Source organism: Erigeron canadensis, chromosome 6 (assembly GCF_010389155.1).
Source record: "Erigeron canadensis isolate Cc75 chromosome 6, C_canadensis_v1, whole genome shotgun sequence".
Taxonomy (NCBI): domain Eukaryota; kingdom Viridiplantae; phylum Streptophyta; class Magnoliopsida; order Asterales; family Asteraceae; genus Erigeron; species Erigeron canadensis.
The window spans coordinates 25,026,459-25,087,406 of NC_057766.1; the positions used below are offsets into that span (position 1 = coordinate 25,026,459).

At 32.6% G+C, this 60,948-nt stretch overlaps 5 protein-coding genes and 1 long non-coding RNA gene across 6 annotated transcripts; 3 read left to right on the forward strand and 3 right to left on the reverse strand.

Moving 5' to 3' along the window:
- Window positions 1–2,124: 2,124 nt before the first annotated feature.
- On the reverse strand, window positions 2,125–4,900 carry LOC122604533. Its single transcript, XM_043777419.1, has 2 exons — window positions 4,879–4,900; window positions 2,125–2,648 (listed from the first exon to the last, which is right to left on the reverse strand). The coding sequence occupies exons 1-2, from the start codon at window positions 4,898–4,900 to the stop codon at window positions 2,125–2,127; spliced, it is 546 nt and encodes a 181-aa protein (XP_043633354.1).
- A 9-nt stretch (window positions 4,901–4,909) lies between these two features.
- On the forward strand, window positions 4,910–5,244 carry LOC122606144. Its single transcript, XR_006324816.1, has 2 exons — window positions 4,910–5,017; window positions 5,134–5,244. It is a non-coding gene; the product is annotated as an uncharacterized LOC122606144 (long non-coding RNA).
- A 26,901-nt stretch (window positions 5,245–32,145) lies between these two features.
- Window positions 32,146–33,988, forward strand: LOC122604534. The gene is made up of 3 exons (XM_043777421.1): window positions 32,146–32,370; window positions 32,590–33,229; window positions 33,336–33,988. The coding sequence occupies exons 1-3, from the start codon at window positions 32,146–32,148 to the stop codon at window positions 33,986–33,988; spliced, it is 1,518 nt and encodes a 505-aa protein (XP_043633356.1).
- Window positions 33,989–45,132: 11,144 nt separating this feature from the next.
- Window positions 45,133–46,316, reverse strand: LOC122606196 (trafficking protein particle complex subunit 12-like). Its single transcript, XM_043779156.1, has one exon. The coding sequence runs from the start codon at window positions 46,289–46,291 to the stop codon at window positions 45,185–45,187; it is 1,107 nt and encodes a 368-aa protein (XP_043635091.1). The 5' UTR covers window positions 46,292–46,316; the 3' UTR covers window positions 45,133–45,184.
- A 754-nt stretch (window positions 46,317–47,070) lies between these two features.
- Window positions 47,071–50,290, reverse strand: LOC122603962 (protein CELLULOSE SYNTHASE INTERACTIVE 1-like). The gene is made up of 4 exons (XM_043776830.1): window positions 50,059–50,290; window positions 48,578–49,032; window positions 47,952–48,068; window positions 47,071–47,606 (listed from the first exon to the last, which is right to left on the reverse strand). Exons 1-4 carry the CDS (start codon window positions 50,273–50,275, stop codon window positions 47,448–47,450), a joined length of 948 nt encoding a protein of 315 aa, XP_043632765.1. The 5' UTR covers window positions 50,276–50,290; the 3' UTR covers window positions 47,071–47,447.
- Window positions 50,291–53,932: 3,642 nt separating this feature from the next.
- On the forward strand, window positions 53,933–60,031 carry LOC122604535 (18S rRNA aminocarboxypropyltransferase-like). The gene is made up of 9 exons (XM_043777422.1): window positions 53,933–54,113; window positions 54,201–54,229; window positions 54,344–54,393; window positions 55,190–55,255; window positions 58,282–58,322; window positions 58,470–58,606; window positions 58,847–58,937; window positions 59,667–59,738; window positions 59,881–60,031. The coding sequence occupies exons 1-9, from the start codon at window positions 54,037–54,039 to the stop codon at window positions 60,029–60,031; spliced, it is 714 nt and encodes a 237-aa protein (XP_043633357.1). The 5' UTR covers window positions 53,933–54,036.
- Window positions 60,032–60,948: the final 917 nt, after the last annotated feature.

Here is a 60,948-nt window from a genome sequence, read left to right on the forward strand (position 1 = left end):
ATGATTTGTGCTCATTGCTTAGTGACGACTAGGATGTGGGTATAAGTTATTTTGACGGGTACGGTAGAGGGTAATCAATAGTTGATAAGAATTAACGGGTTGACGGTTGGGTACAGTCGATAAGCAAAATTGTTATCTAAAATGACCAAAACCATTGTTTAACTAGGGAAGTTATAAAAAGGCGTCTCGGGGTACCGGTCTTAATAATGAAACTAGTTATTACAAGAGAATGAAGTAAGTTGTTAACTTGACGGGTACGGTGTTTGGCAATAGATTTGAGTCTCGGTCATTGAATCACCTAATTGAATTGGAACTTAATCAAAAGTGCAATCCTAACATTCTGTTAAGCGACATCAAGATGGGTGACCTAAAATCCTTGTTTTAAACTACAATCTCTTTTTCGATTAATCCTTTGGGATTACTAATTTTCAACTGACTACTTGCATCGTGGCAACTCGGCCACAAAAACCCCCATTTTACTTGAATCATTAAACATTTTTACAAATGCTTGTTTAAGTCCTTGCGAACGATCTCGGCTTACCATTTTTAACTATACTGCATACGATCAGGTACACTGCCTGTGAGTGTGTAGTTATCAATATTTTTCGGTAAATCGTGTTATAAATTTAAAGCTAGATTTCGCACATCAAGGACAGCCCCATACTTTCATATATCTAAGAGTCGATTTCTTCCCTGTCCAAATCTCATGAGGAGTTTTAGGGACAGATTTAGAAGGAACTCTATTGAGTATATGAACGGCTGTTTTTAAGGCCTCAGTCCAAAGGAAAGTAGGTAAGTTAGTGTTAGCAAGCATACTTCTCACCATGTCCATTAGGGTTCTATTTCTTCTTTCAGCAACACCATTTTATTGAGGAGAACCAGGCATGGTGTATTGGTTAATTATGCCATGATCCTTACAAAAGTCATGGAAAGGACCAGCGGTTTGACCAACGTCAGTATGTCTACCATAATACTCACCTCCTCTATCTGATCTTACAACTTTTATTTTACGTTCAAGTTGGTTTTCAACCAAAGTTTTAAAATCAATAAAAGTTTGCAAGGATTCAGACTTTTCCTTAATCAAATAAAGGTGCATATAACGTGAATAATCATCAATAAATATAATAAATAAAGTATGTCCTGTAATGGAAGCGGGATAGGGGCCACTTATATCAGTATGAATTATTTCCAACAAGTTGGAACTTCTGGTGACTCCTTTCTAATTCCCTTTAGCCATTTTGCCTTTGAGGCATTGAATACATGTTTCAAAATCACTGAAGTCAAGAGATGGTAAGATTCCATCCTTTACGAGTCGTGTCATGCGATCTCGTGAGATGTGACCAAGACGTTTATGCCACAACATGGAGGAATTCTCTTGTTGCTTAAGTGATTTTGTCCTTGTTTTAGTTATTTCATCAACATTAAAAGATAACAAAGATTGTGAGAAATTATGATCTAGTTCTAATTTATACAGCAATCCATCCAAGAAACCACAACCAAGCAATTCATTATTAAGAGTAATAGTAATCTTGCCGAAACCATGAATTATTACAAAACCTTCAATGTCTAGTCTAGAAATAGATACGAAGTTCCGAGTAATTCTCGGTACATATAAGGTATCTACTAGTCTAATACATTTTCCAGTGCTCATATGTAAAATATAAGTTCCCATGGCTTCGACATCTAAAAGATCACCACTTCCAACTCTAAGTTTTCTTTGGCCCTTTGGTAGCTTCTGGATTATATAGAATCCCTGCATTGAGTTAGTCACATGAACCATAGAACTAGAGTCACCCCACCATGTATTAACAAGAACATCAGTAGTAAAAGAATCAATTTTACATAAAGTACGTTACCTTTCTTAGCTAGCCATTCCTTGAACTTAGGGAAATCTTTCTGAACATGCCCTTGAGTACGACAGAACTTACATTTGATGTTCAAGACATTAGAGCTAGAGGCAACTGCACCAGGACTGATCTTTGAAGCTTTCTTTCCAGTCTTGTTACTGTTGTTACCCTTCCTCTTCTTAGAATTAGCAGTGGTAGTAAGGTGAACAGCTTCAAGTTTCTCGAGCTTAAGGCGATCCTCTTCTTGTTGACACATTGCAATCAGTTCACTCATCTTTCATTTATCTTTCTGAGCATTATAGTTAATTTTGAAGGCATCAAATTGAGCAGGCAATGATGTCATTATGAAATGCACAAGAAAATTATCAGAGACTTCCATTTCGAGAGTCTTAAGCTTGTTCGCCATGTCACTCATTTTCATTATGTGTTCACGGACACCACTACTTCCATCATATTTCAGAGTAAGCATCTTTAGCATTAAGCTGCTTGCATGCGCTTTAGACGATCCCTTGAAGTAATCCTCAACAGATTTGAGGTAATCTTTGACTTTGTCAGACTCAGGGATAGCTCCTCGAAGACCAAGGGGAATAGAGTTCTTGACCGTCATAAGTGATAACCGATTCACCTTGTCCCACTTCTCAAATGCTGCTTTCTGTTTAGCAGTAGAGTTTGCAATAATAGCATCGGGTTCATCATTACGAATGGCATAGTCAAGGTCAAGATACCCCAGAGTAAGATCTAATTGATCTTTCCAAGCAGTGTAGTTTGCACCGGTAAGTGGCTGAATGCCAAGAGTAGGTGCTACAGTGGAAATAAGGAGGATATAGATTTAGGATACAAGTAATAGAAGATTAATAAAGTAATGCCTAAAACTAAGGGTAATTAGATTATAGTGACATAATTAGCTATTTAAAGCAGACTAAGCAATATCTATAAAACTAATGGAACTAAAGTAATGCCTAAACTTAACTAAGGGCTAATAATAATGTTCCTTATAATAACATAATTAGATATCCAAGGCTTATTAAGTAATGTCTCTAAAAGTAATGGAACTAACATAATGCCTAAATACGTAAGAGGCTAAAGTAATGTTTCTAAAAGTAATGAGACTAAGACCATTATACTAATGAAGCCAGTGATAGGCAACCTATTGTAAACACCAAAACAATAAGTTGACATAAGGCTCTACTTAGATTTACATCACCTTTGGGCAGAAGTAACTAATATCTAAGTACACATGAGCATTAGGGTCATGCGGCACAACGCTTATCTTTTGACCTTTGGGCACAAAAATAAGAATCGTGTATCTTATGCATGAAAAATATTCCTTCTAGCACACAAAGTGTATTAAATCACCTTTGGGCAGAATCAATATACTTAGTGTTCATTATCCAAAAGGAAAAGAACGCACCATGAGAATCATATTTGACCTTTGGGTACAAATGATGAAACCATGTACTTTAGTGCGAAGCCCCCACACATTACGGGGGTCCGGGGGCAGCGCCCCAGGGAGCGGGGTCCAAGGGCCGGAAGCCCCTGGCGAGGTCCAAGGGGCAGAGCCCCTTGTTGGGATCGAAAAATAAGAGCACCAAAAATTTTTACCCTTAAAGTGCTATGGTAAAAATGTCTCAGAAAAAATAATTTTCGAAAAATAAGAGACAAATTTAGCCACAAAATTATAAGGTAAAATTAGTAAGCACGAGTTCATTTATCAGCTAAAATCATCTTTAGTTTAATACGAACTTAAGTTATAACTCATGAATAAGTAAGCACGAAGTAGACCATAAGTTCGTGATGATGTAAGCACGAAGGTAACATAAGTCAACACGATGTTCGTGTGATGACGTCAGCACGAAGAAGTCATAAGTCTACACGAAGTTCGTGATGACGTCAGCGTGAAGACAATCTGGTTCGTGTAATGACGTCAGCACGAATTAGTAATGAGTTCATGTGAAGATAGTTGAGTTCGTGCGAAGATAGCTGACTTCGTGCGAAGACATGAGCGCGAAGGTGATGCCGAAACTGTGATGACGTCAGCACGAAGTAGTTTTGAGTTCGTGATGATGTCAGCACGAGTTTCTTCATTCCGCAGCTTCTAAGTTCGCGTAAAACCCTCGAAATGAACCAAAAACATAACAGGACTTTGTAACGCGGCTCTGATACCACATGTTGGAATAAACATGGTTTGATTCAAGGGAAAATACTCACCAGATGATCCTGTGGAACCTATAAAGGCATTAAACATGTTTGCCATTGATTTCGGGTTCCCAAAACAAGGTGATTGAGTTAGGATGAGATGGGTAATTCGGCTGTGATGTTATGCACGAATTTGAGAGGAATAAACACATGAATTTGTGTGGGATTTTGTGTGTGTGATTAACCTTAACTTAGGGTTAATTACCCTCTATTTATAATGAGAGTAATTACACTTACCACCCTTTAGTAATTACACATTCAACCCTTGTGGTGTTTAATGTGTATACCATTAGTCCTCTTATTTACAATCACCTAATGGGAAACCCTATTCTACGTCTGTAAGAGTAAATACGCTCATCATATATTTACCTAGACATGGGGATTTCATTATCGTTAATTATCATATCAGGAATGATAAACATGATCAGTGACGGTCACACTAACGTGGTTCCAACATATCATGCTTCATGATTTTGTAGCCGTTGTCTCGTGTTGTGGTGACAAGATGGGTGGAGCACGTAATGGGTCAAATTGGGTTTAGTTGAAACAAGTCTAGCATGGATGGAAATGGGTCTCTTGAGTTTGGTTGATCTTATATACTTTTAAGCTATACTAACAAATACAATATTCTTTTGATAGTAATCAAAATATTAATAAAATTATTTATTACACGCATGTATTTTAAATAGATATTAGGCAACTTTCAACATCATCAACTATCTGACCCCTTCCCTTTTAGCTAAAGATTTTAATTTAAATATGAGATTAAACAATGCCAAAACAGACCCATTCATAAGTAAATGGGTCAGAGTGGCAACCTTGAGTGTTGTGGAACCTTGGCCATACTTCCGTCTCATTTCTGCTGTTTTTACGGTTGTGACAGACTAGGAAAATGCTGCTACAGCTGGATCACCTGCTTTGAACGCTCATGGCAATGGGAAACCTGTAAAGGATGGTGGCTGAGGGCGGACAAAGTAATTATCTTTGTAATGAACTTGCTTTTACTTAAAACATAGCGTTAATTATAATCACCGATTCTTCTTTGGATGGGGGCTTTAATGATCAAAATTATCACTTTATTTCTGTAAAGGTCATGCCTTGTTGATGCATCCTCCACAGGCACACCAGCGACCACAAACCCACCCACTGTGGACTTGTACCTACCAATTAATCCTAATGAACCGACATATTGTTTATGCAACCAAGTGAGCTATGGGATATGGTGGCATGTGATAACCCTGAAGTAAGTGTAACACTAGAGGTGACGATATTTGGAAGAGTCAAAATGGTTAGGGCCGGGTTGGCTGGAAACACTCAAAAATTTTCAATATTTATAAAACATTAGTTTGTCATATATAAGAATCTAATTTGGCGATCAACTAACTGTGTTGATCTGTGATTTTCTATATATAAGTTAGGGTCGGGAAAGACCCGGACAATATTTTCAAGGCCAAAGATATGAAACCCAACATTCACAGGTCTTGCCAGTTTATTACATTCTTATATTTTTTTTTTTTGTAATCACAAGATGATAGGTTTTATTGGATGATCCGGATGATTCTTTTATGACACAGGTGACATTCTCCCGTAGCTATATAATATGTGTCAATTTCTGAAAGCATGTCACTTCTATTTTTAGGGGTGATGTTTTCGATCCATATAGGTTAACCAAACGGACTGAATCAAAGAGTTCAACTATAATAGGGAATAGGTCAAGTGAATGATGATCAACTAATTAGAAGAACTGAATTATAGCATATTTACTACTTACATACGCCTGCCACAACATCAAATTGGCTTAAATTTGTTTAATGTGTATGTTTCTTTCACAATGTAAGTGGTTATTGTATTTTTACTTCGAACCAGGCATCGGTTTGTGCAGCCGGTTACAGTTTGCGTATCAAAAGGAGTTCTGCTTGACGTAGTCATTGTAGTGTAAGTATTAGTGATATAAAATTGGGCAGAAAAATAACATTTCTCGTAAAATAGTTTCGTTTTGATTTCTATTCAAAATGAAAGGAAATGATAATCCAAAAACTGTTCCTAGGTAAAAAAAAATTTTCTTATAGAGAGATCTCTCAAATGAGTTTATGCAGATTTAAAAGGTTTTTGATTTTAACATCTGCCAGGTCAATCTAATGAGTTCAATATAGTAAAGAAAAAATATAGGGAGTCCATGATAGTTACGTGGTGTATTATTACGTTAGGATAATTTGTTCTTAACCTCAAAAGTAAAGATATAACGAGTTCACGATGCTTATGTGGTGTATTATCACGTCAAAATAATTTATTCTTAACTTAATGAAATAAGTCATGAAAAAATAAAAGTCACCATAAAAAAGTTAAATAATAAAGAAGAGAATAAATAGCAAAATGAAAATTATAAAACTATCCTGCAACACCTCAAATATCGATTACTATCATAAACTAAAGCTACCTACTTTCTACTTTTCTAGTCATATAATTTCATTTTTTTTGAACAGCTTTCTAGTCATATCTCTTGTTAAATGCTAGCTAAAAATGGAAAAAAAATTCAGACTATAATAAGGAAACTGTAGCATTTCTGAATTTCCTTTGGCATTAAAGAATCGTATTATGTAAAGAAGTGGTACAAATCCTATAACATTACAATACAATACTGATGTATTATTATTAGTTAAATAAAACATAAAACTTTATATTAAATAAGTGTGTTAGTTGCTGTTAAAAAAAAAAAAAAAAAAGATAAGTGTGATAGTCCAGTAAATATACTCTTGAGCACGAATCTCACTCGCTTATGTTAAATTATGTGTATTTGTAACCTATGGGCTAACTTTTTTCAGAAAAGAGAAGGGAGTCACCTATTTAATTAAATAGTTACTAGGATATTTCTCGTATATGTTTGTGAAACTCCCAGTGGGAAAAATCAGGTCATTTGCCAGGTCAATATAATGAGTTCAATATAGTAAAGAAAAAATATAGGGAGTCCATGATAGTTATGTGGTGTATTATTACGTAGGATAATTTGTTCTTAACCTTAAAAGTAAAAATATAACGAGTTCATGATGATTATGTGGTGTATTATCAAGTCAGAATAATTTATTCTTAACTTAATGAAATAAGTCATGGTAAAATAAATGTCACCATAAAAAGGTTAAATAATAAAGAAGAAAATAAATAGCAAAATGAAAATATTAAAACTATCCTACAACACCTCAAAAATCGATCACTATCAATCTATCATAAACTAAAGCTACCTACTTTCTAGTCATATCTCTTGTTAAATGCTAGCTAAAAATGGAAAAAATTTCAGACTATAATAAGGAAACTGTAGCCTTTCTGAATTTCTTTGGCATTAAAGAATCGTATTATGCAGAGAAGTGTTACAAATCCTATAACATTACAATACAATACTGATGTATTATTATTAGTCAAATAAAACATAAAACTTTATATTAAATAAGTGTGTTAGTTGCTGTTAAAAAAAAGAAAAGAAAAGAAGATAAGTGTGTTAGTCCAGTAAATATACTTTTTTTTTTAGAACGGCATAAATTTTATTAATAAAGAGATCGACTAGAAAGGAGCTAGTGATCACCAACATACAGTTACAAAAAAGAACAGAATCGACTAAATTTATAAAAACAAAACGAGGGATAACTAAATATAAACAAGCTACCTACCAGTATTAAGAGGATTCGTATTCCAACCATGATACTCGATGCTTATTACTCCTGTTGGTTATCCATATAAACAAAATGGACTTCAAATCATTGAAAAGTTTACTGCTAGTCTTGCGAATATTAAATATACTTTTGAGCACAAATCTTACTCGCTTATGTTAAATTATGTGTATTTATAACCTATAGGCTAACTTTTTTCAGAAAGGATAAGGGAGTCACCTATTTAATTAAATAGTTACTAGGATATTATAAGTTTGTGACTCCTAATGGGAAAATCAGGTCATTTATCGAAAAGAAGTGACCCAAAATCGATAATTGAATTCAAAAAACCAAAAATTAAATACATTAATTGGGTCTCAATCGTTTCGTATTGATTTAAACAATGATAACGTAGATAAAGTTGATTGCAATGTAAAATCAACCACACAATGCGATGAAAAAGGGCAAAACAAAATATAAGAAACATTTAGAGGAAATGAAAATTATGTTTTCAACCACGACTCTAGAAAGTTTACAAGGAATATTTGATTGGAATAAAACGTGGTAAAAAGGAATATATAAACTCGAGCTAAGAATTGATTTGCATAAAAAGAAGACAACCTTTTGCATTATTGATGGTCGTTTTAGTTTCGTAGTTTCAAGCATATAAAACATGAAAATTCATATTAAATAAGTGTGTAAGTCCAACATATATACTTCTGAACACAAGTCTCACTCGTTTATGTTAAGTTATGTGTATTTATAACCAACTTATCCACCCTAGGGGCCTAACTAAATGTTTGGACCATTTGAGACATAGACATATAGTCCAATAGCAGTAAAATTACCTAGGAAAAGTTTTTGGATTATGTAACAGGACACTAATGCATACAACAACCAACACAAAGGTTTAGTTATGTTGAACCCGGGCAATCCCATGAACAATCCATCAAGAAGAACGCTAACAACATTGATATTATGAATATAATTTGACAAACAGAACAATTGATTATTTGTACTATTTTTGATAGTTGTCAATATTCAATACTTAAGCTTTTCAACAAAACACGTATAATTTTAATTAGGGTATTTGATCAAATTGTTATACTAAGGATATGGCTCGGGGTTTTGATTTATAATGGCGATTTCCTGTTGGTTAAAGGGCTAGGTGGTGTTACTTTTTGCCTAATGTTTGTCAATAATAAATACTTATTTAATATGAATTTTTATGTTTTATACGCGTAAAACTACAAAACTAAAACTAAGGGGAATAATATATCTGCAACAACTATTTGCCATTCACAACAATGTATGCTTTACGCAGTTGTATATTGTGCAGTAAATCATGTACATTTGTTGTAGATGGCTAATAGTTGTTGTAGATTTATCACTCCCCTAAAACTAAGATGACCATCAATAATTCAAAAAATTGTCTTCTTTTTTATCATGGTTGTAAACCTCAGCCAATACAACCGATTTTGTCGAATCGCTCGTGTATCAGCTGCCTGGGGATCTGAGTTTCCGATATTCAGACTGAAAATCAGTCAGGATTCAAGACTCGGGTCAACATGGTCAACGGTCAAAAATCGGTCGTATCGGTCAAGACTTGGGTATATCGGATTGGATCAACCAAAGTCAAACCTTTTTTTTCTTTTTTAAAGCTTTTATAAATTATGTTATTGTTGCAGACAATTTTGTTTAAGGTAAAAAATTATATTATTATTGCAGACAATAAGATTTTATGTATTAAGATTTCAATTTCAATTAGAAACTATTGATTTGAATTTTTGTGAAATTGAGATGGGGGAAGCATGTACATAACCTGGGTGGCAAAGATGGTAAAGTTGGTATTGTCAGGGAAAGAACACATTTATCATTTAATAAGAAAGAGATAGTGTTACACTCTTTGATCCAAATTGGTATATGGCCACTTCAAGAATCAAATGCATGATTCTATACAGGATCAATTTTATTTTATTTTTTTGTGAAAGAAAGCCTAAAGTTGATGCACTATAAAGTTGGTTTATTGTTAGGGAAAGAACACATTTATCAATTTTTTTTCTTTTTCTCTTAGCCACATGTTTTGTAAGTATTTGTATCAGGTCTATTTGTTTCTAGTAAGTTGTGTATAATGGGTTTCTGACTTAAAAAATGTATGTCTTTGCACAATATTCATTGACCAAAAAATTCAAGTTTAATAATGTCATTCGAACCCATTGATAAACTCATGTGACATGGAAACTATATGATCACTTACCCAAGTGGGAAGCCGATATCCCTACCATTGTATTCGTATTGATACATAATATATTAACAGGCTTCTCTTAATTTTGAGTTACCTTAAGTAATAATTATATATATTTTTAATTGAGTATAAATATACCACTCAAAGCGTTTATTTATTTGTAGAACTGTAAAAAAAAAATAACCTTGAAGATGGATGGAGTGGTAGGCATCACCCAATTTTTGGAAATGTCCATGGTTCGAAACTGGGAAGTCACCGTCTCATTCTCATTGCTTTTTTTTGGGTTACTTTTTTAAGTTACATAATACCCCTCGTTGTTTTTGGAGATTTTTACTGCAGCCTTTTTATTTATTTTTTTAAGCTTTAAAAACTTAAACTTTAAAAAATGCATGGAATAATATATGTTTTATTAATATATATATATATATATATATATATATATATTTTGTACTTTGTACTCGTAATTTTTATATTTTGACATCTTTTAGCATTTTATTCTTTGTAATATATTTTTTTGTAACTTTTTAAACTTTTTATAACTTTATTATATGTACTTTATAGCAATGACATATGTGTTGTAGTTTATGATGTTTTAACATTTAGTCTTTTTTTTTTTTATATATAACTTTTGTTTAATTTATTGTTTTTTTGTCTTTGTATTATACAATTGTTTTCAACACTTTGTATCACTTAAACTTTTATAGCATATTTTCTTTTATAAATGTCTATTTTCTTTAATATTCCATTTGTATATTCATGATTTTTTAACTTTTTGGTCTTCTATAAAAAAAAAATTTGTAAAATTTATGTTTTACATGTATCTTATCAAACTTTTTTCGTTTTCTTTTGATTTTTAAGTTTCTTTATAAAACTTTGACGAAAGTATAGAATTTGATAACGCAGACATTTTCAAAAGCCAATGCCGCCCATCGGGCGGCTCGAGCTACCTAATTTAATATGAATTTTTATCTTTTATACGTGTAAAACTACAAAACTAAAACTAAGAAGACCATCAATAATTCAAAAAATTGTCTTCTTTTTTATCATGGTTGTAAACCTCGATCAATACAGCCGATTTTGTCGAATCAGCTCGTGTATCATCTGCCTGGCGATCTGAGTTTCTGATATTCGGACTGAAAATCAGTCAGGGTTCAAGACTCAGGTCAACATGGCCAATGGTCAAAAATCGGTCGTGGTCAAGACTTGGGTATATCGGATCGGATCAACCAAAGTCAAACTTTTTTTTTCTTTTTTAAAGCTTTTATAATTTATGTTATTGTTCCAGACAATTTTGTTTAAGTTGAAAAATTATGTTATTTGTAAGTTTGAAGTTATATTTTTAATTTTTTCTTATATATAATTTCAAAAATTATTATTCTAAAGTCTAAACATAAAAAACCACTATTCAGCGATCCAATTCCGATCTAAATTTTTAAAAATCCTGACTCCCATCTCGTCGATCCGATCCCAATTCCCGAGTTCTGCAACCTTGCTTTTTATGCAAACTCACTTCTTAGCTTCAGTTTATATATTTAATTTATAATATTTAAAAAAAAAATAACATATCAGCGTGTTGCTTGTCATTTCTTTAGGTCTTTTCATATTCTTGTGAACATGTTGAAATTTTATTTATGTCTTTAGGTTTTAGATTTTAATTATTGATATAATTATTTATTGTCATTTTTATAAAATATTTTATATAATACTATTTGTTGCGTTTAGCTTATGGGCCTTTATTTTTGTGCTTGGTCTGGATCCATAAATTTTTAGAGACGGCCCTGCTCTCAACCTTTAAAATAAAGATACTACCCCTTTTACATTAATAACCACACAACTGTCGCCACCAGCACCACCTGTCATCGTCGCCGCCACCTACTGATGTCGCCACCACTACCAGACACCTTCACTTCCGCTGTTAATATTGCTGCCACTACTTGTAACCGCCGCCACCACATAGCCCCTGCTAAATCGTCGTCGTATCAAGAATAAATTTATCTGGTATAATTAAAAATATTTTAAATATGCATTATATTTGCACGGTACAGTTAGGAGAACTTGAAGGATTAATCTAAATTTAGTATATGAATTTTTTTAAAAATGTTTCCGTAAGAGTCAATAGTATCTATATATATACACAAAAGAGGACGGCCTTATCTATAATGAAACAGTAGGCTGCATTTTTAAAAATTAAATTTGTTTTTTAATTATTCTAAGTGATACGTTGTTGCGTATCCTATATATTTATATCTTTTTAGCCTTTTTTGTCATTCCTTAACTAACATCAATCTTTCATTTATTTTTCTGATGATTTTAAGATCTGGAGATATTATGGCAACGTTAAAGATACTGTTCTCCTACGCAGTGTATTAAAGAGACGGAAAAAAGATGTCGGTAAGATATATTTGCATTTGTGATATGATGCAACGGGTTTTTGGCTTCGTTCATGGAAGATCATTCTTTTAGCGTCGGGTTGGGATCTCCCTAGTGATTTTAGTAGCCGTCTATATGTTGCGTGTTTTTCTTGTTTCGTTAGAACTTATTATTTTCCTTACTTCGGTTTGATTGTTGGATCGATTAACGTGTATGTTGTAATTGCTAGATTCTTACTAGCATTTTTTTAATAAAATTTTTAAATGCCGTTCAAAAAAAAAATAAAGGCTCTTCTAACAAAAAAAACAAATATTTTCCCGGTCAACAACGTTTAAGTAATCCCCGGCTAACGACTATAACTTTAACTTTTATTTGTTCTTTATTCATTTACTAATGTATTAGTTTGTACGGACGTTTCAAAGGTTTTTTAAACAATAATATAGTTGATATTTCCATGGCTAATGACTAAATAACCACATGATACTATGAAACAGTATTAAATGAATTTTTTTAGGGTTTTATTTAACATGCATTAAAAGATTGTATTTTTTATATTAAAAGTTCACCCCTTAAATTTTATTGTAAATGTACAACTATTTAATGCATTTTAATGACCGTCCTTATGATTTTGTTTAACAAAACCCTTTTTCAAAAGATTTTGTTACTTTTTTGTAATTTTTGAGGTGCATAAATGCATTTTTATGTGTTCTTAAGACAAATCGGCTAGGTTTCAAAATTTTATTGTTCGACACAAATGAATTCATGACAAAGACGCTCAAATTGAACTGCGAAATACAATTATTGAAAAACAACAGCTTGGTTATTATGATGTATGGCTTAAATCTCTATTGAGATTCATTATAATAGATTTTCTTTGTCTTAAAAAACACAAAATTTCCCATGGAGTCGAACAAGCTAGATAACCACGTTTAACAAGCCCAACCGTCAAACATTACAAGCTATATATGTGACTTGTGTCAAAAACGCATTGTCCAAAATATGAAGCGTCTGGATTTTCGAGAATGGTAAAGATTTTCAATTGAAGCTTCTCAATCCGAATTTTTTTTCCATAACTAAGACCACAATAATCAAGTCCCATTTCAACAAATGAATTTTATCATTCGTGTCATTAGTTTTATTTAGTTTATATTATTTTGTTGGTTGTAGGAAGATTGATGAATAAGTTATTCATTTTGTAGAGGTCTTGCAATCATATGAAACTATACTCATCTGTAGTAAAAGACCATAAAGCATCATCCATTGAACAATCCAATTATCTACATATCAAATCAAACATAATAATATCTAAATCCATATTGAAGTAGCCAATGAGCCTTTTATTGATATCTTAATAAAAATCATATGATTAGAAAAAATCAATCCAATATATTGGAATTACTTAATAATTTACAAATCATAATGAGTCAAGTAAATAATTTTTGAATTTCCTCAAACATTTGATGCAGAATCTGTAACTTATATACATTTCTTCAATCCATCAAGAAAACTTCAAAAGTAAAAATGCATACAAAATTGAATCTTTTTAGGATGAGGATAAGATTTGCACCAAATTCAATCAATAAAATAATGCTACTCTTAGTAAAGTATTAGAAACATCCCTAATTTGTAGTTTAATCTTCTTTGTGTATTTTATTTGAGGAGATCTTGAGGTTTTCTGATTTTGAAACAGAAAATATTTTTAGGAGAGAGAGCGGGTCATAAAGGTTTAGGAAATATATAATCGGTACAAAAAAATTCGTAAAGAATGGTTTGTAAAAAGAAATTAACTATAGTTGAGTAATAAGGAATGCATGGATGAGCCACATCACCCTATACGCTAGTTTGTAGAAATGAGTTTGTAAAAAAATTATCATTTTGGCATTCTTCAAAGATGAATGAGTTTATGTGTATGTTTGATAGAGGGCTTTTAGGAGCATAAAAGCTCCGAGCTTTTAAAAAGAAACCCCTTTAAAATGGTAGTCTTGTTTGGATACACATTTGAGATTAGAAGCCCTAGCCACAATAAGCTCCTAAAAACTCCGAAAGGTCTTTGAAATAAAAGCTTGTGTAAGAAGGGTTGAGAAGCCCCAGCTTCTAGCCCCATTTTCAAGCTCCAGCTGCAGCCCCTAACTATAGCCCCAGCTCGAAGCTTTTTGCCAAACATACCCTATCTACCTATATATATATATATATATATATAACAAAGTGCTAAATTCTTTTATGGAGAAACAAGGACCGTTAGATGAATTCAAACTTTTGATTACAACCCATAGATCTAAATAATAGTACCATTACCAAATTTAATATTAAGTAAACACAGCATTAGTCCATCTACTTTGGATAATTTACACTTTTTTGTTTTCCATCACTAATTTACAGTTTCCACCATTAATATTTAATCACTAATATTAAGAAAACACAATATTAGTCTTTGTATTTAAAATAATTAAATTTTGTATATTTAATAAAGTATGTATATACCTAGGAAGCCATAGATCGATCGATCAGTGTAATGTGTAAAAATAATGAACTAATATATATACTCATGCATGTAAGAGTTTATTATATTATATACATTAAAGGTCTTTTAGATTATCCGATTATTATTCAACTAATATAGATAACTATTAATTTATTAATAAAAGAAAAAGCATGTCATTCACTATATATACTAGATACTAGATTAAACTCGTATGTTGTGCGGGATAATTGAGAACATAAATATAAAAACAATAATTGATAGTTACATTACTATTCATAGTTATGGTAATATAAAGTACTATCAGATTACGGCTGATAAAAAAAATAAATTTATAGTTTATAAATATATTATATACGCCAAGTATAAAATCAAGACTAATGAAACATAAATATTTAAATCATAAAAGTTTTTCTCATGATATATAATTATTAAATATAATATAATAAATACTTTTCAAAAAATAAACATAATATAATAAACAATCTTATTTGATAGAAGATAATTATCATTGAATTAATTAAAAAAAAAGTAGTATCTAATCTAATAACATATAAAGTTGAAGGCCTGATCGTTTTTTTACACTTCCTTAATGATGTTATTTATGAATTTCATTGATGAGTGTATTGCTTTTCTTCTCTGATTTTGTTAATTTCGTCTATATGTGTATTATAGATTTTGCATGTAATACATGTAAGATATGCATGGTTATGTTCATAGATGATTAAATGCTTAGTTTGTTACATGTTATCAATAAGATGTTATTTATGACTTTGATTGATAATTAGGTTAATTGTTATCAGGTTATTAAACTATCCCATACGAAAATAGGTATAGGATGAAGTTATAAAGGTTGTTTCATGTAAAATATGCATTGTTATGTGCATAGACGATTGAATGGTTGGTTTATTAAATGGTATAAATAAGATGTTATTTATGACTTTGATTGATAATGAGGTTACTTCCTATGAGGTTATTAAACTATGACATACGAGAATCTCTATAGGATGAAGTTCTAAAGGTTTTTTCACATAATTATTACATTAATAACATCCTTTATGAATGTAACTGCTATGCATTGTAGATGGATAGTCATCGGATGACACCCTCATACTATGTATATATATCAGCCCCTTCCCTCATACGAATACACATAATTTGGTTTCCATGGCTAAGCAATTGCAAATCCGATCAAAAGAAAATAATCAGGTTTTTTTGCTGGATGAAATCAAACCGGGTGTTAAGCACAATTGTTGCAATGGTTTCGCGAAAATGGGATGTGCATAATGTCAGTGGCACATACATGAGTACTGATTTTAATCTTTCTGATGAGAAGGTAATGAAAGAATCCTGTTTTTTTAAGTCACTGATTGTGAAGTTGAGTTGTGATTGCTGATGCATATTGTTGTTTTGCAGGCAACCATTGAATTTAACTAACTCCCAGAGATCTCAAAATTGACAATGTTGGGGGTATCAGAAACTTTCATACCACGTCGAAAGAAGAGAATTCGCGACCCAAATATATGTGCTATAAGTTAATTCCATGAAGGTATTAGTTGCTTTCTCATCAAAAAAAAATATAGTATATGTCTATAAAATTATGGTGATTTTAATTAGGAAACACGATTGAAGATCATTGGGTCATGTGTGGATTTACATCTTTCTTTCATAATGCAGAGTTGATGTATGCAGCATGTCATAGACAGGGGGCAAGAAGGCAGCTTCGTGCATGGGACAATCCACCTCGATAAATTGGAATTTTGGTGTCTTCGCACATTTGCCAGCTCTCTTTATCATGTTTATTCCAGCTCTCTTTATCTCAATAAGTTGTAAATCTTGGATGGGTTGTTTGTCTTACTTAAATTGTAGTGTCTAATTTATAGTATGAAAAGGCAGCAGTATATCATCGAGTTATGATAATAACTTGAATTACAACTACTATCCACCTTTGACTTCTTTGAAAGACCTCAAGTGTGACAACCCTTTAATCTCTGTATCTACAAAACCAAGTGTTTTGAGTTGTTTCATGTACATGGATCTGTTGAGAAGTTCAGCAAAAAAATTTTGATCTTATCTTAGGCTGTGAGAGTGTGAGCTGGTATCATGTATATATTTTAAATTTTATTTTGTGTGTGCTTAAATGAAGGTAAAAAGAGTGCTAATGCAAAAGTTGGCTATCTTTTGAACTCTCAAGGGTGTTAACATGATTGTGTTCATGTATATAGCCAGAAGGACTAGCGGTTCACAACATGGTGATTCAACTTGCATTTTCTCTGGTTACTTGGTTAGTATTAGTGACATATTACTTTGGTTCACCATATCTTATTCTAAGCTTGTATTTGATTATATCGTATCATTTGATGAGGTGCCTTCTGAAAGTGTCAGTATATAATAACTTAGTTAAAGTAAATTTGTAAAAGGTGCATTGTAATTCAATGAATAGTATCAATGAATGATTTTGGTGTGTTTGACATACTTTTTTGTATGTCCGATGCCTAATGGTTTGTAAATCCCTTTTATTTGCGGTGATTCAAGAATGTAAGTGTGTGAAGAACTTAAATTTAAAAAGAGGAGCTCAAGTTTTGGACTTCATCAATTATATGCTAAGAAGCGAGGCAACATGATATAATGTTTTAAAATACCAAAGAGATAACAAGATTATTGCACGTTGATTTCTGGATAGACAAGCTGAGGTACACCTTTTGTTTGCACTTTGTCACTTGGTTTAACCAAAATCTGCTCTCATGATTTATACAATGTTTTTGGTCTGGTGCAGTTTACATACGATGACTCAGTTGTCTCGAGTGCTTGGCATCTCTGGTAAACGTACACTGTTAAGATTTAAAGCAAGACCTACTATCAATATGGCAACTATGAAAGTTTCATTTGAAGTCTAATAATGTCACTTGAGATTTTGGAAGAAACAATGAACCTGGTCCTTGGGGAGCTCTAAGCTAATCCCTCCAATAACAACTTCAGCAAAACCCAAAGAACCAAGGCTAAGGATAATGTAATCATAACTTGCAAGCCCATGAAGTTGCAACTATATTAACCATGATTTTAAGATATGTTACTTGAATCTGTCCTCATTTGTTTGGTACTTTTTTTCGAATGCTTAAATGATATATGCGTATGTACCAAGTAATGCAACGAGGCATCTTTTTTTTCCATGAGGTCTAATTTGAACTATTATTTCATAAATATCCACTTATGATCAATGACAATTTATCAAAGACATGAATGCAATATGCTTATCTTGCCGTGCATTGCACGGGACTTCACTCTAGTAATGTATATAATCTTTGTACTTATATATAAAATGGAAAATTAAATATTAATGATTAGGATTATGATTAATAATTATGATCAAAATTGATGATAAAGATTATATATGACAACATAGATATAACAATTTAAATGGAAAATATGGCACCTCATTAAAAATCTTAGATGACAAAAACTAAAAATGTCACCTATGAAATTATCATCTCTTAGTTACATAGAGAGATTGAATACATGATATATAATTATAAAAACATAATAAGTTTGAATTTTTCATTAAAAGCCTTAAATTTTTTATTAACTTAGTTTAATTTCGTATGCATATTTAAATTTCAATGCAAGAACAATTACCTTTTATATTTTGACAAAATATTACAAGAAAAAAATTTTTAAAAAGAGTTATAAAATACGGAAAAATACTAGAACAAAACACAATAATATGGAAGTTAGATTGTCTAATTTATTATTGGAACTTAGATTATTCGAACAAAACACATAAAATAAATATGTTATTTTATTAAATAGATACATAATGTAGTTTAAGATTTATAATCGAGTATTTGATTTTATATAAATAAGAAGATAATATGTTTTTTGAAATTTCATTTAAATCACAAGGTAGATCGAAGGGAACCCTTTGATCCCGTGTACCGAATTGGTACCTACGAAACCTCAATGTTGAGTTTTTTTGCATCGATGATTAGCTATCATTATCAGTCTTATCCACGACAAAAACTGAACATGCGTCCCTCAAGACAACAGACTCTCAATGATGTCATGGTGGCTAACCCACCTAAATGAGTTGGTTTGAATTTTAATTATAGTAGATAAAGTGTTTTGTTTATATTTACTTTTATATCGTCATTATACAAATATATAACAAGAAAACAACTACACTAAAGAGCAATTTTGAATATTACTATATTCACCAGTATTAGATGTATTAATATTACATTGTCATTATACCAAAATTTATATATCTTACTAGCCATTTTTGATGCAAATAAATCTTTAAATAACAATTCAATTGTATTTTAACATGTGTTATCTATAATTAATAATTATGTTATTCTTAAAACTTATTGTGTTTATTTCGCGTATTTATATTGTCTCGCGTAATATACAGAAAATATAATTTTACTTTTATATATACAAAAATACGATTTTCTTAAATAATTATTAACCAATTAAAATATTTTATTTCATTTAATTAACATTTGCTTATGTTGTTGATCCTATCAAATTGAAAAACTTATTACTTGACACTTTTTAATAAGTTATTCATTATATGTTTTTCCTAATAAATCTAGAAGTTGAAATTTAGGGTCTTTTATAAGATTATATTATGAACTTTCAAATCTTAATTATTGTATTATAATTTGCTTTTACATAAGTTATGTTAATTAAAGTAAATATTAAAAGTGTAATATTTTAATTCCTAAATATTTTAGTTTTAAATTTGTTACATAAATCCAATATTTGTTTCAAATATTATTAATATTAATAATAAAATTCAACCATGATTTAAAAAAATATTTTGAATAATTCTAAAAATTTAACTATAAATACATAATCCGAAACCTCAATATATTGATGTGAAATTAATTTTAAAAATTTTAAAAGGTTAACTATAAACACAAAAAGTAAACTTTCAAAAGATGAGCTACTGGCAAGGTCTTAAACCTTATGAAAATCCATCAGGGTATAAATCACACTTTCGAAGTTTGTATGAGTGGATAATTAAGGGGGTTTTCAATAATACTGGGTTTCATCTCAGACATGCGTGGTTCAAATGCTAACTACTTTTGTTTTGTTAAATTTTCTTTATATGTATATTTATATAAACATTAAACTACGTGAAAATTGTAAAAAATGACTAATATAGTTACACTAATTAAAGAGAAGTCAAATCCATATAGAGCTCTTATTTATATTCCGCTAAACAAATCTTTTTATATTGAATTTCAAACTATCACTTGACACAATAATTTGAAGTGTTACTAATTGTTTATAGAAACATAAAATCATGAAATTTTATGGTTTTTTTTTCTATATAAAGACATACATTAACAACAAGATACTAATTAATTTACAACTTTGGCACCATGATACTAATTAATCTATTTTCAACATTTTTTATATATGGTTGTCAATGTATGATATTGTGAAACGATAACTTGTCACTAATTAAATATGTTATCTCGTGTATTACGCGAGACAATAATCTAGTGTTATATATAACAACCTAAATAATGAAGAAATATTATCATCATTAGACGAATTGCATTATGAATCGCGATGTCAATAAAAGACTTTTATTTAATATACATTAATTCAACTTAATAATTACAATTGTTATGCATATATTAAATGCAATTTTCATACTCTAAGAAAATTAGAATTCATTAAAGCTTTCTAAATGGTGCACCTGAGCACTAGTTAAACAAATCCCATATTAAAAACAAAAGTCTCGTAAAAAACTAAAAAATACCCGCATGTTACGGCGACATCTCTTAAAAGCGGAAGTTAAATGATATGTCATCGGTTAAGTGAAGAGGGCGGTTGTGTGGATGAATGTGTGATTATTATTTTTTTCACTCTAAATTTCATATTCACATCTAATTTAGCATTTCTATAAGCAAGGTTTTTGCTAAAATGGAAAGAACATGGGGTAAATTAGAACGCATACAACCTGGGATGAATGAATTTCATGTTCTCCATAATCTGATAACCAAAAACAGAGATGCATAAAATTATAAACGGTGGTTCACAAATGAATACAAATATTGACCTATTGTTCATCTCTGCAAATGTCTATGCACGGCAAATCATGAAAATACTCTGTTTCTAAGACATAGATATCATCATCTACTATATAGATACTACACAAATAAAATCCAGTTTGTCTACTATATAGATACGACAAATGTCTACACAATCTTAACTTGAAAGGTTGAAATAGATACCACACAAATAAGATCAAAACATAGAAAACCCATTTGGTGTGTTCAACTATATATAAATAAAATCCTTTGAACAATAAAAAAAAAAGCATTGTCTAAAGTCAAAAACCGAAATTATTAATAATAAAAGAATATTGATGCAGAAATCAATAACCCAACTGGATACTAAACCACGATAACCTAGAACTCAGACCAAAAATTCAATTCTAAAACCCACAAAACCAAGGAACATATTGTGACCCTTAATCCCATACTCTAAAGATAGAAAAACCATTTATACCTACAAAAAATCCATACCACCCAAAAAAATAAAATAAAATAAAAAATAAAAATAAAAGAAACAAAAAGAAATATCACTAATGCAACCACTATCTACTTTTTTTTCATGCTTTGCTTAAAAAAGAAAAAGGTACAAATGCAAGACATCACAACCAAATACCTTTTGCAGTTTTGCCACTCACAAGTGTTCAATGTTGCCACCATACATTTCAAACCCAACAAGCTTAGGCATGGATGTTAGTGGCGGAGAAGAAAATGGGTATTGATTCCAACAAAGCCACCGTAACTTGTCAGGAAAAAATTTAGGTTCACAAGAAGTGAATTTCCAGTAAATGTCAAGTAGTCAGACATTTTTCATGCTTTGAAAACAATCTGCACGCAACCCCAGCTTCTGGTGAACATTATTTTTGATTGTATAGAACAACTATGGCTTCAATTTCTTTTAAATCCTGCAAGAAAGAATTTAAGTTAGATAAAACAGTAAACTCTATAAACCTCCCATACATTCTTAACAATAATGCTCAAGAAACTTAGATGGGTGTTACGAAAATGGCAGCTTTCATCCAAAAACTAAAGACCACTCATACTAGCTCTGTTCGGTAGAATATGTACCAGAATTGTGTAAGTTTTCATACATCATAACAAGGTATAGCTATCAAACATATTATAATAGCAAATATTATACCGTCTTTTAAGGTTGATTTTAGTGACAAACCCACATCACACGCAACATATACATATATTGGTTTCATTGGCAAGAGGGTTTGGGGAGAGGGGTAGCTATCGAGTGGTGTTGGGGAGGGAGGGGCGGCTGTTGAGTGGTAATCGGGAGGAAAACACTTGTTCAGCTTCTAGCAAATGACATGAGAACACATTAGGTACTGGAATGACAACAGTTTTCCTGATGGACGGATTCCAAATGACAGCGATATCCGTATCCTCTCTACGCTTATCATACAAGCCATGAGAAGCACCGATTATTTGATTTATATGTAAATCATTACTTAATTTCTCAATTGAATTGGGAACGAACACATTAAGTTTTTGACACATATTTTACCTGTTTATTACTAACATCTCGTTTCCTTATAAGTAGATGGCGATGGGCCTGATGACGGAGGGTGTGCGCCTTAACAAACTTCTTGCTATCGATCACAGACTTCCATGCCTTTGACACCGATTTTGTATCTGGGATTCTTTGGATTATTTCCCTTTGGATTTCAAAAGGGATGTTGTCTGACATTTTTGATCGTTTCAGTAAACTCTCACTCACTCTAGGGTTTCAATAATATTGATTGTGGGTTGCTCATTTTTTTTTAAATGTTACCTTTTCAACTTTTTACTTTTCACTGGTCGAGGGTCGGTTTCTTCTTTTAACCATTGTCACAATGAATGGATAAAATAACTTTTGTATAAATTTTTAGAACGAAATGCATGTTATCACACTATTTGCAATCTTGGTCCAAACATTTACAAAGTAGCGATTCTGGTGCCACAAATGGAAAAGTTTCGCAATTTTGGTCATTTTTAACTTTCCGTCTATATGACTCCGTTATTCGACCCACGTGCGTGTTACATGCGGGGTAAATTCGTCCTTTTTAATGTCCATAGAACCAAAATTGCAAAAACACAACAAAAACTGATCCTCCCACCTACCCCACTATAACCCTTTTTTCCACAGAAAAATCATATCATTATCAACAACAAGAACAACAACAAAAATTTCTATTTGGGATTCTTAAAATTTCTTTACAAACTACAACTATGATATACATTAAAAAGAACAAAAACATGTACATACCCACTTGCAATAGAAAATCCGGCCAAAAAGATCCGACCACAAGCCAAATAACAAAATTTGAAGGTGGCGGCTTAGGTGGATCTGGAGGGCGGTGAATCTGAAGAACTCGCCGCCACCACGACACTACGTGTAAGATCGTAGGAAATCCAATTTGTTGATCGAAGGTGGAGGTTTCAATCAAGGTGGAGGTACTGATTGAGACCCTTTTTCGATGTCATATCACCGACCGGAAATATCTCTTAAAATCTTAATATCTTGGGAATCTCCTGTCATATCACTGATGATCCTTCTTGAAATCTCTAAATCTCAAAATCCATTCATATCGCCAGAAACAAAATTGCTTGAGATCTCGTCGAACATCTTGAAAGTTTTGAAATCTCCGGTCAAATTTCTTGAGATCTCGTCAGGATCTTGGAAAATCTTGGAGGTTTTGAGATATATCAAATCTTGATTTGTATGATTGGTACGGTTGGTCAACAAGACATATATACATCCATTATATGTTTATTGTAATGGATTGAAGATATAAACATGTGTAGTAATATTACTTTGACCATTCAACCATGTGAGGAACAATTTTGTTTAGATAATAAAATGGATGTGTTAATTTCATATTATGTTTTTCAATTTACATGTCTGTATATATACTTCATGTAATAAGTATATATGAATGCATTAAATAAAATGGATGTGTTAAACATGTGTAGTATATATGATTTTGATTTTGTTAGATTAGATTAGATTACATTTAGAGGGTGATAGTGAATTATTAAATTTGTGGTTGCTGGTGGCGATGGATGTAGACTGGTAGGTGAATGATTTTTTTATTGGTGTGGGGTGCTTTTTGAAAATCAGTTTTTGTTATCTTTTAGCAAAATTGGTCCTTTTGGCATTGAACGGACGAATCTACCCCGCACGTGACACACACGTGGGTCGAATAATTGCGAAACTTTTCCATTTGTGGCACCAGCCACTTTACAAATGTTTGGACCAAGATTGCAAATAGCATGATAACACAAGGACCAAAAATGCATTTCGTATGATACCGTTATTTTTTTTTTATCTCTATTACTACTATGTTATAAAACATTTATTCTTTTCAAAATTTTTAACTCAACTGGTAGTGTATTATAATCTACATCTCGTAGTCTAAAGTATGCGTAGGATTTCACCATTATACGGTGAGGTGTTCCCTGATGTCAAATACTGACTAACTGTTAAAAAATACATTTAATAATTAAGAACTTAATGCATTTAGTCAAATTGTACGATCATTTATTGTCTTAATAAAAAAAAATACCTGTCATTTACCTATTTTTTATTTAATACATATGAACATTATTTATACATTCAGTCATTTAATAAATTCAGCACTTAATGACTAAAAAAAGGAATGGGCCTTAGTTGATAATCCAAAATACACATTTTTTTTATCACTAATAAACATTTCCACCTAAGGTAATTATAATACCTTAATAAAATTATTTACAAATACATCTTTCAATCTTTAAAATAACTATACGACTCTCTTTTACATCAATTATTTTTATATTAAAACATACACCGCTACCGGCGCCGCTGCATCACGCGGACGTTTGTCTCGTTAGTCAAAAAACAAGCAGTTTTTGTAGTCAAAATATATTAAGTATTTTTGATTAAGTCCATTAAATTCTAAACCACATCTTAGACTTTATTAATACGAGAACGGTACCCGTGCGTTGCAGCGGTAATGGAGGTGATGGCGGGGGTGGTGATGTAATGGCGTCGGCAACGACGGTGATGGGATGATCTACCGCCCATACGGGCTCCGCCCTTAGCCGTAAGCCTCCGTCTTCGGATTTAAAAATTCGTCGAAAGTGTATCGAATGAAAGCTCTAATGAAAGAGAATGAGTATAGATAATTCATTTTAACTTGATATTCCGTGACTGAAATAGTTTTTTACTTAATTACTTAGGAATTTTTTTTTCGGTTACATAAATTTTAAATCTCGCCGAATCTTTCCTTTTAATAGGATGTTAGGTCCAGTTTAAGCTATAAACTGGAGCTCTCCAGCGACATCTGGAGAGCATGAAGAATTGTCCCAAATATTAGAAGTCCAGTTGCATTGTACAGTTTTAGCAACTGATGACTTCCTCCAGTTGAGATCTGAAGACTAGAATCTGAAGACCTTCCAGTTGAAGTCGAAGACAACAAATGGAAGACAAAGATTGGCAATAGCAGCGAAGCCCAGTTGACAATCTACCAGATCAATCAACTGGAAAATCCTCCAGTGTAAATGCTCTTACAAAGCTTTACACTGATCACGAGGAGAACCTTTTACACTACATCCTTTTAACCGGACAATAATCTTGTCTGTGGATAAAAGTGCAAAGATGTAGAGTGGTTGAATAAAGTAACCTTTTGTCTTACTTTATTTAGCACACACAAAGGATTATTTAACAATACTTTTGTGTGCTGTCAACCATATTTGTACGTCGAAGTTGAGATCTCAATGCTCAATCTTCGACTATAAATAGAGGTCCTTGCACAAGCATTTTCACAACTTTGCAAACACATACATTCTGCAATATTGGTGAACTTGTGCAATATTCTCTCAATCGCAAAAAGGAACATTTCACAACTTTAAGTGTTTCGATTGTTTAGGAGAATTTCCAAGTTTAGATCAATTGTATTTCATGAGTTGTTAGGATATTTACATTCTTGTATTATCTTGGTTCCGCAACAACCTTGTATTTTATTTAAACAATTAATAAATAAAATACACTTGAAAAATACATATTGTCTCACCGATTTATATACTTGTCATTTATATTATTGCATTATATTTTACTTACACATTCTGTCACCTTAATATATTAATCTCCAGTTAACCTGGTACACAATCAATCCAAACTGGTCAAATCCAGATTAATTGATTGTGTTGCAAAGTTCATTCACCATTGACATAGAGGTGTCTTCAGCACCCATCTAGCAATAGTTTGGGACTTACATAGGATCATATATTAATGTTTTTATTCATATCGGATTAAGTGGTTGGAGTGGTCCGTTCTTTTTTTAGTCTATTAAGACTAAAGGAAGTTAGAGTGTTGGGAGTGGGGTGGAGTGGGGGCTTGTTAATAAATGTGAAAACGGATAGATTTTTAAGAGGGAGTGATTTGCGCCATGTGACACTTTTAATGATTGATTTTTTGTTTTTTTTTTTACATTTGAAACAAAAATCATATTAATAAACAAATAATATGATTTGTATATAAATAAACTAAAAAACACACTTTAGTTCTTAAAAGTTATTAATTAGAAATACATTAAAAAAACAATTTATATAGTTTTTAAAAGTGATAAATCAATGTATAAATAATACTTGAGGGTTTAGTTGTTAAAAGGAAAACTTATGGGTCCAAATTGAAAACTTAATAATACTAAAGTAAAAAAAAAAACAAAAAGTGGATCAACTTCTTCTTCATCATCCGATCACTTCTACAAGTAGGTCCACCATGAATTTTTTTTTTTAACCATCAAATATACATAAAAGTATAAAACAACAATACAATTATATGTCTTCCACCCCCCACATTCACTTTGCCTTGGTCCACGCCTCAAAGCCCTACTGAGCGAACCTTCTAGGGCGGAAAATGGAGAGGAACTGGGGGAGGTTTGCTCAATGGCGGATCCAAAAAATTGTGATGGTGGGGGCAAAAAAAAAATTCTTAGTTGAACAGCTAAACCTAAATGGCCCAAAATCAGCGATAAAAACAGCACCAAAATCATCATTCAAACAGCAACAAAATCAGCATACAAACGAAACCAAAACCACGCCTAAAAAGCCTTAAACCAATAGAAAAAACAACACAAAATTCAACATACCATTAGCACCAAAATATCCAAAAAACTGCCTTTAATTGGCATACAACTAGCATTAAAATTAGCCTAAAAATGACTTAAATTTGGATTATTATGAGGGTTTTCGAGAGTTTATGGTTTCATCTTATGTATGTGTGGTTCGAATTTTGCACACTGCCCAATTGGATGTAACAGCGGTGCTCGAATGGTAGATACCAACTAAGTCGCAGTTAGATAAATGGCATAAAGTTAGCATAATAGCAACATAAATATGAACAAAGTGTGCAAAGTTTTCAACAAGAATTAAATAATAAAAAATTATTAAATTATGACATTCATAACTGAATAAGCAATCATCGACGACCTAATACTAAATAAAGTTGGAGATTTGGAATAACTCACAAATAAAAGTTTACCATTATAACATTTATAAAGTTTTTATTTAATAATAAGTAAAATTAGAGATTTGAAATACCTTTAAAAAATCAAGGATAAATAACCGGAGAGTTGTTGTATGTGTTGTTATTCTAGTTGTATCTTTGAAAAGTGAAAACTCTCAAGAAAACTCCAAAAGCTTTCTTTTCTCAATCATCAGAGTAAAACAATACACCCACGTGGCCATGTTCTTTCTTCTGGGTTGCTTTTTTCCCAAAAACATGGGTTTTTTTTTGTTGGGCTGGATTCATTTTGAATTTTGAGCTGGGGTCATTCTAAGTAAGTTATCAAAAATACTGATATTGGGCTTGAATTGGCTGGGTTCATCAACCCCCCCCCCCCCTTTTACATAGTTGGATGCCTATTATTTGATGAGAAAATAGCCTAGATACCCAAAAACCATCTTCAATATACAAAAATACCCAACTTTTTTCGAATTCACCAAAAATACCCATAAAATCGCAAGACCGCAGGGAGGAGTTGCGGATCGCAAGGACTCCTTGCGGATCGCAAGCAAAAGCTTGCGATCCGCAAGGAGTCCTTGCGATCCGCAAGACTGTCTTGCGATCCGCAAGGAGTCCTTGCGATTTTGACTTTTTTTGACTTATGGATAAGATTTTTTGTGAGATTTTCTTGTACTTGTTAGGATAAAAAGTAATCAGGATTTTCATGTACTTTTTTTTACTTAGGAACTAGCAACAACTGTAACATCCCAAACTTTTTAATTAACGGTTGACTTGAGTCGTTAAGTCAACACAACGTGTCCGTTAAGTCTCTAAGAGATTTAATGTTTATGTGTGATTAATGTGCATTATGTGTAAGGTTTTAAATCCTTAATGATTCTTGTGTGAATGTGTCTAAAGGTATATTTTAATGTCTTTGGAGGTGCTTAAAGTGTTTAATGTGTTGTAAGAATTCCCCATAGGTGTTTTAAGCTAAATATGAGCCATAAGGAAGTCTAAGGACTAGTTTTGATAAAGCTGGAAACTAAAAAACGGGTTAAGGGTCTAATAATCTGTCATTAGACTCATAAATCAGAGAATATACATTTCCTTTGAAGCCCTAGCCGTTCCCTTTGTTCCATGGCATCCTAGTGTTCGATTTCATCGTTATTCGGTTGATTCGAGAGTGTTTTGATCAAGTTTTTGCATCCTCTTTGTAATCTCCAGGTATCCAAGGTATAATAACATTGATTTTATGTCCTTTCAATCATATAATCAGATCCAAAATTGGTCTAGGTTATTAGAAGATCAATTGATGTCAAAAACGTGTGTTTTGATCGATTCGGTAACCTAAAACGTTTGTTATTGTGATACAAATCAAGTAGGGGTTAATCAATGATTTCATTGCATCATTATGGTTTCAAAATGGTGAATTATGAGGGTTAAAAGTCGTTCATAAGGTTTGGGGTCGTTTGGGGTGTGTTTGGTTAAGTTTTGGAGGTTAAACAATGAGTTTTGTGCAGAATCGGGACTAGTTGCGGCGCAACTCTATAGCTGCGGCGCAACTGAAAAACAGTGACGTTTTGTTGCGACGCAACAGCGACAGAATTTTCAAATAGCCATAACTTTTGAACCGTAACTCCGTTTTTAACAAATAAGCTATCCACAGAATCGTAAGAGAGTCTACTTTCTAATGGTTATGTTTTTAAAAGATGATTGTAATGTCAAGTTTCCAGAAAGGTTAATTTAGTATGTGTATCCCGAGTTTTGTCGAGTTATGTAAGCTTTAAAGTATTAATCGAACGTCCGATGCATCAAGCATTGTCATGAGTCATGTTTATAGGTATTTAGACGTGAGTCATGACCATAAGTGAGTGGGTATTTATTAGCTCATTATGTCGTTTAATGATTATAGGTAGTCGGGAATACTTGCAAAGCTCGGTAACTTACGTTATCATTTGTTGTGTGCTTCTACGAGGTAAAATACACTACTTTGACACGCTGAGGGTTCAACATAAACATAGTTTTCATATAATAACATCCCAAATGGTATCTTGTTTGCTTATGGTATTCAGGATTATACGGGAGGTGATATGGGCTATGTAGATGCATATAAAAGCCTGAAATGTTACCCCAATGATACGTATTGCTATGAGATGTTATGTATGCTTAATAGAAGATATGATATGAAATGATGTACGATCTAAGATGATAAATGTTATGCAATGTTGTAATGATATACGATATGCAATGATATGTGACGATGTACGTGATGTAACAATGTATGCGATGTGATGATATGAAATGAAATGCTATGAAATGTGATGTATGATGATGATATGTAAAATGTGCATGATTACATGGCTTGTTCATCTAGTTCACAAGACTTATTAAGTTTCCATGACACGTGCACGTTTAAGGGCCCAAACGTAAAAGATGATATGTGATGATGTTTAGGTAACGTGGACACCTAAACTATATGTGATGAAAACCGAGCTTGTATATGATATGAAAGTGTTAAGCTTAACCCGTACTTTCCCTTGCCCGGTGAGTGCGTATATGGTTGCTTGGGTGGCTCCTTGCAACGTAATTACGTGGTTTGAGTATCTCCGGGTGGAGTGATTACCCACCAATGTCTTTGAACATACGGACTACTCCTGGATTGGCTTGTCATTCCTTAACGACATTGATGTACTACTAAATGGTAGTTCATCTAGTCGGGTGCGACTTATGTCACACTTAACGAGATGCATATGTTATATGAGATGCGTGACTTTTGTCACAATTATAAAGATGTTCAAATGTGATATGTGATGATGCAAAAGATGACTAGGCACATTTAGGATGACCCATCCTAATATGAAAGATGTTGATGCTATGATATGTATGTGAGATGATATGTTTGATGATATGTGCCTTAACGACTTAATATGACTTTTATATAATGTTTTAAATGGACAAACGTTTTATAACTTATGTGTTATCTTACTTAGCTAATTCGTTAGCTAACACTTGCTTTTTTAAACGTGTTGTGCCCTCAGATCCAACAATAGTGAGCAGGTAGATGTGAGAAGATGTGAGGCATGGGTAGATGATCTTGAAGCTAGCTATAGATTACCCATAGTGGTTGCTCGCTTTAGACATTTGCTTTATGTTTAAATATTAATGACTTGTATTGATAATGTACTCGGTTGTTTAATGTTGGGCAACCGATGGATTTCCATTTAGACTTATTTTGATGATATGGCTAGTAACACCATTTAATGAATAAACCAAACAGATTTTACTGGTTTGGACTTTTAAAGTTAATTCCGCTTCTTTTAACGCCGTTAGGCAAAAGTTTTTGGAAATCCTTATTTTTAAACGACGGGTGTTACAACAACCTTTCACCATAAACAAAACCATAATTTTTTTTTCTTTCAATTTGCAAAGTAAAAGGTATGTTTTTCTTAGCTATAACTATTTAGTATTTAATTTAGTTTTTATTTAGTAATGGAAAGACACAACGTTTGGATAGATTTGTGTTATGGAGGGCCTTGGGAGAACATAAATGGTAGTTTACAGTATACAAACTCGATCAACCGTTCACTAAAATTGCCCGTTAAAAATTAACTTACAAAAAGTTAATTTTACATGTTGCAAAAAAGTTAAGTTTAGCTCTTGAAAGTGAGGTGAGTCTAACTTATTTGAAAAATGGTAAAGTTTACTTGATAAACGATAATGAAGATGTTGATCGATTCATGAGTTATATTGGTGTTTATGGTGATATTGTTACATTGTGTGTTGAATCTAGAAGTATTGAAATTGGATCTGGAATGGGAAGTAATCAAGTAAGTTCTTCGGCTCCCGTTTATGGCAATGCACAACAAAATAATTACCATAATCAAAATTTCATGGTTTCACAACAATTTAATCACCAACAAATTCTTGATCATTTTCGTAGTCAACCCATTCAAAATCTAAAACATTACCAAAATCCACAATCTTTAGATCCAACCCCAAATCAATATTTTGATATTAGTCAGTATGATGATCTTAAAGAAGATTCAGATTGGTTTTTTGGTAAAAATGAACAAGAAGAAACAGTTCATGTCGAGGAACAAGTTATTGATGATGATCATGATGATGATGATGATGATAATGATGATGATGATGATGATGGTGGTGGTGGTGGTGGTGGTGGTGGTGGTGGTGGTGGTTGTGGTGGTGGTGGTGGTGGTGGTGGTGGTTTTGGTGATGATGATGATAATGATGGGGAGGATATTGATGTGAAAGAAACTATTGAACACCCATTTTTTAATTCATATAACCCTGAAAAAGATGAAATGAAGATGAAGTCCATGAAGAAAAGAAAAACAAAGATTGTGACAAGAGAGCTTGGAATGCTAAAAAAGAGCCACGTGAGTACTATTGGAATATGCCAGAATTACTTCCAATACCTAACGAAGAATTGATCAAGATACCTGTTGATTGTTACACCAGAGTTGTTCGTATCAAAAAAGGTGATTGTTTTGATACAAAAGAAGACTTGAAGATAGCTCTATATACGAAATGTGTGGAAGATGGCTACCAACCAGTTGTTTCAAGATCAGATAAACATCGTTTTGAAACAAAGTGTAAAATTGATCAAAAAGGTTGTACGTGGCGTATGATGTCAAGGAGGGTAAAAAATTGTGAAATGTTTCAAGCACTACATTCATTGATCAACATACTTGTTCAAGAACCCAACTTTATCCTCACCATAGACAGGCAAACAAAAAGGTGTTGGGTGGATTTTTGGCGGAGTTAATGTTTGTGAAAGGAAGGGTATATAGGGGTCATGAGATTATGACTGACATAAATGCCCGGTTCAAGATTAATATCTCATATTCTCAAGCTTGGAGAGCCAAGTGTTATGCCTTGGAACTGTTGAGGGGGTCACCAGAAGCATCGTTTGCCCAACTTCCAGCTTATTGTCACAATTTAAAGTTGAAAAATCCTGGGTCGGTAACTCATATCAAAACAGATAAAGATGGACGTTTTAAGTTGTTGTTTATCGCCATTGGTGCAGCGGTTAGTAAATCAATATAACTTTTTCAAATGATTTATTATTTTGTAGATACGTTCGTTTGTTTATTATTTACTACATGTTCAAATCTAAATGTTCAAATCTAAATGATTTGAACATGTAGTAAATCAATTATTTTTGAACATTTAGATTTGAACATGTAGTAAATCAATTATTTTTACTTTAACTACATGTTCAAATCTAAATGATTTATTATTTTGTAGATACGTTCGTTTGTTTCTTTCTTGCGACCAGTTATTATAGTTGATGCGGCACATCTAAAAGGTCGATATCTTGGAACGAACTTATTAGCAGTAGGCATGGATGCTAATAATGGGATACTACCAATAGCTTATGGGGTTGGCAAATCTGAAACCTCTGATTCGTGGACATGGTTTATGGGGCATCTTAGAGATTGCATGGGTACGGTTAGCAATTTGACAATCATATCCGATAGGGCAAACTCAATTGATATGGCTATTAGAAGGTGTTTTCGAGATGCTTTTTATGGACTTTGTGCTGTTCATTTGTATAGAAATCTAAGATCAAGGTCTCCTGGTATTAAACATCACCAATGGACATACTGGAAAGCGGTGAAAGCTTATCGAGAAGTGGATTTTAATAGGCATATAAATCGTTTGAGACATGTTATGCCCGAGTCTGCCCAAACACTAGAAGCTATTGGGTTTGAAAGATGGTCAAGAGTGCACACTCTTGGAGCAAGGTATGGTTTCATGACATCTAATAGTGCAGAATCAATCAACTCTCTAAGTCGCCATTCAAGGAAATTACCCATTACTATGTTAATGGAGTTTTTCCGCGCATCTCTGCAAGAGTGGTATTATAGGAAAATAAATGTTGCAGGTATTATTTGTTTAACTTTCTCACTTATTATTATTATTATTATTATTATTATTATATATAAATGATAATGGATTTTAATAAGTAAATTACTTCTTTAAATGTACAGAATCATTAGAACGTCGTGTTACACCATGGACCGAAAAAAAGATTGCAAAACGTGTTGTGAAGTCAACTTCTTGGAGAGTTGAACCATGTTCAAACACATTGTTTGAAGTTATAGATCATAATTTGAATGGGCTTGTCGATCTAGATGCAAAGACGTGTACTTGTGGAAAATGGCAAACTTCTGGTTTTCCATGTGGTCATGTTATAAAAGTTGCTCTTCATCTAAACCAAGATGATTCAAGTGTATACGCTATGGAGTGTTACACTTCGGAAACATATCGTCAAACGTATGCCGAGATTGTCTATCCCATACCACATCCATCTGAATGGGAGATACCCGATGACTTACAAACAGTTTTGCCACCGGTTATGGACAGAAGGCTACCTGGCCACCCCAAAAATCATGATCGTATTCCGTCTAAGGGTGAGGAGAAGAAAAACCCGACTTGTAGTCGTTGTAAGGAACGTGGTCATACAAGGATGACATGTGGAGCACCGAAGCCATCACAAACATCTTTTCCTCTGCCCACAGAATATGGATCTTCGTCAAAATTAAAAGTTCATTCGGCGGCAAGTAAAGGGAAATCGAGATCCCAACCAAAGTCAAAATCACACTCATCACCTTTTGGGACTATCAACCTAAGTGATTTTTAGATGCAAAGTTTGTATTAAGTATTAAAGTTATGTTGTTATGGAACTTATTAGATTCTATTTGAATTCATGTTATTATCTTTAATGTAACTATATATTTTTGGCTAGCTATCTTCTTTCCATACCGAAAGAAGATAGGCTTCTTTCCTATCTTCTTTCGGTGTGGAGCTTTGTGTACAAGAGACAGCCAAATGTAAGGTAATCTGTTTTCATGTTCAAATCTTTAGGCTTGCTCATTAATTTGAATGCTACCTGTACCATTTTCAGTATGATCCCGTACCGTACATTTATCGATCTCTATCCTAAAAGGTTTGTATACTTGGCCCAAATGGACACAGCGGGTCAATATGGAATCATTTCAGATTTTTTTGGCTTGTTTGATTGTTTCAGTCTAAAAAGTTATCCAAATAGACAAATTGTGTTAGAACCAAAAATGGCTTACAAAGTGTTAAAACCGTATATACTTAGTTTTCTAATTCCCCTTTTATAACTCTATCTGATTTATTAGTAATTCTCCTTCAATTCAATGTTGATATAACCATGGTACCTAATTTAAACATGCAGGACATATTCTGTATATTTGGTGCTTGTCTAAATATCAAAATTAAAAGTGCACGTTGGAAGCTCTATGAAGATCATGATATTACTGGGTCATTAAGCTATGATATTGTCTTGTAAAATATATATGTATACATATATACTTGTAGTTATGTATATTTTAGCTATTTATGTTAATTCAATTGCCAAATCAAAGAACCCCCACAAGTAAAATCATCAGGGTTCCTGATCAAATGCTTTGGCCCATATAAATATAAGTTACCCTTAATACCAAAAAGGGTTAGTTCTTTTCAGCAGGCTAAATCAAATTTATGATAACATGTACATACAGATATACAAATTGAGGGTGATAGATAAGAAGAAAGAAAGAATAGAAACATACCAAACATCAACGATTTGGGGTGGAGGAGAGCGGTGGCGCGCTTGGGTGGTGATGGTGGCGGAAGTCGGTGGTGATTGGTGGTGGACGACGGTGGTGATTTGGGGTGGAGGAGAGTGGTTGGAGGACTGGTAATGGAGGCTTGCGATTTGCGTTTACGTTTTAGGTTTAAAATAGAACCGGGTTAGAATATACAAATCAACGGGTCGGGTCAAACGCAAGGAAGCATTGCGATCCGCAAGCAAACCTTGCGATCCGCAAGACAGTCTTGCGATCCGCAAGGAGTCCTTGCGATCCGAAACTCCTCCTTGCGGTCTTGCGATTTTATGGGTATTTTTTGTGAATTCGAAAAAGGTTGGGTATTTTCGTATATTGAAGATGGTTTTTAGGTATCAAGGCTATTTTCTCTTATTTGATTGACTATTACTACTGCTAACATTAACAAACTATATGTGAAATCTAGACTTATTAGACAAACAACATCATATCATATAAAAGTTATTGTGCCTTTGTAACCATTCGAATAGATTGGTGGGCAAAGTGATCGTGTCAAAGCCGGAACTTATCTTAGATTTATACGTGTGTGTATAATGTTAAATCCATCGATACGAAATGAAATTAAAAAGTAACATAATTATAAATTTTCCAACTTTATTTATCTTTATAAAATATGGTTACAATAACCATTTATTTAGACTTCGGATTACATATATATTTCATCCAAGCGCTGGAATTTCGACCACAACGCCATCAAACTTGTCAACAAATATGAAAACCCTATTACAACAAAAATTCTCTGTAACATACGAATTAGGTGGAACTTGTATCACCCAGAGATCCTTCCTCCATTCCTTGAGAACTTTGGTTGCTTCCTTTGCACTAACTCCAAGCAACTTAGGCCAAAACTTTGGATCACACTTATAAGGGAGGATAGGTTTCACATTGGAACCTCAACCTGTCCATGCTTCTTCGTTTTTACTTTTCAAAAATCTTGCATATGAAAATGTACTCTCTTAGATCTTATTTATAGCTAAAACTCATAGAATATTAAATTTATTACATAATATAATTTTTAATATGTGTATATAATATAATATAGTTTGTTATATTATATTATAGAATATTAAATTTATTACACACTATAAATTATTATTACAAACTATATATAATATTAAATTATATATTACACGATGTAATAATAAATTATATTACACAATTAGTATATATTTTTTTGAACAACAGTGGTGATTGGACTCAGCGGCATGTCTCTTCATCGTCCAGTAGAGATCGACCACGTCACCAGCACAGTCAATCCGAGGGCATGACTGGTGGTGGAGTTCCCACTACCGTTCTGGAGGAAACTAGCTAATTGCTAAAGAAAACCCCCATGCTCCACCTCATTGGCAAAGACTTCCCAATATGCCTTTCAAAGGATAATCCAGGGCGTTGCCTCAGAAGTGATAATGATGCATAAAATGTATATAGTGTATGAAAGCGTTGATACATACATTATTTTAGGTCCAGTTTATAGCTAAACTAAAGTGTCTCTAGTTGTATTTGGAGACCAGAAGATTTGTCCAGATATAATCAAAGTCCAGTGATAGTGTACAGTTAATGCCACTCGAGCTTCACTCTGGTTGAGATCAGACCAAGAACTAAAGACATTCCAGTTAAAGTTAATGACAACAAGTGGAAGATAGAAAAGATCCATGACAACGAAGCCCAGTTAAAGTTTTACCCTGATCAATGGAGATCATTAGTGTAAAGTACTTACAAAGCTTTACACTGATTACGAGTAATACCTTTTTATTTTTATGCTCTATTATCCGGATAATACTAATTGTCTATGATAAAAGTACAAAAGTGCATAAAGGTGGTTGGTTAAAATACCTTTACCTATTACTTTAACAAGCATCTTTTTGCTTAGTTGTAGTTTTTATATGTATTTACATAATTAATGGTTATTTTTAAATTTGTTAAAAATATTTTTTAAGGATTTAATATAATATACTTTGAAACTTAAGAAACTTAGGGTGTGCTTGGTTGGGGGTATTTAGGGGTAAGGAATAGGTACTATAATGAATAACTATGCTTGGTTAGAAAAAAAAGAGTCAATGAATACCAAAAATGGGTAATGAGTCATTATACACTAAATTGGGGGTAATAACTATCATTACCCAATAAAGTAGTAAACAATGTTACTCCCCACTTTGCCGTGATTTTCGTTGTGGTAACTGCATGTCTACACCTAATATAGTTTTAAAAAATAATATTATCCATATACCATAATTTGTGATACATTGTATATATATTTCTCCGCACGTTAACAATTGCATAAAAGTAAATAAATATGTGTAATATTAATATTAATTTATATTATTATAATTAAAGTTATAGTCACACTGATACATCGACATAAAAATATAATTAGAAAGACTTGTAAATAAATAATTATTATGAACTTATTTAATAAAATTCTATAAGTTTTTTATGTAATTTGTATAATAGACTATTTTAACCAAGCAACATTAATAGTAATGTAATACTAATTGCATTCCTTAGTATTCCCTTTATCTTTCCCATTTTCATTCCCTTAATTCAACTAAGCATCCCCTTATCATTAATAGAACCCGTCATTCATGAATATGTTTTAGAGGTTTATAGTGCGTTATTTTTTTTTTGGCAAATTTCTATGTAATATTATCATTAATAAATAAAACCGATATATGCCAACTTATACTTATTCAAATTTTGAAGTTTAAAATTTTATAATTTTGACCTTAATTCCGCAATGACTATTAACAAAATTCAACGACAAACATTTATATATGTTTGATTGTATCTTAAGAATCAAGTTTTAGTCACGGTCGATTATATGTGAATCTTTCAACAGCCTAAAGCAAGAAAGAGTTGAAGGTTTTAGTATTTAAATTTTAATGGTTTTATTTATGTTTTTTATTTGTATTTTGGCTCATGTTTACTTTATGAAATTAAAAATATTTGAAGTGTTTTGCCTATATATACACTTTTTATATGTAAATACATGTTGTTGTTTTTTTTTAGAACAACAAGGGCCGGATCACGGGTATCCAGACTGGATACGATGGACCTACCTGATCCCCTCTCCCCCGCCCGCCCCACCCGGTAAAATCTCCACGAAAGCCAGGACAAAATCCTGGCGGGCAATCGCAGGCCAAGAGTATCAAACATGTGACCTCTTGGACAAAAGTCCGGGTGTCCAACCATTGAGGTAATCAGTGAAGGACTATAAAAATACATGTTGACATACTATTATTATAACATTTTTTTCAGACTTGTGCATCGCACGTTAAAATTGAAATAGACTTAAGGAAATTAAACTACGCATTTATATTTTAAAAATTAAAACGTACTAGTCGTTTTTAAAGAGATGTGTTAATAGCCAAGGACGAAACTATTCAAGGGCCAAGGGGATTCCAGCCCCTCTAAAAAAATAAAAATTTTACTACTAGTTTTTTAAGATACCCATAAAAATAAGTATTTATACGATATATTATCCCTCTCAAAGATTTATAGCGATAAATATATAGGGGATACGGAAAACCTAATTATCCAAAATACAAGTGAGGAGGCAGGCTCTGCAATTCGAGATATCATATTAATCGAATCAAGTCAAACAACCCATCAAATTTCAAAATTCCGAATTGACTATTCAAGGTAATTATTTTATATGCTTGACTGCTTGTTTATAGGATTTAATAGAGGCATTTATTTTAGGAAAATGCTAAATGAAGCTCTTAGAGCTTCACTTAACGTGCATAAAAAGGTTGTACATTTCCATATAAAATGTCGGTCCCCTGATTTTTATGGTAAGTGAACAACTAATTAATGCACCTTGACGAAAGCCCCTTAGGTCTTTGTTTAGCAAAACTATTTATTTTATTATATTTGTTGTTTAGTGTTAATTAATATCTAAACTATAGTTATTGTATCACTGTGTTGTTAGTATGTTTGTATGTATGATGTATTAAAGATAGTTTATAAATAAACTGTTTATTAAGGTAATAAGGTTAAATGGAGCAAGCCAAAGATCCCACAGCGGCACAGCCTATTGTTGTTTCTAGTGTGAAATTCAATATGGGATTGAAGGTTTTTATTGTCTTCAGTATATATATAACTATACGAACACTTTATTCTTTTGCGTATAACAACGTTAGATTTTATGTTTCAGTGAGTTCCGCCCCCTATATTATATATTAAGTGTCCAACTTCCGTCACTATTACTAGCTTATTAATAAATATTAAGTAAAGTAAACATATTATGTGAATGCTATATAGAGTTATGAGATAGGTACCTTTGCAATGCGGTAGCAATGGGTGGTACTAGTAGCGGTGGTGGTAACGATGTGGTTATTAATCTAAAAGTAATTGACGTAAATAGTAGAGTAGTCATTTTATGGTTAAGGAATGTATCTTTTGTAAATAATTTTATTAAGAATATTATAGAGATATTATGTGGAAAAATTTTAATTAATTAATGAAGAAGATAAATAGTTTGGATAAATATGGTGTAAGATATTTTACGATATATTGGGTAGATTTAGTGTGTGAGTTAGGAATGTGTTGAATTTAAGGGTATTTAGATTATTTTAAAGGTAGAGAGCTGAAAAGAGAGGGAAGTAGTTTGTTTATTAATACGAGAGAAAATGCCCGCGCGTTGCGGCGGCAAGATGGTGGTGGTGGTAGGTCAAAGGAGGTGATAAGTCATAGATAATGATAGCCAAATGCTTTAGTCATACGGGCTCCGCCTCGTATTTAAAAATTCCTCGAAAATATAACAAATGATATCTCTAATGAAAGAGCATAAATTTTAAGAACACCCATACAATTTTTATAATTTATTGATAAATGGTTTTTGAGATAGACGATTTTGAATGAATTAGAGTAATAAAATGATTTATGTAGAAGGGAGAAAAAATGAGTGGTTGAGATTTGAGGAGAGAGAAGAAAATGAGTGGTTGAGATTTAAGGATAGTATAGTTATATTAGCTATAGATGTTTAAATTTATGAAAAAAGAAGAGGGGTAATTTATGTAGTTTAAATCATCTTTTGAGATTTTAAAAAAAGGCAAAATGTTTTATAAGATAGTATAGATAGTATAGAAGTATAGATTAAAGTGAGATATATTATGAATTATTAAAATTTATTTTTAGCTAATAAATATTATTTTTAATATATATTAAAACAACACCCTTATATTTAAATTGAAACCATTGATTGAATTTCATCTTTTAATTTCTACCATTAAATCATTTTAATGACATTGACTAGAAAATTAGACAATAACAATTTTGGTCCTCATATTTTTTATATAAATGTCTTATAGAGTCCTTTAATTTATTTTAGTTTAATAGATGGCATAATTGAATACCACTATATAACTTTGTTAAGGCCTGTGCTTATAAGACCGTCCTGGGGGAGTCTTCAACGAGTGGGACGTAGGACACCGGTAGCACGGAGCGTCCAAACCAGTCGTCTTCGAAGGGGAGTCCTCACGAGGACACGGAAGGACGCAGAGGTGGGCCACGAGGGGAGCGGAGGAAGTTTAAAAAAAAAAAATTTTTTTGCTTCAAACGGCTAATTTTAGGATTATAAGTTTTCTATATCTATTTAAACTTTATCATTTTATAACAATCAATCAACAACATTTCAACTCATTTCTTCAAATGATTCAATTTCAAACTCATTTTTCAACACAAATGCTAACTGAGTCCTATTTTAATTCGACTAAGTGCCTAGGTGAGTAGGTGGTATAAATCTGGTGTTGTTCACTACGATCGCCTACCACATTCTATTCCTTTGTGATGGTCATCACGATAGAATTATCATTTTTTTAGTATTGTTGCATAATGTGAACATCCTATTGAATAAAAATTAAATTTCAAATATATTACACATCTCAATGGATGGTTGTAGACTTGTAGGTACTATCCTAATTAAATTATTTTTTACATGGCACCTGATTTGCCTATGATTACAATTTACAAGACAAATGTAAAGCACAACTATAACCATCTTTCTTCAAATATTAAACCATATTTAGCATGAGAAATCGCTTAAATAGTTAGATCATTATAGACAAATGATTATTGACCTAATTTTTAGCTTAATAATATGAGCCTAACACTTGTCATTATTCAAAAAAATTTAATTTAATTCCTATTTTACCCTTATTAAAATTTTAAAACATTCAAACAAAAAACTAAGTTGACCCTTCTTTCTTCTAATCAGTTCAACATTCCATAAACCTACTTTCTCATATTGCATCCGGCCGTTCACTTTCATCACGCAACCACCGCTTCACTTTTTGCCCTTAAAATTAAAGTAAGTTTGTAATATATAAATTATTGTCAAATGTTTATTGAATATTTTATAATGAAGCCGATTCCAATATGTTTGTTATTTTATTGTCTTACTGAATTCATATATCATTATACTATAAATAGGTTATCATACTTTTTTATTTCAGCATCATAAATTTTCTTTAAAAAATTGTTGTATGTTACTTTTATAAAATGTATTTGATTTCTCTTTATGTGTAGCATGATAAACTTTCATACATAAAAAGATGTTTCATGATTGGACTAAAAGTTAGGTTGTGTTTGATAACACTAAATGATTATAAAGCCGGAATGGTTCAAAGTTTTAAATGAATTTAATTCTGAATGATAAAAGTACGTTTGATATCGGTTCTGAATGGATAATTTGAATAATGAAAATTACTATTTTAACCTTTTTGAAGATTAAATGTAAAAGTTTATAAAAACATAATATCATTTTGAAAGAAAACATAAAAATAACATAAATATTATGACAATAGTAAGCTTTTCAAAGACAAATCAAAATTCTTCCATTCCCATCTTGATAAGGATAAAAAACTCAAAAGTGAAGATAAAACTTTGTTGTTTCAGTTTCGAATGAATACACGTACAGAGAGTCAAAGACGATTTCTTTAATTTACTTCGCTCGATCGGTAATAGAATCTTTCACAAATTATGATTTCATTACGTTGCTCAGGAATAAAGAAACTGAAAATACCCACTAATTGTTGCTACTAAGCCCACAAGCAAAGATATACGAAAAGTGATATCTATAATTTTTTTATATATATTAGCATTAGATAGATCTGGGAATCTTTGTTTTCAGGATTGTCTTTCAAAAAATAATACATATTCTTGTTTTCAATTAAGGAAATTAGTAACAATTTAATGGAGATGGGAAAAAAAGGTTATTAGCATAAGACATTTGATGATGAAATCCAGATGGTTTAATCGAATAATGGGGAAAAAGAGTGTGGATGGTGGAATGGAAGAGATAAGAGTATTTGGGGAAAAGTTGGATACTGAATGGTTTAGAGAGCTTTTGTAAGTGAATAGTTCAGCACTATTTTAATTCTCATTCAGCATCCTTATTTGTTCGGATGGGTAAACGAAACGCTATGAATGCAGACCGATTCAGCATTTAGTCATGAATGATGCCATACAGTTGTAAACAAACACACCCTTATACTTCACAGTCATTCCATCTAGTTATAGTTTACTTTTTCTGTTAGCTAAAAATCCAAATAAAAAAAAATAAGATTAACATCATGGAGTTCAATAAGCCTCTCTGTGAAACGACTCGACTCAAATTAAGAAAAATGCGATTTTTTTTATTTGTACTGGCAGTAAAAAGTGGCCATAAATTTATGGTTGATGGCAGCAAATTTATGGCTTAATTACAACTGACCGTAAAATTATGGCTTAAATTATAACTAGCCGTAATTCGCTCTTGGATTTTTTTCTTCCCTGGTTGAAAACAACTCGAAATTACAAGAGCCGTAAATTTATAGGCATAAATTTACGGCTCTTGTAATTTCGAGTTGTTTTCAAACAGGGAAGAAAAAAATCCAAGAGTGAATTATGACCCATTTTTATGGCTAGTTATATTTTAAGCCATAATTTTACGGTTAAGTTTTTACGGTCAATTGTAATTAAGCCGTAAATTTACGACCATCAACCATAAATTTACAGCCACTTTTTACGGCCAGTACAAATAAAAAAAATCGCATTTTTCTTAAACTGAGCCGAGTCATTTCACTCTAAATATAAAAATCCAATGATACATCATGTTTACAAATACAATTTTGGAACCGAAACATTTGATTGTTTGATACATCATGTCTACACGACAACTTATTTTGTTGAAAGGGGTTTTTACTAAGATGCCAAATTTTGTTGAAGGGGGTTTTTACTAAGATGCCAAATTTTATTTTGTTGAAGGGGGATTTTAGTAAAAAAAGATTATTTTTATATACGAGAGTAAGTACTCGCGCGTTGCGGCGGTGAGATGGTGGGGTGATAGGTCATAAAGTGTGATAGCTAAATGGTTTAACCGTACGGGTTCCGACATCGGATTTAAAAATTTGTCGAAAGTATATCCAATGACATCTCTAATGAATGCTCATGAAATTTTAAGAACATCCATATAATTTTTTTTATAGTTTATCGATGTACTGAGATAAAAGATTTTGAATGAATTGGAGGAATAAATGATTTATGGAGGAGAGAAAAAATATGATTGGTTGAAATTTGAGGAGAGAGAAAGGGTATTTGGTAAATATAGAATTGATATAAGGACATTTTGGGGAAGTAAATGTTAAAAATTAAAATGTTAGACAGAGGAAATCTGCTTTATAATACGAGAGATATTGTCCGCGCATTGTGGCGGTGAAATGGTAGGAGTGATAGGTTAAGTCATAGAGTATGATAGCCAAATGCTTTAGCCGTACGGGGTCCGCCCTCGAATTTAAAAAATCGTCGAAAGTATATCAAATGACATCTCTAACGAAAGAGCATGAAATTTTAAGAACACCCATAAAAATCTTATGATTTATCGATATACGGTTTTCGAGATAAAAGATGTTGAATAAATTAGAGAAATAAAATGATTTATGGAAGAGAGAGAAAAAATAAGTGATTGAGATTTGAGGAGAGAGAAAAAATGAGTGGTTGAGATAAGGTTATTATAGGTATATTAGGTTGAGATGTTTAAATTAGTGAATAAAGATTAAGAGTATTTTGGATAGTTCAAATTATCTTTACTTAAAAAAATGGGCAAAATGCTTTATAATATAGTATTAGATAGTACGAGAGTAAGTACCCGCGCGTTGCGACGGTGAGATGGTGGGGTGATAGGTCATAAAGTTTGATAGCCAAATACCTTAACCGTACGTGTTCCGCCCTCGGATTTAAATATTTGTCGAAAGTATATCGAATGACATCTCTAATGAAAGAGCATCAAATTTTAAGAACACCTATATAATTTTTATAATTTATCGATGTACGGTTTGTGAGATAAAAGATTTTGAATGAATTGGAGGAATAAATTATTGATGGAGGAGAGAGAAAAAAGATGATTGGTTGAGATTTGATGAGAGAGAAAGGGTGTTTGTTAATATAGAAATGATTAAAGAGGCATTTTGAGAAAGTAAATGTTAAAACTTAAAATGTTAAACGGGAAATCTGCTTTATAATATAGTATAGATATAGATATATTATATAAATTCCTTTGGGCAATATAGGACCTCAAAGTTAAACTTTAAGCATTAATTATTTATTAAATGTAAAAAATGATAGGTGTTAGGTTAATAATTAGACTAATTCTTTTAGGCTAATTAATCATTTTTCATCATCATAAAACATCCAAATTACATTAGAAAGCTAAAAAACAGTCAAGAGAAATTGCATTTTTATGTAAAGAATTATTTTGAAGGTGATTATTTCATTTTATCACATTATTCACATAGTTAACGGGTTGGATCAATGGTTGGAGCTTTTGTCTCTGGAAATAGAGGTTAAGAGTTCGATCTTCATACCCAGCAAGGCTGGAGGTCCATTTCTACCTATGGTAGAACATGAAAGCAGTCTCTCTACCTTTAGTAGGGGTAAGGCTGCCTACATCTCAACCTCCCCCATACACCGTTGAAGACGATATTAAGACCCAAAACATGTGGAAAACGACATTGGGAGTTACTTTACTTTACATTATTCACATAATTGTCCCCAATCAGACGAGACCCATAAACTTTTGGTTATAACTTAGAAAGTTACCTCGAATATGCCTTAGACCATCTCCTACTGTTCACACGTACTTCACTCACTTTTACACCCAAAAATTTTGGTAAAAAGAAAAATCGATTTCTTAAGAATACTAACCATCAAAAGAATGTCAGCATGTCTGCTCATATCCGAGTACAAGAAGTATCAAAATCATCAGGCGCTACACGAGCAATCCAGCTACCAAGTGTTTTCTTAATATCCGAATGATTAATATAAGCCAACTCATACATACTGCACAAATTCACCACGAACGTCTCGTTCAACGCAGACGTAGGAATCCTCTCCAACGCGTTCTCCATGACCTTGATAGAATCAGACAAATCGCGCATATACATCAAACAAAGCGCCTTATTGTTGATAGCAATCACATCTGAACCATCTCTATCAATACATTCCTGATACTCCCTAACCGCCGATACATAATCCTTTTCGACCATAAACATCAACGCCTTATTCCTATTCACCAAGTTTTTCATCTCAATTTTTTCCCCTGTTCCTTCTTCTTTCACAATTTCCTCAATCACACGAAAAGTCTCCTTCGCGCCTTTTAGATCCCCAAATTGCATCTGTATATACCCTAACTTCGACATCAAAACTGCCTTACCACCAGAATAATTATCATCACTTGATTCATAATTATTTAATAAATCCTTAATCAAATTCAAACACACTCCATACTCTTTATAACTTAAATGATGACTAATTATCGAATTAATCACTAAACACTTCCGTTTCCTCCATACTTTTCGTGACTCGTTTGTCAAGTTACGACTTAATTTCTCTTTAATAAACTGTAACAATACATAAAACCGATCTAACGTTTCCTGACGTTTTCCTAACCTAGAAGGTAACTCAGCGTGTAGCCAACGTAACACGAATGGAGCCATGGAGCCTTTTCGATTAGGATAATGATGCGGATAAGTTTCGTATCTATATATATCTAATCCTTTTTCAACTAAATCTAGCTCATTAATTGCTTCAGAGAAACGACGTAGTTTTGTAAGAGCGATTACGTTATACGATAGATACACGAGATGTTCGTGTGGTTTAGATAAGAGAGATCTAGTTCGTGCTTGACTTACTTTATCGAGAATCGATCTCCATGCTCCACGACAAGCGAGATCTTGAAGAGACGATAAATCGTAGCAGAGATCGTTATAGGTTCTGGCTGTATCTATATTTTCAGTTTCGAGAATTGGTAGCTGAATAATTGAATGTGATGAAGACATTGTTAGAGGATTGAGAAATTGGATGTGATCGGAGATTGATTATTTGTGGGGATGAAGGCGGGAAAAGGGGTAAAGTTTGTTAATTAACGTGTATATCGTGATCTCAATAGAAAACAAAACAGGGCCAAAATAAGTAACAATACTTTTTAACAATTCAAATGGATTTGTTATTGTAGTCTCTATCGGTTTCCATTTTCAGTTTGTCCTAAATAAAAAATTTTATACCACTTGTTGACTGAGAAATACCCATACTAGATTTTTATTATCATACCAAACATCTTTTACCTCTTAAGATATCTACACAGCCCCATTTATATCAATTACATATACGACGCTCAACGCTGCCGTCACTCTCCGAATTGCGCGGCTACCTTTTTAGTTAATCGTAACTTTTAGTTTGATAAGAATTTGTTTATAATATCCACGTAAGGGTCACAAAAGTAATCATGCACGAATGTACAACTGATTTTTACCGGCCCAAGATACAATTTTAAAACAACAATGATACTGATATCTAATCTGTCAAAAGCAAAATAACGTATAGGAATGACGAGATGTAGATATAGATACATATGAATTCATATAAGGTAGGAAGACGGTTTTGTATTTCTGTCATACTGCTACAAGAGAACCATCGTGGATTAAGACACATTATTACTATTATTCCTTTATAAATGAATACGGATAAGTACAAATTATGATATATTTATTTCACACTAAAACGTTCAAGTAAGAAGTATCAAACCTGACAATTACTAGAAAAGATGCCAGCAAAAGGATGAACACAACCCAAAAAACTGTTTGATAGATAATTTTAACAAGAAACTAGTCAAGTGTTCCAGATACAAGGCAATTGTTGTGTAACCAGACAAAGAATTAGCTGCAGCATCTCGAAGTACAAAAGCTACAAATATTTTACAGACAAACAACACAAACGGGTACAAGAAAGTTGGGTGTAAATCGCGTGGCTATACTTTCGATTCTACAAAAGAATGGACTAAATAATAACTATATTATATACTATTTGTCGTAATTAACTTTCAAAATGAAAAGAAACATGTGAGGTGCTCTTCTGTTATATAAGGGATGGCAACAAACTCGGTATTATTCTTGATTCTGTACCAAGAGAGAATTGGGCGTGTGACTTTTTAGCAGACTATGTACTTGAGTTGGATACTGCATTTGACCATATAATTTCAATTTCGAGATTCCTTTGGGCCCCACTTTTGCTTTGTGGCAGCAAAGCATATTCACCAGCTACTGCCCCCATCATGACAACACGGTCGATCTGGATGGTCACTTTTCCAAATGATTTCTGCAGAAACAAGATAGCTTCATCAGTTACAAGTGTATGAAAGCAATGCATGCCATCATTCAAAAAACTGGAAACTATACTGATTATGTGAGTTTGTTTGCCGTGTGAAATAAAGATAACTTTTGCTTGCTTTCAACTTAAGATGTTTTGAAAAGAAATATAACATTTTCTAAATTGAGCTTTCCAAAAAAAAATCCATACAAAAGCAACATGATTGGGGCCAATTCCAAATTATGGCAGTGCACTCTTTTTAGTATATTTTGAGAGGCTAACTCGACCTTTTGATATTTACAATATATAGTGCATTACAGCAATTAATGGATAATGTCATTTATTTGGACTTACTTTTCCCATCTTGCTTTTATTCTTGCACGAGATATGTAGCTTCTGGCCTTTGGGGGGACTTTCAAAGGACCACATGAAGCTCTCATCCCACTCGGGATTTGGCCCAGTTGATACAATCTGCAAACCATTGAACAAAAAAAAAGAACTTTTTAAGCACATGAACAACATGCACATCATAGCCCTATTAAATCATGAAACATAGACTTAGTTATTGGTGTCAATGGCAGCTGGAGAACCAAATGTGAACAATAAATGCACTTGACATTAAGCAAAGCATCCATGCCTTTTGCCAAGACTCTCGTAGATTAATCGCTTACCAAGAGTGTCATCAATACAAAAGATTGATTTTATAGATTTGAATCAACAAGATTCCCCAATTCGTTAATCACTGATGGATAACTAAATGCCTGGTGCTCAAGGGTCCATGCATTTAACCAAACATTATGGACCAACCAGTCCTATAACTGAGCTTTTACCAAGGACCATGCTTAACAGGGGTTTCAATCCAGTGTTAGGACAGACATTCAAACATTTGGGATCGACCAAGGCCAAGGAGCAACCTCAGGCCCACGTCTAGTGTGAAAATTAACGAATACTACATAAGTGACAAAGTACAAGCAGTGTACCTTGGTTTGCCTTGAAGGGGTATTGCCAAGTGTAAGCTTGCAGTAAACACTAGGGTTTCCAACAGACTGTTTCAAATCGTTGCCACGCTTAATCACAACTGTTAATATCCCAGGCAAACACTGCAGCAAGAATTCAGCCTTCTCGTGAAATCTAGGAGGACCTGACTGGATCAAGTGCTGCAAGAACTGTATTGCATCAGCAGCAGCAGTTGATTGGGCACTAGAGACTTCAGGTGGGCAAGCAGACCAAGCTTGCCTGAGAAGAAATAGTGCATCTAATGCAGCTTCTTGAGTTGGTTCTGGGCCAGTCTTGAGGGATGTGACTAAGTGTGGGATGCTCTGTGTTGCAGGTTCGGTGGCTCTCAAACGTGGGAAGTTCCCAAAAAGTGCATTTAGAGCTTTCAGATAACCTTCATTCACAGTTCCATTGGCCCATAAGTCCTTTTCAACAGCAGCTGCAGGTTTCAATTAAGAGCATGAAAAAGAGATCAACTCAGTTCAAAAGCATATGTTCAATAATGACACTAGGTATTCCATAATACTTTCCAGACATAATATTTACATTGATCCTGTATATATCATTATCACATGACCTAGTTTACATAGGGGGCCTAAATGGATCAGCTTAATTATAAACCCTTTGCTTATAAATCGGTTGATATGGATTGGTTACAATGCATCGTTAACATGTCAATTGGGTAAAATAAAAAAGAATGCTGAAAAGACGGTGAGTACAAAGAGTTGAAAGTTGCTCAAAAAGAATTTTGCATGCATACAACCTCCGAACAGCACTTTCTTAAAAGAATGTATTAATGTGCAATGAGCCGCGGATATGATAATTGCTTAGTTGTAATAAACATAAATATTTGTCAAAATATTTGATACATGCTTTTTTTTTCCGACTACTATTGTTAAGAAATAATAAATAACATCCACAAGATGGCAATTTCTACCCATTCACTTCACGTATGGATGGGCGAATTGAGTTCCACACTTCCATGTTATATCTCTAATGGGTCAGGGAGAGTCAATCGAGTAAATAGAAAATCAAATGGGTCAAAAGTGGCCCAAAGTGTACATGAAATACATAAAACCTCCTAAACTGTTAAATTCAAAAACTTGGATTATTGTTGTTAATATCTAGTTGGGTTATCACATTTGACACACTAATTAGTTAAAATTATCTTCTTCAAACTGACAAAAAGTGTTTCGAAGACGATCTGAACCAAACTAACGTACTTATATCCGTACCAAAATTAACCGTTTTGACCTGTAACCCAACCCGTCTGACCAACCTAAATTGCTACCTCTAGCTTATTAGTATATACTACATGAAGAACTTCTGATATGGTTATGGGAATAGTATGCCAGCATCCACTTATAGAAGATAAGGATATGGATCACTTGAGATGCAACATAAAAAGCAGATTTGATATACTCATTTACAGACTGAACATCTCTCAGTAAGAGCAGACACTTACCAGTTATAGATCTGACAGTTTCAATGGAGGCATACTCCTGGACGGCATTGTTAGAGAAAAGAAGTTTAATAAACATAGCCGCCTGAACTGATGTATCACCCCCACTTGAAGCAATTAAATCCAGCACAACCTGAACCCCGCCAGCTTCTGCAACCGCTCTTTTATTTGACCGACTGTACATCACAAGATTTAAAAGGGGTATGTTTAATAAGAACATGAACTGATGTATCACCCTCACGAGATTTTTTTAACGTTTAGCATTAACAATATGAGCAATTTTTTTTTTTTTTTTTCATAACACAAATATGATAACTATGGGTGTTGATTGACCCGTTTCATTCGGTTTTGACTAAGTCTTAAACCAAATCGGCATTTTCGGTTTTAAGATATATTAAACCAAATCAGACCAACTATTTCAAACCGAACCAGATCAGACCCTGTGAGCCGGTCCGATTTGACCGGTTTTACAGTTTCAAATTCTTATTTCTCTTTCTTTTATTTCCATATAATCTTTTTTATATTCTTTTATTTCCATATAATCTTTTTTATATATATGTGACAAAAAAGTCATCACGAACATTTATCGCATTATCAAAACACAATATATGTTTGAGCTAACAATAAAAAAAATCCACCGCTAAATAATTTCTATATAAATCCCACATGATTTAATTAACAAGAAAAAGTTTCTACCTCCAAAAACATACAAGGTTGAAATAAAATATTTACATAAAATATATTATATTCATTGTAGTAAAACATGTTGTCGAAAAATATTATCAAAACGGCTAAATATTAACAAATTCTTATTTCCTTTTCCTTTAAACGGCTAAATATTATCAAAAATTATATACACATATACTTTTTAGTCTGGTCCAGTTTATGACAATTTTTTCTTTGTTTAAACCGTAATCGCACCAATGAACCTGGCTTTTCAAATTTCAACTATCAAACCAGACTTAACAACTCAATGTGACCAAACCAATCCATATACCACGGTTTGGTCCGGTTTTGACGGTTTAACGGTTTGATAGACATCCCTAATGATAACAATAAACTCATAACTAAATTTTAACTAATGAATACTTGGTAAAATAGAGTATAATAACTTCTAGTTAAATTAAACAACCAGTATAACTAATAACAACTATACAAAGTCAATTTAACACAAATACAAAAAAAAAAAAAATCCTTTTACTTTTGTTTTTGCAATATTGTAAGTTACATTTATTGAAATATATTTTTTTAATATTAAAAAAGTATCTACGCAATGCGGCGTTAACAATGGCGGTGATGGTGATCGGTAGTGGTAGTTTGTGACAATGACAGTAAGTAGTGTATGTAATTGATGTAAATGAAATAGTGTGGCTATTATAGAAGTTAAGGGATAGATTGTGTAAATATATGTATAAAGGCAAAAGAGGTATATGAAATGAAGATTTTTAAAACAGTACGAGTAATAAAGATAAAGGGTTTTTAGAGATATCAAACCTGTAATGTGCGAAGTGGGGAAGGGGGCGGTACTTTTTATAAAGGAGTGTAAATGTTGTGTGATAAAATAAAGAGTTATTGAGATTTTGTATTTGTTATATAGGTTTATCGGGACTCTAAATTGATAGTAAGTGATGAATCTAATGAGAGATTAGATAACATGAGAAAGTGAATGCTTTAATATCTGCAAGGCTCATATCGAATCAAGAAATATGCAAAGCTACCAATACCGTCAAAACCACCAAAAACATAGAGACTGACCTAAAACAAAAGAAGCAGACGCCGAAAATCAAAACACGTAAGTCTGCACAACAACTAGAAGCCAAACAAAATTGTAATCCCTTTTTATTAATGTATTTTGAACTCGAAACCGGTCTCTTACTATTGTGACACTATGTCCTTTTACTTAGCGCTTCAAGTACTAATGAGTTTGCTTAATGCAAATATATCATCTCATATTAAAAACATTGTTGTAATTCAATAGTTAAAGATCAAGAGTGTGTACCCTTTTCAATGAAGTGACTCTTCGGTTTTGCTTATAAATACTTGACAAAAAATCTAAAACTTTTAGATAAACCAATACTGACCATTTGTAATGTGAGAATCCTAACATTGACTGAAGTATTTTATCAAACATTGAATTTGCATAAAACTTTTATTTAAGATACACAAATCAAAAAACACCGAACATGTATATTAAATCACCTGGAAACAAAATTTGGAGATTGAAATAAAAGCTTTTACATTTACATAAGAAAATAATTTCTATTAAAATCTTAGGTTTCATCTTTATATACTTCATCAATCATTTCCTGCATTTCGAATAAATAATCTACATTCTAATCTTTATATTTCATTCACTATATACACGTCATCTTGAAACCAAACCGAAAAAACTAAAAATAATATGATAGCACAATATTAGATATAAATTTTATATCTTTATTTGTTTATAAAGATATGAATATTAAGTTTAAAACCAAATGGTTTTATTTAAAACCCATTTAGAACTTTTAAGAGATAGGTTTTGAAAAAATAGTAAGTAGAATGAAATAGATTTCGGTTAAAATTTAAATTAAAAAATCTATTGAGGTAAACTGTGAAAGTATATTTAAAATGAATCAAAGAAAAATGAAACTTTCTTGAAAGACACCCAACATTTTGTACTTACATCATGTGTAATGTATTTTATCCATATATACAAAAGCCCCCTCCATGAAACAGATACTGAACCACATAAAAGAATAACATTGGAAATCGAAAATAATACTTATTTTTGGTAACACATGGACAACATTTGTAGTTTGTCTATCGCTATTATAACTTTCTTTCCTGTCTTCAAACAATACTTTATTTCCTTATTTCAGTCTTACCTATACATATACCACATTATATATATATATAGCCATGTATATATCGAGAAATAAATAAACCAAATCTCTTTCTTTTAAGATAATCTCTCAAATTCGATATGATTTGAGCTTCTTTCTTTTAATGTTTATCGCATCATAATTCATATATCTATACATCTATATCTATATCTACATGTATATTTGTATCCACCTATACCTATATCTTTTTAGAACTAAATATTGGGCAGGGGCTTTAAAAGAATACAAAATGATGGTAATTTTCAAATCTGCAAAAAATTTATAATTTATTATTTAATTTAGAATTTTTTTATATAATAAAAAAATGAAAATAAATTATTAAGTGTATCAGCTAATACCATTGCAAAAGAAAATAATAAACAAATGAACATTAAGTGTTTGACTGGCTAGAAAACAAACAAAAGATCGTCTAAAAAAATAAAAATAAATAAATAAAGGACCACTTTATAAAAGATTGAAGGGGTGTGTATAAAACATCCGCCTATACAAAATACAAAACATATGTACATACCTCTTAATTAATATATTTACATTAGAGTTAAATGTGTTAAAATGACCTCCTAAGTACATGCTCAGTTGCTCACTTAACCATTAAACTCTTTTTCTTATGTTGACGACTTAGACTACCGTCACGCTTATTAAAAATATCATTAATGAATTAATTTACAAAACCTATTATTCTAATTTCTAAAATAATCATAGTATAATTTTTATATCAATTACCTTTACGTCAATAATCTACCGAATCATCTCCATCACTCCTCATATCATTATTCCGAGACCGCCACCACAATTGTCATTGTATTGTTTAAGCATCCATGTTAAAGTTAATATACAAAACGGAGCTTATCGGTTTCCAACCAATTGATTTTATACATCCGACTTTAATTAAACTGATTTTAATCAGTAGTTAAATAAATAGTTAACAAACCGAACCATCGGTTCTATAGTGAGTCGATTCTAATGAGCAGTTTTTACCGAATTTGGTTCGGTTTTCCGCACCCTTCAACTTTCATACCCATTAACTCATTAACAGCCTCTGAAGCAACTAGCAACCTAAACACAGACCAAAACAAAGCGGCAGACAACACCAAAAATGGGTTACAACAAATCTAGAAAATTCAAAAACCATCATTCACAACCTCAATCCAGTCGAGCACATCAACCAAATCAGTAATATTTCCAATTTCAATCCTCCTTTATATTATAATGTAAATTCATTCTATTTTATTGCTCACACACTTTTAACTATTTTTTCAGTGAAGATGAATCACTTCCTGCTGACCCAGGTATATAATTCTATCACTAGAAAAGTTACTGTATCTTTTATTTATCCACTTTAAAGAAAAGATAAAAAAGTTTGTATCTTTAGTGTTAACAATGTGTTTTGTTTAATGATGTAGAATCTGAAGAAGAGTCACCAATGGTATCTAAAATTCAGCTAGCTATGTGGGTATGTTTTCTTGTATCTAATTTCATAGGTTTTCGGGTTTGTTATGTTATAATGTAACAATTTTTTGGGCATTCTAAACATCTTACTTTAGTTTCTTTTTGTTAGTTATTGACCCAATTTCTTATCCTGCATTGATACGTTGCGAAATAGACTAATTAGGAGTCGTTAGTTAAGGTTTTAAATATTTCATTGTGTAGGAGAGAAATTTTCGAGAATTGGGAGTTTCTTGTGATAGTGGAAACATTGTGAAGGTATTCAAGATTATTGAGAGTTGAGTGTATTCATTCTTGTAAATTCGGTGACTTTGTAGTGATTTTTGTGGTAGGCGTATTAGGTTAGGGTTGATAGCCGAGACAAGTAAATTGTTATGTTGTTTTTGCCTTTTCTCATTATTGTATGTTTGGATATCATTGTGTCAGTTTCTTGCATGGTGATTTCTGATGCCGAAACTTTCGTTTTGTATCATACTTAATTTTTTTGCAATTAATATTGGTTCATTGAATGGTAAAGAAAAAAGGGAGTGTATTACCTCATGGTTTTGTAGTTGCATGAAAATGTCAGCATGTCACATACGATCGTATTGAAGTAGTTGCATACAACACAAAAAAAGGTGAATGTATGTTGCATTACGGTAAAATTAAGCATAGGCTATATTTTTAAGGATCACCTTTTGATTTTGTGCTTCTCATAAGATATATTAGTTACTCCTCTTCTTACAAACCCTCAACTTTGACTTTACCAATGAAAGAGATATTTTGCAAGTTGAAAACTATGAATGAGTTGTGTTTTGCTTCAGGATTTTGGGCAATGTGATGTTAAAAGATGTACAGGGCGCAAACTTGCTAGATTCGGGTTCTTGAAAGTAAGTTTTGCAGAATATATTGATTTATGGCTAATGTCATAAAATTGGAACATAGTTTTTTCGGTGTTCCACATTGGGAACTGAATCATTTTACAAGTTCTCGTGCCACTTTACTACTTTAGTCAGTAAGCTTAATAAAATTTTTAAGTTTTGTCACTTAGTGAGCCTTCAAATCGGATTTGAATCCTAATTTCTTAAGAACAGCTCAAGGCAACAAGGGTGAGAGCTACTCTACTCCCATTCACTCCGTTGATCAAAATGAGCATACTTACATCACTATTACATTGACTAGCATCTTATACACACACACACTTGACTAATTTCACACTTGCACACTAAGACATGTGTTCCCACCTAGCAACAATAGACACTTGGACACTTAAGCAGCTACTAAACATTGTCTTATATTGACCTGTAATGAGTATCCCCTTCATCAAGATAATCTTGACCTAAAAAATGGTAATGAGCCCATATAAAATATGAAAGTCTCATCATGAAACTCCTTCCTTGTGCTATTCCCAACATTTCCCCTACCAACTCTTGATGCTGTTTTTTCACAAGGTAACGTACCTATATGATTTCAAATGTACTGCATTGTTACCCTCCTTCAGTGTTATGGTGTGCCCAATCCTATTATAGGTCCTAAGTTCAGTGAGGGTAGCAACACATCAGAATTCTTGTTCAAGAGAGCAGATAATTCCTGCCTCTGTTGAAGACCAAGATCACTCGACTCCATTTCATACAATTTAGGCGACCAAATCTGAGCTAGGCCTTCACTTGAATTCAATAATAAGCTTGGTTGTTAGACCGTGAAGTAGTACTGTGAGAGTCTAAACACACATGTGAAGCTCTAAAGACGCAGGTTCGATCCTTCGGGGTGCCCAGATCATGTGGGGATTAGGATGGAGGTATTGTACCGGCATCATATGGCTCATACGAGGTGAGTTGATGGGTATACAATTGTGGTACCGGGGCTAGGGCTCCCCCCATTACCCCCTTTGTTTTAGTATTGTGAGAGGCCACATCATTCTAAGACCTCCTGACCCTCTCAATTGAACTGCATTTCTGTTCATTGGAAGTTAGAATTAATGTCACCAAGAGATTATAACTGCTGAATTTCCAATACAACACCAGATCCCCCAATAGGCATGGCCAACAAATCTGTGCAAAAAGGTACACCTTGAACTGCCCACTTAACTTCCTGGCATATAAATTCGACAGTGAAGTTTGAATCAATTAGCTACAACTTGAGTCGTAACTGCTTTGGTAATGGCGTAATGCCAAATTAATGAAGTCATATGTGCTGCCACTGTTAACATGCATAGCAATTGTTTCTTGATTAATCCTTGTAACAAAATGTGTTGATATCGTTAGAACCAAATTAATATTTTCACCTTTAGTAGTGATATTCTTGTTAGAAATATCATAGGCAAAAAATGTTACGCAATTCCCTCAGAAACACCTCGGCAAAGTAACATGTATAATTGTTGCTTGTGCATTTACACACTGGTGTGTCTATCTCAGTACACTAAACGTTCATTACTTTTCCTGTTTTCACAATACTTCTTTCTGGTCAAGTGCTTCGCTGGCATACCTTTGGATTGAGTTTGAGGGGTATTGAAAGCTTAAAGTTTGTCGTTGTACTTTGAATAAGATTGACCCATAAAAGGTGTTTTATAAGTTGAAGCATATGCAGTTGTTGAAGTATGGAAAATGGATGATAATCTAGGGGAAGGTAAGGCTATTGACGCAGGGGGTTGCATTCATGGCACTAGGCACTGTTTTAGAAGTGGCGCTGGTAGTATCACTAGCAATGGTAGGAAGCTTAGGAGGTCCTAATTTCCAAATAGTATAGTAAGCTTCTTTCTATATCTTGTCAACTTCATAGCTTGATCGAGTAATTTCAGATAAAGGAATTGAACTGATGCAAAACTTCGTTTGGCAAACCTCCGAACTATAAGTCTACCAATAGCTCAGACCATAGGTCTACCCATCTACTTGGTTCTGTTCACTTTTACTAAACAAAGTTTTCAGTTACTCGGTGTTTGATCCATCTTGAAGAAGCGATCACATCGGAAATTTCTTGGTTGAATTATTCAGATGAGCTACAAACACCTCATCAAGTTTACCACTACATTATTGCAATGATCGACTGCAGAAATAACTGTATTGTAGCCCCCATCTCTTTCCAGCTATAGTAGTTGTCTAATTGATAACCATTTTCACATTTTCTGATAGCCTTGGTACTCTTTTCATGCTTAATTGAAGATCATTCACATTCAATTGCATCTTTTCCATAGTTCCCGCAAACACAGCTACATACGAATTCAAAGCAGTGACATTAGTGTTCAAAGCTCCAATTACTTTGTCGTGAGTTGCCATGCAGATCAGTTACGTAACACCCCTTTATCACTTGCGAGTTTGTATATATCTAATCATAAATGATGACAGGTGTAAAAGGTCAAGCTCTGATACCAATGTTGGAGTTCAAATAGGATCCGAGCCCTAATTTCAAAAGAAGAGCTTGAGACAACAAGAGTGAGAGCAACTCTCATTTAATGTGTTCAATCCAGTTCTAGACTTCCATCTATTAAAATGAATCTAGTTACATCACTATTATATTGACCCTCACCTCTTATATGTAACATATACATGCACTTGATCAACTAACGTACTTACTAGTGTCACATCTTTTCACCGATCAACAATAGACATTTAGGACATTTGAGAAATTAGTAAACATTGACTTTTTTCCAGCATATAACACATTTTTAGTTAACTGTACAATGATAGATGTGAACTGTATGACTTCACATTAAGGATGGCTAAATTAGCACACCTTGTGTACATGGATCAATTTGGAGCACCGAGATAAGTAAGCTGATGTTCTACAGACAACAACATTGATCCTTTACTTTGTTTATCTTAAGTTCTTAAAAGGAAGATGACTCACAATTGATACTACCTTTTTAGACTATTATATTGCTTATTTTACTTGCATTTGATGATTGGCAAATTTTATGCAGGAGTTAAAAGTAGGAAATGGTTTTGGAGGCATTGCATTAAGGTATCTAATATTTCTCTCTGTGGTTTCTTCCTAGTTTCTATGGTTAGTTTGTACAAATTATAAAACAATTGTTACTTGAATCTTTTATCATGCTTACTGTGTATTCTTTTGGTGCTTTATTAATTATGTTGACTTTTGCTGTTACAGTCCTGTTGGACAGCAATGCATCTCAAAGGAAGATTCAGACCTGATAACAAGGAAAGGTTTGGCTGTTGTAGATTGTTCTTGGGCGCGATTGGATGATGTACCTTTTACAAAGCTACGATGTCCTGCTCCCCGTCTATGTAAGGGCTTTAAAAAATTTGTGTGTTATACCATTGACTTAATCTGACAAAACCAATGTGGCATATTGTGAACATATCAAAATACAGTATAAAAAAAACTATACCATATACTACAATTGGTGCATGCATATTTCATAGAGTGTATGAGCAATATTTTAATGTATTTGATGAATTTGTAAGCTATCAAACCTAGTATAATTACTATATTCCTTATAAATTGATTGATTGTATGCCGTGCAGTACCATGGTTGGTAGCTGTGAATCCAGTAAATTATGGTCGACCCTGCGAGTTATCTTGTGTGGAGGCTTTATCTGCGGGTCTAATTATATGGTAACTACCTCACCCCTTTGTAAGTAAGTATGTGTGATGTTCATTGATATGGTTATATGAGCTCAACTTGTAGCAATAATATGTAGATAGAAAAGGTGATGTTCATTGGCTACCTTGCAACTTTTATGGATTATTGTGCTTGTGTTGCAAAGCATGAACCCACAAAAAAGTTCCTCATCCCCGAACCTAGGGGTGTAATAAGTAGTTTTGATCTACACAACATATTCAGAATTTTAGATATTAAAATACCTAAAGGTTTCTAAGCAAATAAGAATGGGAAGAGAGAAACTGGTTACAGACATGTAGGTTCAGAAGGTAGGTTTTAGTTAGTGCCAGAAGCCGGTTATGGCCTTCTGAGTTAGAAGGTTTTAATGCCAGAAGAAAATTAAGAGTTAATATGATTACCCTTTATTGTGAATGTAAAACAGAACAAAGCATGACAAGCATATGTTTGTGATATGATCACAACATATCTCACCTGTAATATACTAATATGAGGTTATTTTAAAGGGAAAGTAAAAGGTCTATGGTCTTAAGGATATAAAAAATATGATTTTAGTTCATGCACTTAATGGATACCATGTTAAAAGACACCGGTAACACGATGTAAGCCTGATGTTTGCTGCTAAAAAAATATGCATTCATCATTCACCATCTTGTTATAATTGGTGAAATATTCTTTTAGTCTATGTTAATAGATATGTTCTTTTTGCTGCATGTCTCCAACAGTGGTGAGGTAGAAAATGGCGAGTTGTTGCTAAGCAAGTTCAAGTGGGGCCATGCTTTCTTGTCCCTCAACAGGTATATTAATTACTTTCTGTACCCAAATTACTACATTATTGATGTCACATGTTGTGTGTTTAGATGCATAAATCTTATGATCTTAGCAATACATGTATCAGTTTGAAATATTAAAACTTAGTGTCAAAGCAAATATCCACAGGGAGGGCCTTGACAATAGAGATAAGCCAATGTTCGTAATCATGGGTCTAGAAGCTTGCTACAAACATATAACAGTTGGTTATGTATACATAACCACTCAGCGATACAATTATATAGGAGCATGGATTTGCACAGACCTTGCTATCTTTTAATTTCACTTACTAGCATATTGAATCATTTTAATAAAGTGCAAACTTCGAGATTAGAAAACTCGGTATGCTGTTTTTTCATTTGTCACATTGGCAAGTTGATTTAAACGGAGCAACTAGACAATCACTATCTTCAACTGCATGTATATGAAGATTCTATTCGTCAAAAGTATGAAATGTATGCGACTCTTTTGTAGCTCTATGTTTAATAAGAACATGAATTCCACAAATATATATTCCACAAAGTATGAAATAATTGCTAATATATATCCAATAAAAATAATAAGTACAGTAATATATATCCAATGAAATAATAACTAATATATATCCAATAATTTGTTCTATAGTATAAAGATAAAACTTTAATTGGAAATTAATAATATTTATTGTAAATATATTAAGATTTTAAAAGTAATTTACAACTTTGATGGACATATTGTTTTTTGTATTATTCAAATGTCGCTAAGCATGTCACAGTAAACAATTTCGACGAACATATTTTTAACAATTTTTTCAATATAAAACTCAAAAGTGTTGATGTATAGATTAATTTTGTTATTACTCAAAACAATATATTAGATTTTTAACTATAATAAATTAACATCTAATATTGATAACGTCGTAATCCTCGTGTATTAGACACAGGCCTAAAATCTAGTAAATATATATGACGGAATGAAACTATATGCCCTAACAGGGATATGGGCTATGTTCCCTTGAACAAGTTGCACAACCCAATATCCAGTCCTGGATTATAGGTCCTTATAATGTGTATGTTTTAATTCATAATTAATGTTATGTAACACCATTTATACGTTACATACAGATCTATGAAAAGTAAAGGCTTTGTTTGTAAGAAAAAACTATAAACTAACTCACTTAAGTGAGTTGATCACTCATATGTTTTAAGCTGAGCCTAA

Coding starts and splice junctions, on each gene's coding strand:
- LOC122604533 (XM_043777419.1), bottom strand. CDS start 4,900: ATGAGACGGAAGTATGGCCAAG. Junction 2,649..4,878: donor GAGACGGAAGTATGGCCAAG/GTTCCACAACAC, acceptor TTTCCACTGTAG/CACCTACTCTTGGCATTCAG.
- LOC122604534 (XM_043777421.1), top strand. CDS start 32,146: ATGACTGACATAAATGCCCGGTTCAAGATTAATATCTCATATTCTCAA. Junction 32,371..32,589: donor TTATCGCCATTGGTGCAGCG/GTTAGTAAATCA, acceptor ATTATTTTGTAG/ATACGTTCGTTTGTTTCTTT. Junction 33,230..33,335: donor TAGGAAAATAAATGTTGCAG/GTATTATTTGTT, acceptor TTAAATGTACAG/AATCATTAGAACGTCGTGTT.
- LOC122606196 (XM_043779156.1), bottom strand. CDS start 46,291: ATGTCTTCATCACATTCAATTATTCAGCTACCAATTCTCGAAACTGAA.
- LOC122604535 (XM_043777422.1), top strand. CDS start 54,037: ATGGGTTACAACAAATCTAGAAAATTCAAAAACCATCATTCACAACCT. Junction 54,230..54,343: donor ATCACTTCCTGCTGACCCAG/GTATATAATTCT, acceptor TTAATGATGTAG/AATCTGAAGAAGAGTCACCA. Junction 58,607..58,846: donor ATGTCCTGCTCCCCGTCTAT/GTAAGGGCTTTA, acceptor TATGCCGTGCAG/TACCATGGTTGGTAGCTGTG.
- LOC122603962 (XM_043776830.1), bottom strand. CDS start 50,275: ATGTTCTTATTAAACATACCCCTTTTAAATCTTGTGATGTACAGTCGG. Junction 49,033..50,058: donor AACTGTCAGATCTATAACTG/GTAAGTGTCTGC, acceptor TGAAACCTGCAG/CTGCTGTTGAAAAGGACTTA. Junction 47,607..47,951: donor ATAAAAGCAAGATGGGAAAA/GTAAGTCCAAAT, acceptor TTGTTTCTGCAG/AAATCATTTGGAAAAGTGAC.